Source organism: Peromyscus californicus, unplaced genomic scaffold, assembly GCF_007827085.1.
Source record: "Peromyscus californicus insignis strain IS unplaced genomic scaffold, ASM782708v3 Scaffold_7__1_contigs__length_154581171, whole genome shotgun sequence".
Classification (NCBI taxonomy): Eukaryota; Metazoa; Chordata; class Mammalia; order Rodentia; family Cricetidae; genus Peromyscus; species Peromyscus californicus.
In genome coordinates, this window is record NW_026294595.1 from 60,835,447 (window position 1) to 60,907,535 (window position 72,089).

A 72,089-nucleotide genomic window follows, 5' to 3' on the forward strand; every position below is an offset into this window, starting at 1 on the left:
CAGACCGATCTCCCTCATGAACATTGATGCAAAAATACTCAATAAAATACTGGCAAACAGACTCCAAGAACACATCAAAACAATTATCCACCATGATCAAGTAGGATTCATTCCAGGGATGCAAGGGTGGTTCAACATACGAAAGTCCGTCAATGTAATACACCATATAAACAAACTCAAAGAAAAAAACCATATGATCATCTCACTGGATGCAGAAAAGGCATTTGACAAAATCCAACACCCCTTCATGATAAAGGTATTGGAGCGATCAGGAATACAGGGAACATACCTAAACATAATAAAGGCAATTTACAGCAAGCCAACAGCCAACATCAAATTAAATGGAGAGAAACTCAAAGCAATTCCACTAAAATCAGGAACGAGGCAAGGCTGTCCACTCTCCCCAATATAGTACTTGAAGTTCTAGCCAGAGCAATAAGACAACATAAGGAGATTAAGGGGATACAAATTGGAAAGGAAGAAGTCAAGCTTTCCCTATTTGCAGATGACATGATAGTATACTTGAGCGACCCCAAAGATTCCACCAAGGAACTGATACAGCTTATAAACACCTTCAGCAACATAGCAGGATACAAGATCAACTCAAAAAAATCAGTAGCCCTCCTATATACAATGGACAAAGAAGCGGAGAAGGAAATCAGAGATACATCACCCTTTACTATAGCCACAAATGACATAAAATACCTTGGGGTAACACTAACCAAGCAAGTGAAGGACCTATATGACAAGAACTTTAAGTCCCTGAAAAAAGAAATTGAAGAAGATGTCAGAAAATGGAAAGATCTCCCATGCTCATGGATAGGCAGGACTAACATAGTAAAAATGGCAATCTTACCAAAAGCAATCTACAGATTCAATGCAATCCCCATCAAAATACCAACACAATTCTTCACAGACCTGGAAAAAATAATACTCAACTTCATATGGAAAAACAAAAAACCCAGGATAGCCAAAGGAATCCTGTACAATAACACAACTTCTGGAGGCATCACGATCCCTGACTTCAAGCTCAACTACAGAGCTACAGTAATAAAAACAGCTTGGTACTGGCATAAAAACCGACATGTGGACCAATGGAATCGAATCGAAGACCCTGACATTAATCCGCACACCTATGAACATATAATTTTTGACAAAGAAGCCAAAAGTGCACAATGGAAAAAAGAAAGCATCTTCAACAAATGGTGCTGGCAAAACTGGATATCAACATGTAGAAGGCTGCAAATAGATCCATATCTATCACCGTGCACAAAACTTAAGTCCAAGTGGATCAAGAACCTCAACATAAATCCAGCTACTCTGAACCTGCTAGAAGAGAAAGTAGGAAGTAGTCTTGAACGCATTGGCATAGGAGATCACTTCCTAAATAGAACACCAGTAGCACAGACTCTGAGAGAAACAATCAATCAATGGGACCTCTTGAAACTGAGAAGCTTTTGTAGAGCAAAGGATACGGTCAACAAGGCAAAGCGACAGCCTACAGAATGGGAAAAGATCTTCACCAACCCCACATCTGACAGAGGACTGATATCCAGAATATATAAGGAATTCAAGAAATTAGACATCAAAATGCCCAATAGTCCTATTAAGAAATGGGCTATAGAACTAAACAGAGAATTCTCAACAGAGGAAACTCAAATGGCCGAAAGACATTTAAGGAACTGCTCAACATCCCTAATCATCAGGGAAATGCAAATCAAAACAACTCTGAGATACCACCTTACGCCTGTCAGAATGGCTAAGATCAAAAACACTGAAGACACCTTATGCTGGAGAGGATGTGGAGCTAGGGGAACTCTCCTCCACTGCTGGTGGGAATGCAAGCTTGTACAACCACTTTGGAAATCAATATGGAGCTTTCTTAGAAAATTGGGAATCAATCTCCCCCAAGATCCAGCTATACCACTCTTGGGCATATACCCAAGAAATGCTCAACCACACCATAAGAGCACTTGTTCAGCTATGTTCATATCAGCCTTGTTTGTAATAGCCAGAACATGGAAACAATCCAGATGCCCTTCAACTGAAGAATGGATAAACAAAATGTGGTACATATACACAATGGAATACTATTCAGCAGAGAAAAACAATGGCATCATGAGGTTTGCAGACAAATGGATGGATCTAGAAAAAAATCATCCTGAGTGAGGTAACCCAGACTCAGAAAGACAAACATGGTATGTACTCACTCATAGCAGGATACTAGACATGAAACAAGGATGACTTGTCTGCTACTCACATCACCAGGGAGGCTACCTGGAAAACAGGACCCTAAGAAAGACACAGGGATCACCCAATGACAGAGAAATGGAATGAGATCTACATGAACAGCCTGGACATGAGTGGGGGTTTTTGAAGGAGCTGAAGACTGATATAATTGGAGTGGACTTTGGCCATAGCACTGAGCAGGACACCATCTTTTTTGGTAACTATAACCAAGAAGAAGGTTTGAGAACATAGACTGGAAGAAGTCAAAGGACATCTAGGTTGTACAACCTTGCATTCCCAAAAGCAGTGGAGGAGAGTTCCCCTAGAATTGGAGACCATGGTAAATGAAGACCACATGAGAATGGGAAGAAGCAAAGTGCTAGAGAGGCCCACAGAAATCCACAAAGATACCCACACAACAGACTGCTGGCAATGGTCGAGAGACAGCCCGAACTGACCTACTCTGGTGATGGATGGCCAAACACCCTAATTATCGTGCTAGAAACCCCATCCAATGACTGAGGGAACTGGATGCAGAGATCCATGGCAAGGCCCCGGGTGGAGCTCCAGGAGTCCAATTAGTGAGAAAGAGGAGGGTTTATATGAGCAAGAATTGTTGAGATCAAGGTTGGATAAAGCACAGGGACAAATAGCCAAACGAATGGAAACACATGAACTATGAACCAATTGCTGAGGGACCCCCAACTGGATCAGGCCCTCTGAATGGGTGAGATAGTCGATTGGCTTGATCTGTTTGGGAGGCATCCAGGCACTGGGGCCGGGTCCTGTGCTCATTGCATGAGTTGGCTGTTTGAAACCTGGGCCTTATACAGGGTCACTTGGCTCGGCCTGGGAGGAGGGGACTGAACCTGCCTGGACTGAGTCTACCAGGTTGATCTTAGTCCACGGGGGAGGCTTTGCCCTGGAGGAGGTGGGAATAGGGAGTAGGCTGGGGGAAAGTGGAGGGGGGTGGGAGGGGGGAGAACAAAGGAATCCGTGGCTCATATGTAGAACTGAATTGTATTGTCAAATAAAATTTAATATATATATATTTTGTAGAAAAAAAAAAGAAGCATATGGAATACTTCATTCTGAAGAGGTTAACCACAGCTAATACAAAAGGAATAAATAATTATAGACAGTAAATCCCACATGATAACAACAACAACAAATTTTGCACCATAACATAACAACAAATCCCAGGGCCCTATAAACACTGATTATTGATAACTCCCCACATCAATAGTATCAATTCCCCCAATAAAAAGACACAGACTAACTGAACTAGAAAACAAGATCCATCCTTCTGCTGCAAGAAACACACCTTAACAGTGAAATGGACATCACCTCAGGATAAAAGGACAGGAAAAGGTATTTCAAACACAGGAACCCAAGAAGGAAGCAAATGTAGTTATTTAAATATCTGAAAAAATAGATTTGAAACCAAAACTAATGATAAGAGACAGAGAAGAACAGTATATACTCATCAAAGGAAAAACCCACTAAGATGATATTGCAATTTTTTTTTATTAAAAAACTCCACATCTGGGCTGGATAGATGGCTCAGAGGTTAAAAACACTGGCTGTTCTTCCAGAGGTCCTGAGTTCAATTCCCAGCACCCACATGGTGGCTCACAACCATCTGTAATGAGATCTGGCTCCCTCTTCTGGCCTGCAGGGATATGTGCAGACAGAACATTGTATACATAATAAATAAATAAATCTTTAAAAAAAAAACTCCACATCTGACAGAGGACTGATATCCAGAATATATAAGGAACTCAAGAAATTAAACATCAAAATGCCCAACAGTCCAATTAAGAAACGGGCTATAGAACTAAACAGAGAATTCTCAACAGAGGAAACTCAAATGGCTGAAAGACATTTAAGGAATTGCTCAACACCCCTAATTATCAGGGAAATGCAAATCAAAACAACTCTGAGATACCACCTTACACCTGTCAGAATGGCTAAGATCAAAAACACTGAAGACATCTTATGCTGGAGAGGATGTGGAGCTAGGGGAACTCTCCTCCACTGCTGGTGGTAATACAAGCTTGTACAACCACTTTGGAAATCAATATGGTGCTTTCTTAGAAAACTGGGAATCAATCTCCCCCAAGACCCAGCTGTACCACTCTTGAGCATATACCCAAGGAATGCTCAATCATATCACAAGGGCACTTGTTCAGCTATGTTCATATCAGCATTGTTTGTAATAGCCAGAACCTGGAAACAACCTAGATGCCCTTCAGCTGAAGAATGGATAAACAAAATGTGGTACATATACACAATGGAATACTACTCAGCAGGAAAAAACAATGACATCATGAGGTTTGCAGGCAAATGGATGGATCTAGAAAAAATCATCCTGAGTGAGGTAACCCAGACTCAGAAAGACAAACATGGTATGTACTCACTCATAGGAGGATACTAGATGTGGAACAAGGATGACTGGACTGCTACTCACATCACCAGGGAGGCTACCTGGAAAACAGGACCCCAAGAAAGACACAGGAATTACCCAATGATGGAGAAATGGATGAGATCTACATGAACAACCTGGACATAAGTGGGGGTAATGAAGGGCAAGGGTCGAGGGAAAGAGAGCTTGGGGGAGCGAGAGATCCCAGCTGGATCAACAACAGAGAGGGAGAACAAGGAAGAGGAGACCATAGTAAATGAAGACCACATGAGAATAGGAAGAAGCAAAGTGCTAGAGAGGCCCACAGAAATCCACAAAGATACCCCCACAACAGACTGCTGGCAATGGTCAAGAGACAGCCCGAGCTGACCTACTCTGGTGATAGGCTGGCCAAACACCCTAATTGTCGTGCTAGAAACCCCATCCAATGACTGAGGGAACTGGATGCAGAGATCCACGGCTAGGCCCCGGGTGGAGCTCTGGGAGTCCAAGTGGTGAGAAAGAGGAGGTTTTATATGAGTGAGAATTGTTGAGACCAAGGTTGGATAAAGCACAGGAACAAATAGCCAAACGAATGGAAACACATGAACTATGAACCAATGGCTGAGGGGCCCCCAACTGGATCAGGTCCTCTGAATAGGTGAGACAGTTGATTGGCTTGATCTGTTTGGGAGGCATCCAGGCAGTGGGACTGGGTCCTGTGCTCAGTGCATGAGTTGGCTGTTTGAAACCTGGGGCTTATGCAGGGACGCTTGGGTCAGCCTGGGAGGAGGGGACTGGACCTGCCTGGACTGAGTCTACCAGGTTGATCTCAATCCTCAGGGGAGGCTTTGCACTGGAGGAGGTAGGAATGGGGGGGTGGGCTGGGGGCACGGGGAAGGTGGCAGGAGGGGGGAGAACAAGGGAATCCGTGGTTGATATGTAGAATTAAATTATATTGTAAAATAAAATTTTAAAAAAGATATAAGAACTAGATAGCAAGAAGCCTGCCCTGGCCATAAAGTTTATATGTAATATTAAAAAAAAGAGAAAAATTTTTCATTCATTTTACACACCAATCAAAGATCCCCCTCTTCTTTCCTCCTGCCCCCTCAGCCTCCCCCTCCCAACCCACCCCCCACTCCCACCCACAAGAAGGCAAGGCCTCCCAAGGGGAAGCACATTCAGTAGAGGCAAGTCCAAGCCCTTCCCCCTGCCTCAAGGCTGCACAAGGTATCCCATCATAGGTAGTGGGCTCCACAAAGCCTGCTCATGCACCAGAGATGGATTCTGATCTTACTGCCAGGAGGCCTTTCAAGCAGATCAGCTACACAACTGTCTGGCAATGCAGAGGGCCTAGTTCAGTTCCATGCAGGCTTCACAGCCATTGATCCAACTTTCATGAGTTCCCACTAGTTTGGTTTGTCGTCTCTGCAGGTTTCTCCATCATGATCCTGATGCACTTGCTCATAGAATCCGTCCTCTCTCTGTCTCTCCTACTGGACTCCTGGAGCTCTGTCTAGTGATTGGCTGTGGATCTCTGCATCTGCTTCCATCAGTCATTGGAGAAAACATATCAGACCAGTGAATACCCTAACTGTCATCACAGAATTTTTCTCCAATGACTGATGGAAGCAGATATTGCAATTCTAAACACTTATGCACCAAATACAAGGGCACCCAAATTCACAAAAGAAGCACTATCATAGGTAAAATCACATATTGACCCTCACACAGTGATAGTCGGTGGTTTCTACATCCCACTCTCACCAATAGACTGGTCATCTAGACAAAACCAGAGAAATTCTGGAGTTGGGTGACATCATAAATCAAATGGATTGAAAAAACATCTACAGAACATTCCACTTAATCACTTATGGAACTTTCTCCAAAATTAACCACATATTGAGACCAAAAGAAGTCTTAACAAATGTAAGAACAATGAAATAACGCCCTGCATCCTACAGGACCACCATGAGTTAAAGCTGGATGTCAACAACAACAGAAACAATAGAAAGCACACACACTCGTGGAAACTGAACAACTCACAACTGAATAAAAGAGAGTCAAAACGTAAATCTAGAAATTAAAACTTTCTAGAATAGAGTGAAAATATAAACACAACATATCCAAACTTATAGATGTCAAGTTCATAGCACTAAATTCTTAAATAAAAAAAACTGGAGAGATTTCATATTAATATCTTACACATGAAAGTTCTAGAACATTAAGAAGAAATAATACCCAAATATAGTAAACAGTAAAAAAGAATCAAACTCAGGGCTGAAATCAATGAAATAGAAACAAAAAATTACAAAGAACCAATGAAATGAAGAGTTGGTTCTTTGAGAAAATCAACAAGATTAACAAACCCTTAGCCAAATTAACCAAAAGACACTGAGGGAAGTTTCAAATTAATAAAATTAGAGATGAGAGGGGGACATTACAATGGACAACAAGAAAGTTAAGAGAGTCATAGGATATTCTTTAAAAATCAGCACTCCATCAAACTAGAAAACTAAAAGAAATAGATGGATTTCATGATATACAAGCCTACCAAAGGTAAATCAAAATCAAATAAGCAATTTAAATAACCTGTAGCCCATGAAATAGAAGAATTAATTTAAACTCTCAATCCCATCACCCATAAAACCCCAGAACCAGATGGATTCAATGCAGAAATCTACCAGATCTTCAAAAAAGAATTAATGCCAATATTGCTCAAATTATTCCATAAAATAGAAACTGAAGAAATATTTCTAAATTCTCTTTAGGAAGTCACTATTACCCTGATACCACAAAATAATAGAGTAAACAATGCCCCAACTAGACTATCTTTTTTTAAAAGATTTATTTATTCATATATTTTTATGTATACACCAGAAGAAGGAATCTGATCCTATTACAGATGGTTGTGAGCCACAATGAGGTTTTTGGGAATTGAACTCAAGACCTCTGGAAGATCAGTCCAGTGCTCTTAACCACTGAGCCATCTATCCAGCCCCAACTAGACTATCTTATGTCACCAAGTAAAACCTCTAGTGCCAAGAATGAGTAAGTTCTTGTTGAGTCATTAGCCAAAGGGACCCCATGGAAACAAACAAATATCATCACAGGTTATTACCAAGGCTATTTGGGTGTTCTCCACAACCTAATAGAAGGTCATATTTCTGAGGACATCACTTATGTATGTCATTGAAATAGAGAAGTTGAGTTTGTGCCTAACTTGAAGTTCTATTTCTATTGACTGGTACTCATGGTACTGGAAGGTACTCTGTACATTACTGAAGGGGGAAGATAATCATTAATATCACCCAACTACAAACCCTGTAACCTACTATAGTGATCTGTCTGCAAGATATGCTGGTTCAAACATGGCACAAATGGTATGGGGGTAACTAGCCACTTTTTTTTTATTTAAGGCCCGTTCTATGCGATAAAACCTAACACTACTAAAGTGACTGAGAACCTGAGACTCAATAGGTCATGGGCTTGAGGTAAAACCTAACACTATTATTCTGCTAAGTGAACATAGCAATAAAACGATTCCTAATGACATACTGCTATGCCCATAGATTGGTGCCTCGCTCACTCACATTAGGGAAGCTTCTTCTTGCAGTAGCTGGTAATTAACACAGAGACACACAACTGGGCAATGTCCAGAGACTTTGGAGCACTCAGTTCTAAATAGGGTGTCTTTATCAAAAGCCTCCCTTCAAGGGTCAGGGAATAGGAGGCCAAAAGATGCTAAGAGTCAGAGGTAATGAATGACTCTGAGGATATGATGTCTTCCAGACACAACGGGACTGATGCACATATGAACTCACAAAGACTGTGTCAGAATGCACACAACCTGCATAGGTCCAAGCCAGAAGGGATCACTGAGCTGAGAAGCAGAAGTGGACATGGGGGTCCCACCGCTAAATAAGAAGCTATCTGCAATTAATACTCGCTGGCAAAGAGAAAATCAGTTGTCTTCAGTGGAGTCTCACTGGGTATATCATCCAGAGCAGGCTCCATTCACAAGAGTAGTTGACCAACACAAATTATCTTAATGGTATTTGGAGGACTTTTTGTTTCATTTGGCTTCGTTTTATCATTTTTCTTATGGGGCCTTTTGTTTGCTTATTTTGGTTTTCATTTGTGTTTGTTAATTTTTTTTCTTGTTTTCTTTCTTTCCTTTTTTTAAGGAAAGGGAAAAAGCTCATAAATTTTGGTGTGCGTGGAGGTGGGAAGGACCTGAGAGGAACTGGGGAAGGGGAAACATTAACAGAGTATATTGTATGAAAAGTATTTTTTCAATGAGAAAGACTCAGGTAACTGAAGGCAAGATTTAACTGAATCTTAAGTAAAAAGAAAAAAAAACAGTGAAGCATTTCTTCCATGTTTATATGTGTATGGCTATAGTTATGAGTGTGTAGATTTCTGAGAATAACAGTGGACCTTTGAAAGAACTGAAAGAGATGTTTTTCACTATACAAATGATAACATTTCTATTTAGGAACTAGGCAGGAAACAGGGTTTAATGGCTGTATAACTTGAGTGTTATTTGCTATAAAACATTAAGATATTGAAAGAAAAAAGTCTCAATTTTCTGCAACCTGTTTAGCTCTTAAAAAGAAGTCTTATGGGAATTTGGCAATTTGCATCTGAACACTGCTCAGCAGAAACAGACCTTTAGCCAATGGGTTAAGTAGACTGACTATTGGCAAGCCACACTGTCTTAATCCATCAGCTGGTGCCGGATCTAACTTCATTGTTTTGGTTCCACGTTTATTAAACAACATTCTGTTTATTATTTCTTTCAGTGTGTGCCTACAAGAAAACAATGTGTTCCTAATATGGACTTCATGTATGTTCATCTCTCCAACAATTATTTCCAATCCTAATTAAAGACAGATTCTGGCTTGTTTATTTATCTACACCAGGACTTTGTGTAATGTAAACTTGTTCTTGTGAAGTGGATTTATTACTGGAATGCTGACAAAATCGGGTATTAAGCATGTAAAACTGCACGCCAATTTGTAGGGCATAGTAAACTCACAGTGGTATAGAATACTATTATGTGAGTCCCCCTGGGAAGCAGTCAGCCTTTCTTCTGGCAAAGTCCTCTGTGATTACTGTGTACCTTGTCTGTACTTGGAACTTGCCTTCCTGTGATGCCTTTTCTGGACCCTGCATCACTTCTGGGTCTCACTTTATGGGTCTCATAATCTGCTGGGCTAACAGAGAAGCTTCACCACTCAATAGTAAGTTTTCCAAAAGTCACTTTAGGTTTCTTCTTATTGAAAAGCTTATGAGTGATCGGTGTCTTTCTTTGGCCTCTCCCAGGCAGATATTGTTGCTTCATGCTTTTACTTCAGAAGAGAGGGATTTAGTGATGTCCTATTCACATTCGGAATTCCAAGGCTTTCTGAGGAAGTACCGGTCCCTTCATGTAAGTGACTCTAATAGTCTACTGTTGTGCAGAGTGAAATTATCTTCCGCAAAGGTTAGGGTTTTTAATGTTAGTGAAAATAGAGATTCCATCATTGGTCTGTGCTCAGTGATAACTTCTCATTGACAGCAGTGGGAGCTGATGTTCCTTCCAAAAGAATAACTTGTGTTAGTGTGAGATAGGTTAGAGAAGTTTGTCACCCAAGTTAGGATGTGTGTCGGCATGAACCAACACTGCCATGAGTAATCTGATATATAATCACCCTATGCATACGTGTGCAAAGCAGCATTGTTTACTAGCCATCATCACCCAGGATGGTGTGAGCTTTATTTTAACACATCAATAAAAGGTGTTCAGAGCATCATTTACATATTAAGATTTTTTTAAAATCTATAATATGAGAAGTTTGTACCTAAAAGCATTAAATAGAATTTTTTCTAGCTTTAAAGAGAATTATTCTAAGCAATGGAATAGACAGGAACTAGTTTATTCATAACAAAGGCTCTCAAAGATTATGCAAGACATCTGGCACATTTTCTTTAGAGATACGGCAGAAACTGCACTGGAAATGTGATACTCTGGGAAAGGGGCTATTTTTCAGTTACTGTGTATACATTGTGATTCCAGGTAAAAGAGTGCTGTAATAAACACTTCTATAATAACATATCACAAGTATATTCCATATAACTTTTCATTTGAAAATTGCATTTTAAGTAATTCCATAGAATTTCATTAGGAGATTCATAATTAAATGAGGTATTTCCTTATTATGTTATCTTGAGAATATTTCCTGACCATTAGTTTTTGTTAATAGTACATCAATAGTTAGGCATTTCTTGTTAAGAAGTCCTCATAATTTATTTATAAATGTGTAAATCATAAAATAAAACAAACACTTCAAACTCTTAATGTTCACTGTAAAAAATATTTGCCACAGCTCCTAGTAATCTGTGCTATTGTTAGTTATATGTAGAAATAAAGTTCTTCAAATTTCTTCAGTGCCCATTGACAACAAGAGAGAGAGAGACTGAAAAAAATATCTTAAATTCTCCACCACTAGGGAATGCTAGGAGCATTTGAGACTGCAGGATTGGTCTTGGAGGTCATTTTGTCCCAGCAAATAGTGCCTCCTCTGTGGCCAACATAGAAATCTTACAGAAAACGATTGTCTTCCTTGTGTATTAATTATCTTGCACTAGGTCTCTCAGAGATAAGCTGCTGTTACTTCAAATCTATTTTATCAAAGTAACATTCTTTAAACAACAGACTTCTTTGTTTAAATTATCGTCTATATAAATATTCAAGATGTACTAGATATGTAGTATTTCCTATATTACACAGCTTATTGTTTTCTTTGAAATATGATCTAATTTATGTCCCAAAACCTTGCCAGAAGTGTGAATCTCAGTCAACATAGTTAAATGCACCTACTAATCTTTAAAACATTGTGTTTATTGTACTGATTAGGGAACAAATCTGCTCTCTGTTTGGAGGCAGATATCATCACTGTCTTCCACAGCTATGTAAATATCAGTAGAAGACTGATTAAAGCTAAAGCTGACATAAACACATTGAAATATAAAAGACTAGTAGAGAAATGTCTCAGTGATCAAGGTTTGTTATAAATATATATCATATGTCATAATGAAATTTAATAGTTGGTACAATCAATATATGCTAATAAAAATACACACCGGGCTCTATTTGGGGCCTCTCTTCTGGGACACTGATTGATTTATCCCTGATAGCACATTCCTCTCATGGAGACTAGCTATTAGGCTTAAATAACAGAGGAGTAGAATGAAAATTAAAAGTAAACAGGAGCTAATGGCAGATAATGGCTACTTGAGAAATGAAAATCAGTTTTCTTCAGAGATGCAGCCTCTGGTAGCTTGCCAATGCTGAAGTAGATCTCCCTAAAACTATGGTGTAGTGGCAGCACTAAATGGATTTAGTGTATTTAAAAGAGAGTACATGAAGTTAAAACAGAGATCTGAGGAGATATGGCAAGAGCTATAAATGAAAGAAGTGGTGGATTTGATGAAAACACATTATATACATGTATGAAATTCTCAAGAAATTTTAAAAAAATACTTCAAAAACCCCAAAGAACAAAGTATAAGGAACACAGTATACTTTATAATAAAAAAGAACAAAAGAAAAATATGTAATTATAAAATATAATCACAACACTAGTCTGATTATTTAAACAAATAGACTTAACTTATCCATTGAAAGTAGCTGAGCACTGAATCACAAAGGTAGGCTCGGTACCTTTCTTAGGACAAAACAAAACTGAGTTGTGACAAGGACCCGTGAGTAGTCATATGCTCCTCAGTGAGAAGACATGCACTGTCAGTACAAAACAGACTCAGCAATCAAGCAGTTAAAACATCACGAAAACAAACAAGCCAACTGAAAATGGTGTATAGGACTAAACAGAGGATTCTCAGAAGATGAAACATTTAAAACTGTTTGACATCTTTAGCTCTCATGGAAATGAAACGAAAACTACTTTGAGATTTCATCTTACTCTATTCAGAAGAGCCAAGATGAATAAAACAAGTGACAGTAGATGCTTTCAAGTCTATGAGGAAAGGGCATCACTGACTCATTGCTGGTGGGAATGCAAACTGACATAGCTACTTTGGAAATCAGTGTGTAAGTTCCCCAGAAAGCTGAAAATCTACTTGAAGGGCCAGCTATACCAATCTTGGGCACATACCCAAAGACCCTTCATCGTAATATGGAGGTTCTTGTTCATCTTGTTTGTTGCTGCTCTATTTCCAACAGTCAGAAATTGGAAACAGCCTGTATGTCCATCGACTGGTGACTGGTACCGAAAGTGTGGTACATGTACACAATGTAGTATCATTCGACTCTTAAGAAAAATTAAATCATAAGGTTTGCTGTTAACTGGATGGACATAGAAAAAGTCATCCTGAGTGAAGTAACCCAGAAAGACAAACATTGCATGTTTCCTCTTATATGTGGGTGCCACCCTTTATGCTTTCCGTTTGTGTGTTTCTTTTAGAATACCCAAAGTGGCTAGGCAACTAGTAAGAAAATGGGATGGGAGTAAAAAAAAAAAAAAAGGAAATCTTCCAAGGAAGAGAGATGTAGAATAGTGTTATAAAGAGATAAAGGGGAAATTTAGTTAGCAGGAATAAACGGGTAGGGAGATGGGAGGGGAGGGTAGAGGAGGGAGTCTGGGGGAGGGATAACTAACACTGAAGGACAGTTGAAAAGTCATATGGAAACCTACTATTTAGAAGCTTCATAAAAATATGAAATTTAAAAGAGTTACAATATAACGTGGGAGAAAATGCCCCACATAGACATCATATGCTACCAAATAAATCCCCCAGTACCAGGAATGAGTTACATACTTTTGAGAGATTGGCCAAAGGGGTGTCATAGACTCTCCCAACTATTATAAGATATTGCAATTGCTATTGGTTACTCTACATAGCCTGGTGGTAAGACCCTATTTCTGAAGACATCATATACTTATGTTATCAAACATGGAGACATTGTAGAAACTTCACTCCCACTGACTAGTGTTCATAGTGCTGGAAGGTGCTTTACATGCAACCAAAGGAAAATAGCAATCTTCAATATCACCCAACTACAACCCCTGCAAGCTACAGTAGCAATCTACCTACAAGATATACCCATGGTGCAATAATGACACAAATGTTTGGCGATAACCAGCCACTTTTTAAAATTGTATGTAAGGTATGCTACAATTGTATATAAGGTATGCTGCAACTGTATATAAGGTATGTTGCAATTGTATATAAGGTATGTTGCAATTGTATATAAGGTATGCTGCAATGTATATAAGGTATGCTGCAACTGTATATAAGGCATGCTGCAATTGTATATAAAGTATGCTGCAATTGTATATAAGGTATGCTGCAACTGTCTATAAGGTATGCTACCAGAGATAGAACCCACATCTGACACTGTTAATGAGACCAAGAACCTGAGACTAGATAGGTCATGGGCTCTAGGGAAAACCTACTACAATTATTCTTCTAAGTGAACATAGCAATCAAACTATCCCTAATGACATATTGCTACACCCATAAACCTTCATCAGAGAAGCTTCTTCTTGGAATAGGTGGTAATTAACACAGAGACTCACAACTGTACAAAGTATAGAGTGAGATACTTTGGAGCATTCAGTCCTAAATGGGATGTCTTTATTATACCCCTCCTCTCAAGGCTCAGAGATCTATGTAAAGGAGGAGGCAGAAAGACTGTAAGAGCCAGAGATGGGGCATGACTCCAGTGAAACCGTGTTTTCAAGACAAAAGAGTACTGTTGCACATATGAACTTAAGACTGGCAGCGTGTACAAAACGTGCACAAGGTCAAACCAGAAAAAAAAAATCCCATTGTGGAGAAAGGCAAATACAAAGTCCCATTCCCAAACTAGAAGATGATAATTAACACAGACATCCACCTGGGGCTCGGCTGTATGAGCGAGAGATATTGGGACCATGATTGGAAAAAGGACAGGGACAAATAGCCAAACTAGTGGAAACAAATGAACTGTGATCCAATGGCTAAGGAGCCCCCATGGAACTGGACCAGGCCCTCTGGATAAGTGAGACAGTTGATTAGTTTGAACTGTTTGGGAGGCCCCCAGGCAGTGGAGCCAGGACCTGTCCTTAGTGCATGGGCTGGCTTTTTGGAGCCTGGGGCTTATGCAGGGACACTTGGCTCAGCCTGGGTGAAGGGAGGAGGGGACTGGACCTGCCTTGGCTGAGTCTGCCAGGCTGGGCTGACTCCCCTGTGGAGACCTTGCTTTGGAGGAAGTGGGGATGGGGGGGGTGGATTGGGAGGAAGGGCTGAGGGGTGGCAGGAGGGAGGATGGAGGAATCTGTGGCTGATATGTGAAATTAAGTTAATTATAAAATAAAAATATTAAATAAATTAAAAAAACACAGACATCCACAGCATACAACGTGCAGAGAGTGAAACACTTTGAAGCATTCAGTTCTAAGTGGAATATCTTTAACAAACCCCTCCCTTCAAGGCTTATGAGTCTATGAGGAAGAGGAGGTGGAAAGATTGTTAAGAGCCAGAGGGGTTGGATGACTGTAAGGAAACAGCATCGTTCAGGTTCAACAGAGCTGATACACATATGACCATACAGACTGTGACAGCCCCCACAAGACATGACAAGTTCAAGACAAAATTCCAGTACAAAGGAGGGGAAGTGGACACAAAGTCTCACCCTTAACCAAGACTCTGTCTGCAATTGATAGCTGCTGGGAGAGGAAAATATCAGTTTTCTTCAATGGAATGACATCATGTGTATTAGCCACATTTCAGGGCAGGTCTCATGCTCAGGAACAGTTGACCAACACAAAATGGACTCCATGTGATTTGTTTTTGTGCTCTCTTTTTAGTATGGTTTTTGTTTGTTCGTTTGTTTTTGTTTTTAGGAGTAATTCAAAAGTAAATTCTTTCCCCCCTTCTATTGAAAATAGATTTTTTCTTATATAATATATCCTGATTACAGTTTCCCCTCCGTCTACTCTTCCCAGTTCCTCTCCACCTTAACCTCTACTCTGAATCTACTCCCTTTCTGTCCCTCATTAGAAAACAAATATGCTTCTAAGGGATAATTACAAAACAAAATAAAATAATAAAAAATAAAATAAAAACTAACATATTAAAATTGGACAAAAACTAATAAATAGAAGGAAAAGAGCCCAAGAGAAGGCACAAGAAACAGAGACCCTCTCATTCACACACTTGGGCATCCCATAAAAACACTGTTAATTTGGATTTCTCAAAAAGAGAAAAAGAATGTGAAGCTGGGTTGGAAGGGAGTGTAGGATCTGGGAGGAGTTGGGGGAAGGAAAAGAATATGATCAAATATATTTTATGAAAGTTTAAGAAAACAAAAACAACCCCCAAACCAAAACATTTTAATTGCATTTATTTATCATAGAAACAAACAAACAAACAATCCCCCAAACATTGGTGAGGATATTGAAGATCTAAACAACTTATTTTGCTGTATTTCACAACTTAAAGAACTTTTAATTCTATTAAATAACTCGTAAAAGAAAATACAAACTAAAATAATTAAAAAATAAAACACTACCTACACAAAGGAATATTTATACAGTAATCAAAATACGTATTAAATACATAGTTTCGGCAAAGCAAATGAATTTAAACAGGTTATTAAGTTTCCATGTCAAAGACTAAAGGTAAAACAAAAATTAAACCCAAGGTAATCACAGGCATAGTGGCACACACCTGTGACCCCCCACAACGTGGAGGCTGAAGCTGGAGGAAGGAGAGGTCAAGGCTATCCTGGGCTATAAAGAGAGGCACTTGCAAACCTATTGTGTAGGAAACTAATAAGTCACAAACAGAAGTCAATAAAACAAAGAATAGAAAAATAATAGACCTAGTTAACCCAAACTCTCTTTTGAAAAAAAAAAAAAAAACCTAATCACTAATTTCTTCAAAAAAAAGTAGAAGACACAAATATGTAAAATATAAAATTATAGAATAAAGCAAACATTGTAAGAGAAATATTTTAAATTATAAGTCATGTTTTCAGGGATCTGTGAACATATGTGGAAACCTGCATGAAATATCTAATTTTCAAGGAAATGCAGACTACCAGAAATGACTACATCAGAGTTAGAAAATTCACACAATCCAGTTGAAGTGCAAGAAATTTCGTCCAAGGGATTTGAAACTATACTTGGGGGATTTTTCTAAACTTTCAATCCAACTAACCCAAACACTCAAATGTTAATTTCTTTCAAACAGATGAAGTTTCCACCTTTTTTTTTCCTATGCTAAGGATTAATCCAAGCTCAAAAATGCTAGACAACTGATACACAAATGAAGGCAAGCTCCCCAATTATTTTTACGGTGTTGATATTTTATTTTTAGAATGTATTAATTTTACTGTTATACAAATCCAAGAAACAGTGCAAAAAGGAATTACAAACAAATGTCACTGAAGAAGATCATTGCAAAAGTAATAAATAAATATCAGCAAGTAGAATTCAACAAGCATTAAGAAAATAATACTGCAGGATGGTGGGTATCATCAAGAAACACAGGGTTATCCTAGTGTTGGGAAATTCAGGAGCGTGGGAGAAAAAAGGACATGACTGTTACATAAAGGTTGATGTTTTGCTTTGGTCCAGTTATTCTTCCCCTTTGAAATTTATTTTCTATTATGACTAATCTTAAATTTGTAACTTCTTTAGTCTTGAGAATGTAAGGGAAAATTGCTCTTAACCTTTAAGTGAAATGGTTTTTACAGGCCATGTTAGAATTGTCCTTCGTTTCTGGACATTTTAAATGTTACTGTTTTAAACACTGAGTGTCACTTCTTTCGGGATTTTCAGTTATACTGATTCACTCTTTTGTGTCTTCTATTCCTAACAGTTTGGGGAGAACCATTGGTTCTGCTTTCACCACTTTGGAGTTCTGGCTTTCCTTCCACCTGCGTAAAAACACTTCCTCCTTTCCCACGGGAACGTTTCTTTGACTTATGTCGTGTTTGATGTTGAGCACACATATTGTTTCCTTTAGCTCTGTGTGTATCCTTATTTTTTCCTAATTCTGCAGATCCCTAAATTTTATGTGAATGTTTCCTCTTTTATTATGCCAAATATACTTATCTGTTTCTCCTTTTGTAGTTTTCTTTTCTAGAAACTGTGTCTTTCAAGACTGCAAATTCAAACCATATGTATAACCACATCATTTTGTTAATTAATGCTTGCATATCTCTGAATAATATTCCAATATTTCACACTTAGCATGGATGTTCTTTTGGCCAAGATTGGGATCAACCTGAGACCATTTGTGAATGTTACAATCCTCCTGAAAACTTTTCCCAAATGACCTTGCTTCTTACAGAGACCAGTGATAGAAGCATGACATAGCACTCAAGATAATTTGGTGCATGTTTCCTAACTTCTTTATATTCACTTTGGAGCTTGGCTGATTTGGGCCATTTGGTTATGTGATGGTTTCTGTAGCTTCATATGTCCTTTTTGTTTTACATTTTTTGAAAGCTGTGTGGGGATATATGTACAGCTGATAATCGTTTTAGGTTGGACAAACACAGTTCTGGGGGATGGAGAGATGATGGCTCTGTACTTGACATCATTTATATTCTTTCTGAGCATCAGAGTTGAGATTTTAGCAACTGTATTGAGTGTCTCACAATTATCTTCAAGTCCAGACCCATGGAGATGCACACCAAAGAGTGGCATACATAGACATACACATAAAAATACTTTTATTGCTCTTGAAATAGACTTGAAAATCCTAATAATTCCCTATACTCTTTATTTTCAACTTCAAGAGGAAGTGATTGCCACAAGTTTAGAACTGGGGCCTCCTCAGTGTGTGTGGATCTGATATTGATTCTCCCCGCTGCCAAGTTGGAAACAGATTATTTGGCTCTGCTGACTCACTTGATTAGTGGTTGGAACATATTCACTTTTTGACCTGCTTCTCAGCTACCAGAATTTTATTATTAATTCAACCCTTATTTTCTTCAAATTTAGACATTTATGACTTTCAACAATATTTATTTTGACACCTATGAGTTGGATTTGGTCAGGCATGAGGTTTGATATGTGTTCTTAGTCTGTGATATTTACACAAAGTTTTAAGATGTTTTATTATGAGACACAGACATGACTCGTCAGAGAAAAAAAATCTTGCTATTTTGTCTGAGAAAATGACAATGTAGAGAATTTCAAGTGGATGTCCTCCTGTGCCATAGGAAAAAAGTAAATCTAAGATAATAGTTAGAAATAGTTAAGAAAATAGTCCTATAGATTTTAAAATATGGTCTTGTGTTTTCTCCTTTAATTTCTTATTTAGTAGGCTTGAGATAGGATGTATATTTTATTCTATAAACATAATTGTTATTCTACATAAAATCATCATAAATAAAGACATATTGCTTTTCTAGGGACTTAACTTTGAAGTATAGGAAAGACTTGTAAACAATAACAAAAAGACTGAGGGCCACATGTATGTGTTTCCATGATCATTTGAATGTATATTGGTGGCATGTGTGTTGATAGTTATTGCTGTTGGTCATTGGTATTCACTTTTCCATCACAGAAAAATTACATTTTAATATTTTTTCAATGGTAGGCTGTAGTTTAAAACTCTTTATTGCTTATTTGGATAATACCAAGACAGAAAATAAGCATCTTTGCCCTTCCCTACACATACACAGTAGTAATTATATATAGTGAAATATGTTTTATTAGTTTGGCTGTGATAACTATCACATGAGATACTGATACACAAAAGTGTCACATTATATTCCTTAAGTATGCACTTATTATTTTATTATATGTTTATTATTTGTCAATCTCACCTCTGTATAACTGAGGAGAAAAAAAGACAAAGAGCCTGAAGACCAGAAATCAAGGAATCTATCCTCGATTGCTTAGCTAAGAATTGAAAATGCTGAGACTATGCCTAGGCAGTCATTTTTAGAGTACCGTTTCCATTGCATAAGGTTGTTTCCTATAGTGAATGTCAATACCTATCTGTGTATTTGAAATGATTCAAGGTCCTAGCTTCAGCTCGTCCACAAATCTCTATGTCCCTGCATCTGTTCAGTCCACAGTATTGAATATAGTCTTCGCTATCAAGAGAAGCAAGAAGAAACATGCTCCTCTCTGTCTGAAAGAATGCAAATGTGGTGAAGTTTTTCATGGATGCAAGAATAGAAAGTTGTGAATTGTGTAAGATTTGGGGGCTGTCTGTCACTAGGGGGGCTCTCTTAACCCATTTTCAAGGAGAAGAATGAACTTTTTACAGAAGAAAATACTGTTCTTCGACCCAGAACTCTTTCATTTTTTGTGTTGCAGAAGCTTTTCTTTTTAGTCCTAACATATCTCAAGAGGTGTTCATATCTAAGTTGTGAATTGGAGAATGCCCACTAGGCAGTTCCTGTGATGGACAGATGTCACACCTTCATTGCGTTTCCAAGTGTCATATTTGGAGACTGAGTGGAAAAACTCCAGATGGCTGAAATACTTTGTTTTGAGTGATTCTTTTACTCATTAAGAACATTTTTACAGCTATATAACACCTAGGCCATTGTTAAAGGAGTTTGAAATAATTTTCTACAAAAGATCAGTTTGCTATAGCTAGTTGAGTATCCCAGAGAAAAATTAAGATGCAATCAGAGCATGTACTGTTGTGATTACCAATTCTTTCAGTTGCTTACAAGATAACTAGATTTTAAGATTAATTCAGCTTATAAAAATATATTGAAACATATAATACACATTAAAAATTTAAGGGAAATGTTTGAGGTGTATAATTTTCATTTTATTTTGGCCAGTTAATGTAAATTAGTACATTATGTCAAATCTATGTTTGGGACATCGATTTCCAGAGATGTGACGGTGCCTCAAATGGTAATAGATGCCGTCTTTGAGGTTCCTCTGGCTCATAGACATCTTTTTCCTTTCTCTTCCATGATGATCTCTGAGCCTTGGGGGAAAGGGGTATGATATAGATGCCCAAATTAGGCTGAACCTTTCATCTTTTTTCTTTACACACTGGCCTGTTGTTATGAGTCTCTATATTAATTGCCATCTGCTTCTTATTTAAAACATCTAAATCAGTACATGCCATAGAGAAGGCAATTGGTACCAATGTGTAAAATAAAGTAATTAAACAGAAATACTACTTATCTCTTCTGGATAGGTTTTTTTTTTCATTCCAGTACCTAGTTTTATAGCCATTGTAGTACCTACTATTCCTTGGCTCTTTAGTCTGTTGTCTTGGTCTTTGGATTTGACTTTCTCTGGTATTATAATATTTTCTTTCAGTTAAGTTATTTTAGCTAATAAAGTTATATATATGTATATATATAATGTGCAATATGGCTTGAAATATATATGTTGTGAAGTAGTTAAATTCACCTAGTTATTATAATACCACATAAACTTCTAGTGTATACTTAATAAAAACATAGTATTTCTCACAGACTATCATTTGGTTTTTTGAGGCCACAAGCATGAAGCTGAATTCTGACAGAATTTAAAATTGTGAAACATGTCTTGTCAGTTGGAAGAGATCCTGAAATCACATGCACGCATTTGGATTTGACTTAACAAACCCATATCAGTATTGGAGAGAGTGAAATCTGATATTGGTGTGTGAAGAAAATTTGTATGCAGAAGAGAATTTTTCCAGAAAGTATTGACACAAGAAGGCAGCTGAAAATACCCAGACAGTATGCTAATTACTTAACAAGGAAAAATAAGAACATATTTACTGTATGTCATTACCTTGCAGTTAAGTGCAATAGACTCCTGCTCTCACCCATTCTCAGTTTCCAGATATAATGCACTATTATTCTTTCCATTGATTCTAAGACAAAGCAAGAGACAAAGAACTAACAGTAGTAGACTATTCAAGTGTAAGCTCAGATAGAATTTGCTGATGTCACCTGAGAATACAGCTACCTCTGAATAAGCGGGAGGAAGGAGTCAGCAGAAGAGACACCCTTACATTTTGTTGAATATTGCAGTATTGATAATTCCATAAGTTATTATCCATATTGAATTAGAATATTATCAATGGATACTAAAATGTCCATGTGCCTGATACCGATCCTAGAAGCTATAGAGTAAGTGTGCGTGCTAGTCTTGTGTCAATTTGACACAAGCTAGAGTCATATAGGAAGAGGGAACCTCAACTGAGAAAATGCCCCGACAAAAAAGTCAATGATGATTGATGTGTGTGTATGGGGTGGTGTAACATGAATCTTAAAGGGTCTTATTAATAAAAACAAACCTGGAGCCAGGTATAGGGTGAACGCTGAAAGATCAGAGAGACAGAACCAGCCACAGCTACCTCACCTCACCAATTCCTCAGCTGATCCTGTTTCCTCAGGCTGGAAGTCTCTCAGTCCTCATCCAGAATGAATCTCAGCTGAGATGTTGCTCAAAAGCCTAAAAGCTTAACCAGCTTTAGTTCCTGGTCCTCACACCTTATATACCTTTCTGCTTCCTGCCATCACTTCCTGGGATTAAAGGCGTGAGTCACCATGCCTGGCTGTTTCCAGTGTGGCTTTGAACTCACAGAGATCCAGACGGATCTCTGCCTCTGGAATGCTAGGATTAAAGGCATGTATGCCACCATTTTCTGGCCTCTGTATCTAGTGGATGTTCTGTTCTGTGACCCCAGATAAGTTTATTAGGGTGCACAATATTTTGGGGAACACAATATCATCATAGGGTGAGGAATCCCAACTCACTGTGGGTTGTGTAATTCCTGAGCTGATGGTCCTGGGTGCTATGAGAAAGCAGGATAAGCAAGCCATGAAGAACAAGTCAGTAAGGAGCATTCCTCCATGGCTTCTGATTCAGTTTCTGCCTCCAGGTTCTAGACTTGAGTTCCTGCCCTTGCTTCCCTGGATGATAGACTAGAGGCTATAAAATGAAACAAAACCCTTTCCTTCCTGAGTTTTTTTTTTTTTTTTTTTTTTTTTTTTTTTTTTTTTGTCATGGTGTTTCATCACAACAATAGAAACCGCAGCTAAGATAGGACATAAGAGTGACCAACATCAGATCTTAAAGACAGGACAATGTTGTTTTGGGGCATGTAGATCTTGACAGTAAGTGATAGCTGTGGCACTGAGGTGGCATGGTTAAATCTCAGAGACAGTGCACTCCAAAGTCAAGCACAGAGTAATTTTGAATTGACTGCTTCTTCACAACTAATTATTTCCACTTCCAGCTGATCATCACAAACTACCCTCCTCCTCACCAAAGCATTTTCTCATTATTTTATGTATTTTTTTCTGTGAATGTCCCGAGAGAAAGTAAGTCTGACTAAATCTAACCCTGGACAACCAATTCTTCAGGTAATCTTAGTTTTAAACATACTGTTCTTAGGCTTAAGTATTCTCATTATTTAGGATTTAAATTCTCATTTGTTTGAGCTTGCCTATAATCCTAGTACTCAGATTGTGAGTTTGAGGTTATCCTTGGCTGCATAGCTAAGACACTGTCTCAAAAATAAGCAAGCTATCAATCAAAAATAAATTTCTACTTGTTTTTGAAAGTCTCTTTGAAGCATAGTATCTCCTTGACATTTGAAATACTGATAAACTCTCCACATAAATCATTTTTTACCCTCATGGGAAAGTCACTTTCTTTCTCAGTGGTCAGCAATGCCTACTTTTCTCTGAAGAGCTAAATTGCCCTTATTGCTATCTCTTAGCTGTGACTTTTAATGACTGTCAAGAAATGTTCATGGAAAATGCAAAGGTACAAAATTATCTCTATTATCTGATTAGAAATTGTTCTTTGTCCATTGTAGAGTGGAATTTTCACTTGGAAAATTTCCCCACAAGGTAAGTATTGAAGGTACCCAAAAGAACCCACAGGCAGTTAAGGCTGAGAACACTAAAATGCAGACCCTATCACAAAGTTTGCATAAAGAATAACATGCCATGAGAAGTTCTCTTTGAGTTGTTGGTCAGTTATCTCTAAGAGACTCCCAAAACATTACAGACTCTTGGTAATGCCCTTGGTTAAGGAAAGTAGGTACATATTGTTGAAGACACCATGCACTTCAGACACAGAGCCCAGAGGACCCTGAACTGGATCTGACCTGAATGCCTCTTGCCCTAAAGACCAGGTGGTGCCATTCAAGATCTCAAAAGGAGGAAGCAAATGACACTCCCAATAAGCTATGAGGTCTATAAACCACAAAAATGACCAGCATTGCATACCTTGGTTGTAACCAACAGCTCATAGGGGCTCAGAGACTGAAATGGCAGTCACAGAGCCTCCATGGCTCTGTATTAAGTCCTCTGCACACATGCTGTGGCTGTTTAGCTTGGGGTTTTTGTGGGACTCCTAACAGGGGGACTAGGGGTGTCTTTGACTCTTTTGACTGCTCTTGGGACCCTTTTCCTCCTGGTGGGTTGCCTCATCCAGCCTTGATAAGAGGGTTTGTTCATAGTCTTACTGTATCTTGTTATGTCGTGTTCGGCTGATAACTGGGAGGCCTGATCTTTTTTGAAGGGAAATGGAGGAGCAGTGGATCTGGGGGAGAGAGGAAGCTGAATGTGGAATTGGAAGGAGAGGAGGGAGTGAAGGCTGTGGTCAGATATATTGTATGAGAGAAGAATAAATAAAAAGATAATAGAAAAATCAGTGGAGAATTTATCACTCATCCCAAATATAAAGTTGTTTTAAATTCATTAAGTTGAACTCTAAGACAGACTGGTTTTTCTAAACTATAATCTCATGTCATTTCACAGGAATGAGATATTAAAATCGGTTAATTCCAAGGATTCTTTGGAAGCCTTGGAAACAATGGTTATGCTCTCTTAGATAGGCTCAACAGATCTTATCCCTAGGCTCTCTTGGATAAGCTATGTACCCCATCTACAAGAAGCTGCTACTCATGTAGTTTAGACAGTCTGCTGTCGGCACTGGGGTTGTTCTTTGCTTTTGTTTTCTGACATTCCTTACATTTTAGTAATAATTTTAATTTGTCAGTTTCATGATGTGGCTCTGAAAGGAGCCTTGTCTTGAGAAAGCTGGAAGATAGATGCTGAACAAGAAGTGTTAACGAGCATTGGGAGCTGTCATGTTATCTCCAGAATCATGCCCGAGCCCCTTCCAGTAGACTCCAGAGCATGCTAGAACTTTTAAAGCTCGTTCTTCTGTGATAGTTTCCAGCTATTCCTAAGGATCAGTTCAAGTTTCCTTTCCATCCTGAGAAATAGCTCAGTCCTTTTAATAACTCTATATTAGTTTAAGATTGATATCTAGACTTTGGGTAAGATAGATAACCTAATTATTTTCTATTGCTTCTAATCAAATTTAGATAGCCTCTATTTCTCCTCTAGTCTCATTAAGAACACACCTTCTAAGGACTTAAAATGTTCCTTTTTATTCATTTCAATGAAAACGCAATTTGATCTCTTGACTCTGAGCAACAATCATGGTTTATGAACAAACTGAGGACAGCACTAGGCATTTCATAATAAGCCCATGATGCGTAAAACACAATAACATTATTACTGGTGGGAGAGTGCTTTGGACGGTTTACGGGGGAAAAAACAAGCCAATAAACAGGAGCTAAGAAGCCTGAGCCTTCCTTCTCTGGGTTTGCTGCACATCTCGAACTCCTGTTATAACAGCAAACCTCTCACAAAAGAGCCTATAAGCAAGATCATTGTAAAGAGCACAATTTTTAGAAGTTAAAAGCTGTGCTTAGAACCGTAAGCACTGTTGAAAGTTCCTTGGCTTTTCTTCCTTTAGCTCTCTCATTAGACAGCAGGCCTGTGGCAACATTATCTGTGTATAAACTCCTCCAGCAGGAGAAAGCTGCTAATTCTGAGTGTAGGTGGACAGAGTTTGATTAGACAGCACCAAAAGAATAGTCGATTTCATTGTGGGTTTTGTTCCCTGTATACAGATGACTCTTTTGTGGGGGGAGGTTCTTTCTCGTCTAATATCCTTTTCAAATGAGTGCTGAAATTGACACACAGGAAGCTTTTTCTAGAAATGCTCCAAACCTCTCATTTAAACTGAAATATCCACCAGTGCCATCAGAAGCTAAGATCCGTGACATCCTGTGATTCACTTTCTGCCATTTTACATCTGAAATATGTCCATTTGAGATGTAAATTTCTTAGTAAGAGGAAGAGTGAACCTTTTAATATGAACATAATATTGTAGAGTAAAGGGGCCAGGAAGAAACCCACCCTAGCCCTGAGACCCAAGCCAGTGAAAGAAACACTTTAGCCCTGAACCCAGAACCAAAGAAACACACTTTGGCCCTAGACCAGAGCCAGTGAAAGAAATACACCCTGGCCCTAAAATTAGAGTCCCAAACCTAAAAAGAACCAGTGAAAGAAACACAGTTTGGCCCTGAAATCAGAGCCAAATCTGTTCCTGACCAACAAAACCAACCAATCACTGAGCAGCACTGAGAAAATCTTCTCCCTAGAGAAACTCTGTCGCTAAGAAGCCCCATATAAGCCCCTCTGCCTGTTCAGTTGGGGGCTGCCTTTCCTACCCTGGCAGAGGCAGCCACTCTTCTGGATTCCTCCTTCCCAAATAAATCTCTTTCTCTAGACTTTCGGGTGAAGATCTTTCACTGGCACAGAACAGAAGAACCTTTGCTGACATATTCCCTTAGGGGGCTGAGCAGAAAAAAGTAACAACTTTTGACTGGAGCTGGAGGAGATTGCTACATTTCTGCAGGGTTTTCCCCTTTAGCAGAGTGAAGCAGAAGAAGCAAGAGAGAAGAACCAGAGCTCTGCTGGGAAGCCCCCTTAAGGAGGGCTGTGGAGAAAAGTTCAGCTGCAATGGCTTTCTCTTGGAGAGGAGCAGGATTCCTACACCCTGCGGGGAGACCATCCCCCACTGATCCCAGCTCCAGGTATAGCCTGACTTCCCAACAAATCAGGTTAGGATACCTTTCCCTTCAGAGCTGTAACACTCGCAATATCGTGACTTTGATAGATGTCCTTATTTTGATATTTCTTTTGTTGGATCACGGCTATTTTCCATGTTTTTTTTTTTAGTCCACTTGGTGCTTGTACTACACACACATAGCAAACAAGTAGAAACAGCTGTACACTAACACCTATACAGCTACCATGTCAAGATGTATTTAAGCCCATCACACCTTGTATAGGAGAGAGTAAAACAAAATCAGGTAAAATGAAATGAAAAATAATTTGTAGTTTCTTTGGTTTTATTCAGGTTCAAGTTTTCTTCTATGCATTACTGTCTTTAATGCCTTCAAATAAACTAGCTATGTTAAGAATTAAGCATTGCATTAGGAATTGAAAGGTTCATCTGTGATGTTAAACAGGATTCACATCTAGTATCCTCCTATGAGTGAGTACATACCATGTTTGTCTTTCTGAGTCTGGGTTACCTCACTCAGGATGATTTTTTCTAGATCCATCCATTTGCCTGCAAACCTCATAATGTCATTGTTTTTCTCTGCTGAGTAGTATTCCATTGTGTATATGTACCACATTTTATTTATCCATTCTTCAGTTGAAGGGCATCTAGGTTGTTTCCATGTTTGGGCTATTACAAACAGTGCTGATATGAACATAGCTGAGCAAGTGGTCTTGTGGTATGATTGAGTATTCCTTGGGTATATGCCCAAATTGTTGAAACCAAGGTTAGATGAAGCACAGGGACAAATAGCCAAACGAATGGAAACACATGAACTATGAACCAGTGACTGAGGGACCCCCAACTGGATCAGGCCCTCTGAATGGGTGAGACAGTTGATTGGCTTGATCTTTTTGGGAGGCACCCAGGTACTGGGACCGGGTCCTGTGCTCATTGCATGAGTTGGCTGTTTGAAACCTGGGGCTTATGCAGGGTTGCTTGGCTCGGCCTGGGAAGAGAGGACTGGACCTGCCTGGACTGAGTCTACCAGGTTGACCTCAGTCTGTGGGGAAGGCTTTGCCCTGGAGGAGATGGGAATGGGGGGTGGGCTGGGGGGAAGGGGAGAGGGGCGGGAGGGGGGGAGAACAAGGGAATCCGTGGCTGATATGTAGAACCGAATTGTATTGTAAAATAAAATTAAAAAAAAAAAAAACTTGAAAAAAAAAAAAACAGGATTCAACCTGACTAATACTTAAATCCTTAAAAAAAAGGTCAAATATGTTTCAAGAATATAAAACAATTCATTCTAAATTGTAAATACATGAGAATGTATCTTGATCTTAAATGTTGCTCGTGTATATCTTTTTAACCTTTATTTATTTAGTTTGCTTCTGAGTTTCAATAAATAATGTGCATACATTATCCATTATGATCCAAGAAATGCATTTTTACTGATCAATGATAAACATCATTTTACTTTACATCCAAAACATTTAGTATTTTTCACTTGTTCACTTTCAAATGTAAACTGTACTAGAAAATAGAATACAATCTCTCAGTAATCATATTGAAATTACACCAGAATTTACTAATACACTTAGAATTTGATTGTTGAATAATATTCAGAACACTTTCCCAGATACCTGAACTTTTAAAGTTCACTGGGGGTCAGAAATTAAATTCTGAGAAACATGTTGAATAGGTTTTACATCTGTAATGAAAGTTGACATGAAGGGTCATGAAACCAAATTTTAGAGAGGAAAAATAATGCTCATTATTCCATTAAAATATTTTAAATTTTAGCCGGGCGGTGGTGGCGCACGCCTTTAATCCCAGCACTCGGGAGGCAGAGCCAGGCGGATCTCTGTGAGTTCGAGGCCAGCCTGGGCTACCAAGTGAGTTCCAGGAAAAGGCGCAAAGCTACACAGAGAAACCCTGTCTCGAAAAAAAAAATATATTTTAAATTTTATTTTTGAGATTTTAATTTAATTACAACCTTTCTCCCTTCTCTCTCCTTCCCACCACTCTTCATATCTCTCTCTCTCCTCTCCTTCAAATCCATGGCCTCTTTTCTCACTAATTGTACATGCAGGTATGTATATGTATATATGTTATATATTCCTAAACATAACCCTTTCAGTTTGTATACTGTTATATATTCCTAAACATAACCCTTTCAGTTTGTATACTGTTACTTGTATATGTGTTCTCAGTGCTGACTACTTGACGCTAGACAACTGATTGGTGTGCTCTTCTCTGGGGAGGGCCATTTCTCCTGCTTCCAGCTGTCCTCAGGTGCCTACAGTTCTTTGTGTTGGATTGAGGCCTTGTGGGGTTTCCTCCTATTGCAGATAACCAGAGAGGGAAAAAAAAAAACTACTGCAACTAGAAAATTGAACTATCATTTGTCTTTATTTAAAATATAACAAATGTTATAGTAGACAAAATAAATGTTTTATTTCCAAGCTCTCACAATTAGATCATGGATTTTTCTTAATTCTTATAAACATTTTTCACTCATCGATTTCTGCTTATTTATATAGTTAATGTTGACTTTATTTGGTGGACAGTACTCTATTTAAAATCTGTCATCCAAAGCTATCACAATGTCAAATAGCCCTTTTGTTACAGTAATTCATTTGGAATTATTTAGACATTAAGTTCCATAAAATATAACAGCAACAACCATTTCTAATAGTTAAAACATAATTAAACTCTAATTCAAGCATGAAACCAAAGACTAAAAACCAAACTTACTTGGTTAGAAATAAACAACTGTGCATTATGCTCCGCTTCCATGTCCATTTGAGATTTATTGATCCCTTGGAGAGAGAAATGAAAGTTATAGTCTTAGCTCAAAGCTGGGAACATAGAAGTCTGGTGCTATGTTCCAGGTTTTGCTATTACTTTTTTTTTTTTTTTTGCAATTTTTTTTTTATTTTGCAATACAGTTCAGTTCTATATATCAGCCACAGATTCCCTTGTTCTCCCCCCTCCCATCCCCCCTCGCCTTCCCCTCAGTCCACCCCCTATTCCCACCTCCTCCAGGGCAATCACCCCCCCCACCCCCACCCCCCCCCCACCCCCCCCACCCCCCCCCCCACCCCCCCCCACCCCCCCCACCCCCCCCCACCCCCCCCCCACCCCCCACCCCGCTGACTGAGATAAACCTGGTAGACTCAGTCCAGGCAGGTCCAGTCCCCTCCTCCCAGGCTGACCCAAGCGACCCTGCATAGGCCCCAGGTTTCAAATAGCCAACTCATGCAATGAGCACAGGACCCGGTCCCACTGTCTGGATGCCTCCCAAACAGATCAAGCCAATCAACTGTCTCACCCATTCAGAGGGCCTGATCCAGTTGGGGGCCCCTCAGCCATTGGTTCACAGTTCATGTGTTTCCATTCGTTTGGCTATTTGTCCCTGTGCTTTATCCAACCTTGGTCTCAACAATTCTCGCTCATATAAACCCTCCTCTTTCTCGCTAATTGGACTCCCAGAGATCCACCCAGGGCCTAGCCATGGATCTCTGCATCCAGATCCCTCAGTCATTGGATGGGGTTTCTAGCACGACAATTAGGGTGTTTGGCCATCCCATCACCAGAGTAGGTCAGTTCGGGCTATCTCTCGACCATTGCCAGCAGTCTGTTGTGGGGGTATCTTTGTGGATTTCTGTGGGCCTCTCTAGCACTTTGCTTCTTCCTGTTCTCATGTGGTCTTCATTTACCATGGTCTCCTATTCCTTGTTCTCCCTCTCTGTTGTTGATCCAGCTGGGATCTCCTGCTCCCCCAAGCTCTCTTTCCCCCGACCCTCGCCCTTCATTACCCCTACTCATGTCCACGCTGTTCATGAAGATCTCATCCATTTCTCTGTCATTGGGCGATCCCCGTGTCTTTCTTGGGGTCCTGTTTTCCAGGTAGCCTCCCCGGTGTTGTGAGTAGCAGTCTAGTCATCCTTGTTCCACATCTAGTATTCTCCTATGAGTGAGTACATACCATGTTTGTCTTTCTGAGTCTGGGTTACCTCACTCAGGATGATTTTTTCTAGATCCATCCATTTGCCTGCAAACCTCATGATGTCATTGTTTTTCTCTGCTGAGTAGTATTCCATTGTGTATATGTACCACATTTTATTTATCCATTCTTCAGTTGAAGGGCATCTAGGTTGTTTCCATGTTTTGGCTATTACAAACAATGCTGATATGAACAAAGCTGAACAAGCACTCTTGTGGTATGATTGAGCATTCCTTGGGTATATGCCCAAGAGCTGGATCTTGGGGGAGATTGATTCCCAATTTTCTAAGAAAGCGCCATATTGATTTCCAAAGTGGTTGTACAAGCTTGCATTCCCACCAGCAGTTATTTTTGAAAAAGAAGCCAAAAGTGTACAATGGAAAAAAGAAAGCATCTTCAACAAATGGTGCTGGCATAACTGGATATCAACATGTAGAAGGCTGCAAATAGATCCATATCTATCACCGTGCACAAAACTTAAGTCCAAGTGGATCGAAGACCTCAACATAAATCCAGCTACTCTGAACCTGCTAGAAGAGAAAGTAGGAAGTAGTCTTGAACGCATTGGCATAGGAGATCACTTCCTAAATATAACACCAGTAGCACAGACACTGAGAGAAACAATCAATCAATGGGACCTTTTGAAACTGAGAAGCTTTTGTAGAGCAAAGGATACAGTCAACAAGGCAAAGCGACAGCCTACAGAATGGGAAAAGGTCTTCACCAACCCCACATCTGACAGAGGACTGATATACAGAATATATAAGGTGTAGCTAGAGTTTTCCTGCCTGGCCCACAGTCAGGACAAATCTCTCTCACCTGCCAGTCCCACAGCCGCTCAAACCCGACCAAATAAACACAGAGACTTATATTGATTACAAACTGTATGGCTGTGGCAGGCTTCTTGCTAACTGTTCTTACAGCTTAAATTAATCCATTTCCATTAATCTATACCTTGCCACATGGCTCGTGGCTTACCGGCATCTTCACATGCTGCTTGTCATCGTGGCAGCTGGCAGTGTCTCTCTGACTCAGCCTTCCACTTCCCAGCTTTATTCTCCTCCTTGTCCTGCCTATACTTCCTGCCTAGCCAATGGCCAATCAGTGTTTTATTTATTGACTAATCAGCAACACATTTGACATACAGACCATCCCATAGCAATAAGGAACTCAAGAAATTAGACAGCAAAATGCCCAACAGTCTAATTAAGAAATGGGCTATAGAACTAAACAGAGAATTCTCAACAGAGGAAACTCAAATGGCTAAAAGACATTTAAGGAATTGCTCAACATCCCTAATCATCAGAGAAATGCAAATTAAAATAACTCTGAGATACCACCTTACGCCTGTCAGAATGGCTGAGATCAAAAACACTGAAGACACCTTATGCTGGAGAGGATGTGGAGCTAGGGGAACTCTCCTCCATTGCTATTACTTTTAAAGCAAGTAACAAAGGATAAAGTACGCCACACTAAGCCACTGTTTGTATCTCTATGTGTTCTTGTTCTCTGGCACAGAAAAGAAAGAAAAGGAAAATAAGAAAGAAAAATGATGATATGCTTCCCTGAATGTGTTAGAAATATATTACATTTAGTTGATGGAACATTCAAAACACACTTTAGCTTCCGCCATCATTATAGCAATCTTATTAAAGACACTAAAGTGTTTTAAGTCTTAAATCTTACAGATTCCTTTCCACATTTAAACTCCTAGTTCTAATACAGAATCTAATATCAACTTATTTTCAGTTGTAGATGTTTCTGTCATTCATGATTCTCCAAATATTATGTTTCTTTATTTTTTTCCTATGCTGACAATATATTTTCAGTGACACTTTGATACTGTTCATGGTGTCAACCACACACATTCTCTTCTTGATACACATACCGTTGATCAAACGCCACCTATTATTGCACAGCTTTTATTTTGCTATCCAAGAATCTCCTGCATAGCTTTGTTCTAGAGGTATTCATCTGATTTTCTCAACTGTAACAATCTCAGTACATCACAGACTGAAGTAAGTAGTTTCCAAAATCTGTTTTCTTGTTCTTCACTGAATATTATGGTTAGTACATTTTCAGTTCATCCATTTATTCAACCCAGTGGTCAAAACCACACCCCTTTCTCCATTGCTTCCATCCCTGTTTCTAAACATCTGCCTGCCATCTATACTACTGGACATCTTTTAAATACAGAATGCCTTACTTCCTTTCTCTTTTCCAGGAACACAGTAGGAAAATAACCAAGAATAGCTTACAGTTTTTAGATGAGGTAGATGTTTATGTACATTTCCTTACTTATGAAGAAAAAGATCATGAAACAGGAAAGGGGCAATGTTGAACAGGACACACCTTGTGCCACTGTTATTTTCATGTGATTTATCAAGACATCCATTATAGTAATCGATATTCAGAATATAAGAACATGGTGGAGACTAGAAACTACATTTCCAATCTGGAGAAATACCAACGATATATGATGTAAACCTCTGAGGAGCTGTAGTACGTAGTTCACTGAAGGCAAGTTTTTACAAAACCTGATTATTATAATATTCAGTGACTGAGTAGACCTAGGGAAAAAATCAATAAGAAAATATGCTCATGAAACAGTCTTTAATTACCTATATTTCCATTGCAGGTACATAAATAGCAGTGAATTTTTAAGTCTCTTAAATTCTAAAGTTAATTTTAAGCTTTCTTCTCTGAAAGAGGTAGGAGTCAACATAGTAATCTGACCCATGGATACAGAGAGAGTTTGCACCAAGCCACGGTGACTGCCCTATTCTTTGTTAGAAACATGTCCTCTTGTTCACTGATACACCATGGTGTTAGTGACTTTCTTCAAGGACTTCTCAGCCTTACTGATTTCTTTTTGCCCCTTTTAACATGGCCTGTTCTAATTATATAAAGAACAGACTAATAGTTCTAAAGTATGGCATTCTAAAACTCAAACCTCCAAGAAAAAATACCCAAGACAGACTCTTTCCCCATGTTTGGCTCATATTTTCAAATTTCAGATGATTACTTTGTGATTGTTAGAATGAGATTACACATTATCACAGTGGGAAAAGACTATGGGTCATACTCATTCAATATGGGGCTTCTAGAAGAAGTTGAGATGGGAAAAAAAAGGAATGCATTTTAGGACACACCACTGACTTCTTCTGGATCAACCAGATCCACATATAGTAATTTACATAGTATTTAAAAATAAGGCTACATAATATAATGCTGGACTATAATGCACCTAAATGAGAAAGAATTCAAATTTTCCTACAACTGCAGAGTTCATTCCAAGTACTGGGGTGATATGCATGTTTCTTGATCATATGCTCACTGGGGCCAAAACAACTACCAATATTTGGCTTGATGGTTATTTTTATCATGCAGTTTGGATACGCAATTCTAATATGTAATTAACATACAATCTAAGGAGCAGAACAAGAATATAGTGTCCTGCCAGACAGAGAGGATAATATTAAATGTACATAATACATTATATTTTTCTGAAACTACAAAAAGAAGTTATATAATTTAAAACAATGTTTTGAAGCCGAGCTTGGTGGTTTACATCTATAAACCTAGCACCATGATCACGGATTAAGAGCTCACAGGCTATGCTAGACTACAGAAATTTGTTGAGGCCATCCTGAGCTGCACACAGACCCTGCTTCAAAATAAGCAAAACCAAAAAGTAAACCTCACCATGCTTGAATAGGATTATATGAGAAAATCATCTCATAGTGCACAATATGATGTGTTCATACAATGTTCTTTATAAAAGTAAATACTATGAAGAAAAACATAAATATAACCTGTTCTAATAATAAAATATCACCAAAGTGGTATATTCTGAGTACAGGGAAAACCTCAGGCGGGCTTCCAGTTTCTGGACTACATTCAAGAGTTATCCTCTATCCTAATAATAAATAGGTATAGAAAGAAATATGTGACTAGGATTTCTTTCAGTTTTCATGAATATTGTTAGTCTGAATAAAAAAATACATGCTTTGACATGCTGTTCTTTTCCCCCCTTGTCACAAATATACATTTCTTTTATTGACTGCTCTCTGTAATTACATAAAGTGTTTGAGAGCTCTAAGTTTTCCAGAATTTCTTTAAGAAATGTTCTGTATGTGCCTGGGGAAACAACCCAGGTTTTCCTGGGCACCAAACACTCCCTGCCTAATCTCTGAATGGTATGTCTGAATACGTTTTCATGATGTGGCTATGGAGGCCAAGACTTCTCAATTCCTTCTTGTCAGTCATGGGCAGCATAGGCAAAAACAGGAACTGGTAACCATGCTTGGATTGATCTCTTTTAAATGATTTCTTTTATTTTTCAAATTATGCTGTAATTATCTCATTTCTCCCTTCCTTTCTTCCTTTCAAACCTTCTCATATACCCCTATTACTGTCTTTCAAATTCATGACCTCCTTTTTCATTGACTATTGTTACATGCTTACATGTATGTATACATATATGTATGTCTGTATGTGTGTACATATGTATATAGTTCTAAATATAACCTGCTCAGTCTGTATAATGTTACTTGTATGTATGCTTCCCAGACTGAAAGTTTGGCCCTGGACAACAAATTGGTGGTGTGCTTTTTCCTGGGGAAGGTCACTTCTCCTGCTTCCAGCTTTCCTCGGTTTTCTATAGTTTTGGGGGGTAGGGTTGAGGCCTCATGGGCTTTCCCTCATCCCCTTCGGCATATCCATTGTTTTCCTTGTTCAGCTTATGTTTAGGAAACCATGTTAATGAGATTTTATGGATACAGCTTTTGACATTACCAGGAGACACAATCTCACAGCAAATTTCCTGACCCTTTTACCCATGCAGTCTTTCTGCCTCCTCTTCTACAATGTTCCCTGAGCCTTGCCTGCAGGAGACATTCTGTAGATGTATCCATCAAAACTGGGCTCCACAACTCTGCATTTTGATTGACAGTGGTCTTCTGCAATGGTCTAAATCTATTTGCTGCAAAGAGAATTTTCCTTGATGAGGGGTGAGGGCTACACTTATCTGTGGGCATAAGGACAAATGCTTAGAATGTAGTCAGGGATTATGCTGGTTGTGTAAAGTGACAGTTGTAGGTCTCCTCCAAGGTCCATGACTTCACAAGACCTGAGTAGTTGTCAAGGTTTCCAATGCCGGGTATAGTTTCCCTCTTACTGAGCCAGCCTTTGACTTCTCTGGCTCCTACAATTCTCTCTCCCCCTCTTCAGTGAGATTCTCTGAGCTCTGCCTAGTGTTTGGATGAGGGTCTCTATATCTGCTCCCATCAGCTTCCAGAGGAAGCCTCACTGATGATTACTGAGGGTAGGCACCAATCTATGAGTATGGCAGAATACATACATATACATATACATATACATATACATATACATATACATATATACATATACATATACATATATATATATATATATATATATATATATATATATATATATATATATATATATATATATATATATACAGGTTGTTTCCAGTTTCTGGCTATTATGAATAAAGCCATTATGAACATAGCTAAACAAGTATCCTTGTGGTAGGATGGAGCATCTTTTGGGTATATACTCAAGAGTGGTATAGCTGGGTCTTGAGGTAGGTCGATTCCAAATTTTCTGAGAAACAGACATATTGATTTCCACAGTGGCTGTACACATATTGCATTCCCACCAGCAATGGAGGAGGGCTCTCCTTGCTCCACATCCTTGATAGCATGAGTTGTCACTTGTGTTTTTTGATCTTAGCAATTCTGATTGGTGTAAGATGAACTTTAAAAGTTGTTTTGGCTTGCATTTCCCTGGTGGCTAAGGGTATTGAACATTCTTTAAGTGTTTCTCAGCCATTTGAGACTCCTCAATTGGAAAATTTCTTTTTAGATATGTCCCTCATTTTCAATTGAATGGTTTGGTTTGTTGATGACTAGTTTCTTGAGTTCTTTATATATTTTGAATATTAGCCCTCTATGGGATGTGGGATTGGTGAAAATCTTTTCCAATTCTTTAGGCTGCCTTTTTGTCCTATTAACAGTGTCCTTTGCCTTACAGAAGCTTTTCAGTTTCATGAGGTTTCATTTATTGATTATTGATCTTAGTGCCTATGCTACTAGTGTTCTGTTCAGAGGGTTGTCTCCTGTGCCAGCAAGTTCAAGGCTACTCCCCACTTTCTCTTCTATCAAGTTCAGTGTGTCTGGTTTAATTTCGAGGTCTTTGGTCCACTTGGACTTGAATTTTGTGCAGGGTGATAAATATGAATCTATTTGCGTTCTTCTACATACAGACATCCAGTTTGACTAGCATCATTTGTTGAAGATGTGTCTTTTTTTTCCATTGTATATTTCTGGTTCTTTATCAAAAATCAGGTGTCCATAGGTGTGTGGATTTGTCTGGGTCTTTGATTCAATTCCATTGATCAACATGTCTGTTTTTATGCCAATACTATGAGGTTTTTATTACTGTAGTTCTATAACACAGCTTGAAATCAAGGATGGCAATACCTCCAGAAGTTCTTTTATTGTACAGGATTATTTTAGCTGTCCTGGGTTTTTTGTTTTTCCATATGAAATTGAGTATGGCTCTTTCAAGTTCTGTAAAGAATTTTATTGGAATTTTGATGGGGATTGTGTTGAGTCTGTAGATAGCTTTTGGTAAGATGGCCATTTTTACTATGTTCATCCTACCAATCCATGAGCATGAGAGATCTTTCCATCTTCTGCTATCTTCAATTTCTTTCAACTTGAAGTTTTTGTCATACAAGTCTTTCACTTGCTTGGTTGGGGTTACCTCCAAGATATTTTATATTGTTTGTGACTGTTGTGAAGGGTGTTGTTTCCTTGATTTCTCAGTCCATTTGTCATTTGTATATAGAAGAGCTACTGATTTTTTTGAGTTAATCTTGTATCCAGCCACATCGCTGAAGATGTTTATTAGCTATAGGAATTCCCTGGTAGAATTTTTGGATGCTCTATCATATCATCTGCAAATGATGGTACTTTGACTTCTTCCTTTCCAATTTGTATCCCCTTGATCTCCTTTTGTTGTCTTATTGCTATAGTTAAAACCTCAAGGACGATATTGAATAAATATGGAAAAAGTGGACAACTTTGTCTTGTTCCTGATTTTGGTAGAATTGCTTTGTGTTTCTGTCCATTTAATTTGATACTGGCTATCAGCTTGCTGTAAATTGCCTTACTATGTTTAGGTATGACCCTTGTATTCCCAGTCTCTCTAAAACTTTCATCAAGAAGGGGTGTTGGATTTTGTCAAAGGCTTTTCCAGCATCTAACGAGATGATCATGTGGTTTTTGTCTTTCAGTTTGTTTATATGGTGGATTACATTGACTGATTTTCATATGCTGAACCATCCATGCATCTCTGGAATGGAGCCTACTTGATCATGGTGGATGTTCTTTTTGATGTGCTCTTGGATTCAATTTGTGAGTATTTTATTGAGTATGTTTGCATCTATGTTCATAGGGGAAATTGGTCTGTAATTTTCTTCCCTGAATCTTTGTAAACATTTGGCATCAGGGTGACCGTGGCTTCAGAAAATGAATTTGGCAATATTCCTTCTGTTTCTATTTTGTGGAATAATTTGAGGAGTATTGGTTTTAACTCTTCTTTGAAAGCCTGGTAGGATTCTTAGCTAAAACAATCTGACCCTGGACTTTTTGTTCTTGGTTGGGAGACTTTAATGTCTGCTTCTATTTCACTAGAGGTTATAAATAAATTTAAATTGTTCATCTGATCTTGATTTAACTTTTGTCGGTGGTTTCTATTCTTTTAGATTTTCCAATTTGGTGGAATACAGGTTTTTAAAGTATGTCCTATAATTCTTTAGATTTCCTTGGTATCTGTTGTTATGTCCCCATTTCATTTCTGATTTTGTTAATTTTGGATATTCTCTCTCTGCTTTTTAGTTAATTTGGATGAGGGTTTGTCTATCTTGTTAATTTTCTCAAAGAACCAACCTTTTGTTTCATTGATTCTTTGTATTGTTCTCTTTGTTTCTATGTCATTTATTTCAGCTCTGAGTTTGATTATTTCTTGCCATCTACTCCTCTTCTTTTTGTTCTAGAGTTTTCAGGTATGATATCTCTCCCATTTCTTTATGTAGGCTCTTAATGCTATCAACTTTCCTCTTAGCACTGCTTTCATTGTGACCCATAAGTTTGGGTATGCTGTGTATTTATTTTCATTAAATTCTAGAAAGTCTTTAATTTCTTTCTTTATTTCTGTCGCAATCCATTTTTCATTCAGTAGAAAGTTGATAACTTTCTATGAGTTTGTAGGCTTTCTCTTGTTTCTGTTATTAATATCCAGCTTTAATCCATGGATAGGATGCAGGGAGTTATTTCACTTTTCTTTTTCTTTTTTTTTTCTTAAAGATTTATTTACTTATTATGTATACAGAAGAGGGAGCCAGATCTCATTACAGATGGTTGTGAGCCACCATGTGGGTGCTGGGAATCGAACTCAGGACCTCTAGAAGAGCAGTCAGTGCTCTTAACCTCTGAGCCATCTCTCCAGCCCTATTTCATTTTTCTTGTATCTGTTGAGACTTGCTTTGTCACCAAGTATGAGGTAAATTTTGGAGAATGTTCTATGAGGTGTAGAGAAGAAGGTATATTCTTTTGTGTTTGGGTGAAATGTTCTATAGATATCTGTTAGGTCCAGTTGGCTTATAATGTTTGTTAGCTCCTCCAGTATTTCTCTGTTAAATTTTTGTCTAGGTGATCTGTCCACTAATGAGGGTAGGGTATTGAAATCTCCCACTCTCAGTGTGTGAGGACCAATATGTGATTTAAGCTGTAGTAGTGTTTCTTTTACAGACATGGGTGCCCTTGTATTTGGGGCACAGGTGTTAAGAATTGAAAGATCAGGCAGGTGGCAGTGGTGCACACCTTTAATCCCAGCATTCGGAAGGCAGAGACAGGCAGATCTCTGTGAGTTTGAGGCCAACTTGTTCTATAGAGTGAGATCCAGGACAGGCACCAAAACTACACAGAGAAACCCTGTCTCGAAAAACAAAACAAAACAAAACAAAAAAATTGAAAGATCATCTTGGTGGATTTTGCCTTTGATGAGTATGACAGGTCCTTCCCTGTCTCTTTTGATTAATTTTGGTTTGAAGTGTATTTTGTTAGATACTAGAATGGCTACAGCAGTTTGTTTCTTAGGTCCATTTTCTTGGAAAATCTTTTTTCAACCTTTAACTCTAGGTAAATTCTATCTGATATTGAGGTGTGTTTCTTGTATGCAACAGAAGAGTGGATCCCATTTTAGCATTCATTCTGTTAGTCTGTTTCTTTGAATTGGGGAATTGAATCCATTGATATTGAGAGATATCAATGAACAATGACTGCTAATTCTTGTTATTTTGTTGTTGTTGTTGTTGGTGGTGGTGGTGGTAGTGGTGGTGGTGGTGGTGGTGGTGGTGGTGTGTGTGTGTGTGTGCGCGCGCGTGCGTGCGTGCGTGCGTGCGTGCGTGTGTGTGTGTTTCTTCTTTTGCTTTTGTTGATATGAGATTATTCATTTCCTGTGTTTTTAGGTGTATAGTTAACCACCTTAGGTTGGAGTTTTCCTTCTAGCACCTTTTGTAGGGCTGGATTTAAATTTGGTTTTATTGTGGAATGTTTTATTTTCTCCATCTGTGGTAATTGAAAGTTTTTCTGGGTATAGTAGTCTGGGCAGGCATCTATGGTCTCAGAGTCTGCAACACATCTGACCAAACCCTTATGGCTTTTAGAGTCTCCATGAAGAAGTCAGATGTAATTCTAATAGGTCTGTTTTTGTATGTCCCTTGGTCTTTTTCTCTTGTAGCTTTTAACATACTTTCTTTCTTCTGTATGTTTAGTGTTTTTATTATAATGTGCTGAGGGGAATTCCTTTTTTAGTCCATTTGGTGTTCTCCATACTTCTTGTACTTTGATAGGCTTATCCTTTAGGTTAGGGAAGCTTTCTTCTATAATTTTTGAAAATATTTTCTAGGCTTTGATCTGTGTTTCTTCTCTTTTCCTCTATTCTTATTATTCTTAGATTTGGTCTTTTCATAGTGTCCCAGATTGCCTGGATGTTCCATGTCAGGAGCTTTTTAGATTTAACATTTTCTTGACCAATCTATCCATTTCTTCTATTGTATCTTCAACACCTGAGATTCTCTCTTCCATCTTTTGGATTCTGTTGGTGAAGTTTGCCTCTGTAATTCCTGTTTGAATTCCTAAATTTTTCATTTCCAGAATTCCCTCAGTTTTGATTTTCTTCATTGATTCTATTCCCAAGTTCATGTCTTGAACATTTTTATTTATTTCCTTAGACTGTTTGTTTGTGTTTTCCTGAATTTCTTTAAGTTATTTATTCTTTTCCTCTTTAAGGATCTCTATCAAATTCAAGGCTGTTTTAAGGTCTTTTTCTTATGTTTCAGCTATGTTGGAATATCCAGGGCCCCTTTGAACCAGACACTAGATAGCTCAGACACCTAGGGTAAAACCAAACATTACTAGTTTAAAAAAAAAATCAATAAAATTATCGCTAATGACATTCTGCTGTACTCATAGATTAGTGCCTTATCCAGTCCTCATCAAAGAAACTTCCTCAGGCAGCAGATGGGAACAGATACAGAGACCTATAGCCAGTTATTAAGTAGAGAGAGAGTCTAAATGAGAGGTCTCATCCAACCCCCCCCCCTCCCCAGAGCTCAGGAAATCCCACAGAAGATGAGGCAGAAAGATAGTAAGAGCCAGAGTGGGTAGAGGACATCAGGAGAACAAGGCCTTCTGAATCAACTAAACAAGGTACATATGAGCTCGTAGAGAAAGAAGCAACAAGCATAGGGTCTACACAAGTCTGCATTAGGTCCTCTGTGTATATATTATAGCTATTAGCTTGTATTTGTATGGAACTCCTGACTGTAAAAACAAGTGGGTCTCTGACTCTTATGCCTGCTCTTGGGACTCTTTTCCTCCTGTTGGGTTGCTGTGTTCAACTTCAATATGATAGTTTTTGCTTCATCTTATTATATTTTATTTTGTTATGTTTAGTTGTTGTCTCTTAAATCAAGTTCTTTTCTAATGACAGACAAGAAGGGAGTGGATCTAGAGGAGAAGGGAGGTGGGGAGGAACTAGGAGGACCAGAGGGAGGGGAAACTATAATCGGGATATATTGTATGTTACAGAACATTATTTTAACTATGCAAAGATGTGTTGCATTTGTATAACTATGTAAAGATGTGTTTCTGTTTCACCTTGCCTGTCTAAAGCACCTGATTGGTCTAATAAAAAGCTGAATGGCCAGTAGTGATGGAGGAGGTATAGGCAGCTCTCCCAGGCAAGGAGAGTAAGTAGGAGGAGGAATTTAGGCTCAGAAAAGAAAAGAAAAAGAGATACCAGGGAGACCCCAGGAGCCAGCGAGACACACACAGAGGAAGCTGGAAAGTAGGACACACAGAATGAAAGATAAAAAGCCCCAAGGCAAAATGTAGATGAGGAGAAACAGGTTAAATTAAGTTAAAAGAGCTAGTGGGACAATCCTAAGCTAAGCCCAAGCATTCATTGTGTTCCCCAAAATATTGTGCACCCTAATAAACTTATCTGGGGTCACAGAACAGAACAGCCACTAGATATAGAGGCCAGAAAATGGTGGCACACATGCCTTTAATCCTAGCATTCCAGAGGCAGAGTTCTGTCTGGATCTCTGTGAGTTCAAAGCCTCACTGGAAACAGCCAGGCGTGGTAACAATAGTCTTTAATCCCAGGAAGTGATGGCAGGAAGCAGATAGGTATTTAAGGTGTGAGGACAAGGAACTAGGCCTGGTTAAGCTTTTAGGCTTTTAGTAGCAGTTCAGCTGAGATCCATTCAGATGAAGACTCAGAGGTTTCCAGTCTGAGGAAACAGGATCAGCTGAGGAATTGGGGAGGTGAGGTTAGATGTGGCTGGTTCAGTTTCTCTGATCTTTCAGCATTCAGCCCAATACTTGGCTCCAGTTTTATTTTTATTAATAAGACCTTTAAGATTCATGCTACAATTCATAATTAATAATAAGTCTCTATGTCTTTATTTGGGAGGTGGTTGGCAGCCCAAAGAAAATCTCAACTACAATTGCATGAGAAAAGAATCTAATTTCAGTAAAAGAAAAAAGTGAAAAACAAAAACAGTTTTTGAGGTTTTAAAAGTCTTGTGCTCTTTCCATTGTCTTCTCTACCTCCTACTTGCAGATGTAGATGTGAATTCTCAGCTCTTCCTGCCACCACACCTTTGCTCTGCCATCATGAACTCTAACCCTCTGTAACCATAAGCCCAATTAAATGATTTTGTTTATAAAATGAGATCTAGAAATAAAACAGCCAAATATAATTGAAGGCACTTTTCTCATCCTGTTAAAAATTTGGATAAAAGTATTTGTAAAGAAGAATTAGAAATTTATTTTCTGAGACGAGATGTTATGTGTGACCTCAGTCTTTAAGAGTAGTTATTGCAGAGCTCATCAACTTCAAGATAAGATAGAGATTCCTTACCTTAATAACCAAAAGTTCTTTGGACTGGTAACTGCCAACTTCCTGTGTCTTCCCGTATCTTCCCTGTGCTTTTTAAATTATGTCTAGATTACCTATTTTCTTAATTAGTCTTTCTTTCTCATTGCTGTTGCTTGAAAATTCTAGTCCCTCTATTTTTTTTCACAGCTCAGTTTTTAAGATTCACTCACTGGAGGTACCACTCTGAGCAACTACAGTCCTATATGGAACCCTCTGTCTCGTAATTGTCAATAAGGTGCTATGTCTTCCATAACACCACACACACAAGATGCCTTTGATCTCTAGCCCTTTATCTATCAGGCATCTGGTGCATAATCACTTTTCTTTTTTATTTTATTTTATTTTTTAAATTACACTCATGATATTCATTAATTACACTCACAATATTAATCACATTTGTGGTATTCATAGATTACATTCACAGTATTCATTCAATTATGTATATATATATATGTATTCATTCAATTATATATATATATGTATGTATTCATTCAATATATATATTGAAAGACCCTAACCCTTCAGGCTTACACCCCCAAGTCCCAGGAAATAAGGAACTAAAAAAAAAACTAGTTCCAAGGGCCACCTGACTCAGCCACTACTCAATCACCCCTGTAACAATATAACAATGTAAAAAGATTTCTGTTAAGAGATGTGCTTAACCGTGACTGGGATAGTTGCAGGTGTTCCAGGAAGGACCACTGTGACCTTTGTGTAAACTCCACTCCCGCCCTGATACCCCCCTTGAGGTTTCAGGAAGAATGTACATGCGGATGTGACTGTACCCACTCTGTGATCACCCTGTGATCAGGCCATGAAATTGTATGGGAATCGTAATCTTAGGGCTTTTGTGGGTTTTTCCTTTAAAAGCACCTATGTGACTGCAGTAGGATGCGGCCCTTGCTCTTAGGAGCAGAGTTTGCCCTTCTGTACAGAAGCTTCAATAAATTCCTCGTGTTGTTGCATCAACTGGACTGGAGTCTGGGTTCTTGGGGTGCCCACTTGAGACCCTAAACTTTGGGGGTCCAACATATATATATATATATATATATATATATATATATATATATATATATATATATATATATATTAATTTTAAATGCCGAATGTCATTTATTGAAGGAGGGAGGAGGTCTTAAATACAGGCTTACAGCACAATGGGAGAACCCCAGAGGGCAGAAGTTCGCTACTGATGTTTTACAATCTTGCATCTAAACTGTTAATGCCCATTATTCAGTATACACAGACAAGGAACTTCCCTTAAGCATTCAGGAGGGTGGAACCTGGCAGGGAATTAGCATAGGGAGGATATCAAGGTCAAGATCTGCAAGCAAGGCAACAGTTACCCAAAACGGGGGCCAGGGACTTTCAGGTCCCCCTTTTATTAAATAATGAGCTTCTGACTTGGGTTGCGTGGGACGTCAGCAGGTCACCTTACCCATCATGGAGACACCTGCCCAGGCCCCACAGGTGCTCTGTCTTAGGTTGGTGAGTGCCCCCAGGCGTTACCCATCTCTGAAAACTCATTATCATACAGGTTCAATCATGTGTGAGCTGCAGAGTTAACTGCTGCCAAAGATCTCAAAGTGGCACTGGGCTTGCAATCTGTGTGTTTGACACAGAAAAGACCAACAGAAGTCCTATCCTACCCATAGCCAGTAGGCTAGAGGCAACTGAGCCATTCCCTTCCTTAACAAGCCATACTGTATGTTGGAGTCTTTGTAAGATAGTATCCCAAAAGCAACTGGAACTTGAGTTTATAAATTTATAATTTTCAAAGCCAATCGAGATGTATATAACTACTGAATTAAATTTATCATGCCCGATAGAATGGAAGATTAACTAACTGTGGTAGCTACTTTTGTTGCCAGGGTCTCCACTGTGCTAGCTGTAGTAAGCAATTATGAAATGGTAATCCCAGAAACAGTAGCAGCGGTAGCCGCCATTGCTATAACAGCAACAGCGGCAGCAGCAATGTCAAATTCTCTTCTGGAGTGTGTGGACATCCACTGGCATGGATACAACTCCAGTAACACAAACTGCCAAGGCAATTTTTTTCTTGATCCCAGCACGACTTTAGCTGGCAGCTCTTCTGGAGAATCCAATCTCATGGCTACAGTTCCTAGGCTTACATTAATGCTTGCCAAAGCTGGCAATATTGGGCTCTCAGTCTCCATTGGCATCAGAAGGGTAGATTTTTTCATGAAGACCCATTAGGTCTCTGTCATGTTGGGCTTCAGCAGCAGCCACAGGGTGCGTTCAGTGCTCAGGAATCCAAAAAGGAACCTCATTGTCCTGAGGAAAGACATAAACAGAACCCCGGGGCCACACCAACACTAGATCAGGTCTCCTCCACGTGCTAGTAGAAAGATCCTTCTATTGCTCCAGAGGGTGATTTGCAACAGGAGCCCTCCAGTGCTTATCTGCATCGGATACTCAGCAGAATCCACTGATAAACTCCAGCAGAATCCACCGATAAACTCCAGCAAAATCCACCAATAAAAAATTTAAAATATATAAAACAAGGGAAAGAATAGAATGTGGAGAGGAATGATGAGTCCCTAGTTCTCCCTTTTTTTACTTTAGTAAAATGTTTGTTTGTTTGTTTAATATTTCAAATTTTTCTTTTATTTTTATTTATTTTTTATTGTTTAAAATTTATTTATTTATTTTTCTATTATCAGCTTGACACAGTATGTATTCTTATCTTTATAGTGAGATGTTTCATTGAGGCTTGCTCAGTAATTGAGTAAAACCGAAATTTATTATAAGCCACAGTCGTCCTAGGGACCTCCATGCTATATATATAGCCTCCATGGTTCTGTGGGTTGTAGTCTGATTGATCTTTATTTTATATCTAGACTCCACTTATGAGTGATTACATACCATATTTGTCTTTCTGGGTTTGGGTTACCTCACTCAGGATGATTTTTTCTAGTTCCATCCATTTGCCTGCAAATTTCATGCTTTCATTGTTTTTCTCTGCTGAATAGTACTCCATTGTGTATATGTACCACATTTTCTTCATCCATTCTTTAGTTGATGGGCATCTAGGTTGTTTCCAGGTTCTGGCTATTACAAATAGTGATGCTATGAACATAGCTGAGCATGTATCTTTATGGTATGAATCAGCATTCCTTGGGTATATGCCCAAGAGTGGTATGGCTGGGTCTTGAGGTAGTTCGATTCCTAATTTTCTGAGAAACCGCCATACTGATTTCCACAGTGGTTGTACAAGCTTGCATTCCCACCAACAGTGGAGGAGTGTTCCCTTTGCTCCACATCCTCTCCAACATTGACTGTAATTGGTGTTTTTGATCGTAGCCATTCTATATGGACCCCCTCTGTCTCATAATTGTCAATAAGGTGCTATGTCTTCCATAACACCACACACACAAGATGCCTTCGATCTCTAGCCCTTTCTCTATCAGGCATCTGGTGCATAATCACTTTTCTTAAAACCTTTCTTTACAGATGAGTTGTGCTGGCACTGGGAAAACCAAATGAACACAAAGTGCCTTCACTTCCATCATTTCCCCTCTTTGGCTCTTCTGACTTTGCCAAACTTCTCTCAGCATTATCTTTGACCTTTTTTCCAAACATTTCTCCTAGAATATAAAACAGGACTGTGAAAATGTTTTTGTGTCCACACATTTTTCATAAGAGAATGACATTTAAAGCTTTACACATTGAGAAGTCTTTCGTTACACCCAGTGATATCAGCCAGGCTCACCTCTGACATCAGTGAGTTTACTCCAGTTCATTTCTACATGCTTGGATCAGCCTGTGGGAACTAAGGACTGAAAGAAGTGTCAGCGTTTGGGGTCAGAGCAGATACACAAGACCAAAGGTTCAGATTGGTTAACATAATCTATATTCCAATCCATGAATTAAGACTGGCCTCAGTAAAGTTGAATTTTCCTTTAATTAAACCCCGAAGGAGGCAGTTTTCGGTGGTGAACTCTTCACTGTTATTTATCGAGCAATCGGACTCCAATTTTAATAAGATGCCATAGGTTTTCCTTCTAACTATTCTATTCAGAAATGTAAGCCAACATTTAATTTTAAATATCTAGTTTCAGTTGAAAAACATAAAATTTCTACTTTTATTGGAAAAAGTTTCTTTTTCAGGAATGAATTGCTTAATTTGTAAGTTTAATATTTGAATACGAGAACTTTTTAATTAAAAAAAAGCCCCATGTGTGAGTGGTTTTAGCTTCCATATATTAGTCTGTTTCGTCTTCCTTCCAGTTTCCATAGCTCCCTACCAGGGAGTCTCATAGATTTTCCGGGTAAATTTGTTAAAATTAGCACAGAACACCATGTTTCCACACGGCATTTTCATAAGGCTTAGTTTTGTTAGTTCTGACTGTCCCTTCCCACTTGTCTGATTCTGCCGCCACAATTTTCCTTTCCCAGTTCATGTAACATGTGCTTCATTACCCTCCCCTGCTTCCTTAAAGCCTGTTCCCCCTCTCTTGGGTATCTGTCTGGTCTCCTTAACTATGCCCACCCTCACATCCAAATGACTACACGTATATACAAAGCGGAGATCTGCTTAAGAAAAAGAACATACAGTATCTCTCCATTGAGGATCAGTGATCAGAAGAGCAGGGAAGGATGAGTGGGTGCAAACAAAGTAACATCAGGAATCAAGAGGTTACCACCTCACAAAAGTAAAAACCACAAGTTATCACATTTACTTTTGTCAAATCTCTCAATGGTTGGCTTGTTTTTCATTTTTTGTCTTGACTCAATAGATTTGAAATCAAAGTCCATAGTCACTTTGCTTGCTGCAAAGTCATTCTGTAATTTTTAAATTAATTAAGTGTGTGTGTGTGTGTGTGTGTGTGTGTGTGTGTGTGTGTGTGTGTGTAAATGCATGCCACTGAACATGTCTAGAGGTCAGAGAACAATTGGCATGAGTCAGTTCTCTCCTTCCACCATGTAGGTTCTGGGAATTTCAATAGGTTCTCAGGCTTGGCAGCAAAGACTTTTATCCACTGGCTCATCCCACTAGCCCCCTAACACCATCTTATATATGCTAAAGGGTTTTAGCTTAACGTTTCTATGAACAAGTAATTATACAATTTATCAGACAAAATTATATTTTTGAGATGGAAGAAAATCATTTCAAAGATTCAACTATGAAACAATTTATCATTTTCTAAAGAATCTCAGGAAAATCTATTTTTCCTAATAATTAGACTAAGGGAAAATATACTTGAACATCAGATTCTATAGCTAATGAAAGCCATAAATGAGCACATTTTAGAACAGTCTTTGAGACTGTAGTCTGTGGGAGGCCAGCTCCCACCTTTTAAAAGGTTCCTATGAGGAGGAGAGAGGGAGAAGAAACTTTTAGGTAGAAAGATAGTGGAGAGGAGAAAGACAGAAACACAGGATAGCTTTGGGAGGACATGGATCAAAATCCACTTTTGGCCCCTTCTGTCCCTTCAAAAGGGTTTGTTTATAACAATGCCAAGGGGTGAGGCAAAAGATCTCCCCCTTGCTAGATCAAAGCAAACCCCACAGCCAAGTACAGACCCTTCCAAACACCTGGTAACCATACCCATGGTCCAATCATTCCCTTATGCAGTCCTGCTGGGTAAAGCAAGCTCAGATCTCACTAGGAAACCTGTGTAGATCTCCACAGTAGTCTACATCAAAATAATTTTAAAAGATAATTTATTTTTATTTTATGTGTGCTTAGCCTAAGTGTACCACATGACTGCAGTGTCCATAGATGCCTGAGAGGGCATCAGATCCCCCTAAACTGGAGTTAGAAAAAGCTTTAGCCATCATGTGGGTGCTAGAATTCAAACCTGGGTCCTCTGAAAGAGCATTCACTGCTCTTAACCATTGAGCCACTTCTCCAGCTCCTGCATCCTAAATTTTGATTCGGTTTCACTGACTGTTTTGCTGGTGTCCACTTGCACATGCAGTATCTGTTGAATAAAAGACCACCTACATCTGAATCTTACAGCATAATTCTCAGAAGAGGCATTTTCACAAAAACCTCTTAGGGATTCTGTTGCTGTGAAGTGGCACTATGGCCATGGCTACTCTTAAAATGGAAAGTACTTTATTGGGGCCAGCTTACAGTTCAGAGGTTTAGTCCATTATCATCAGGGAAGGAAGCATGGCAGCCCACAGGCAGACATGATGCTGGAGAGGGAGCTAAGATGTCTACATCTGGATCTGCAAGTAGAAGGAAAAGACAGTGAACCACTAGACCTACCTTGAGCTTCTGAAATTTCAAAGCCTGTCCCTGATGACACATTTCCTCCAAGAAGGCCACACCTACTCCAGTGAGGCCACATCTCCTAATAGTGCCACTCCCTATGGGCCTATGAGGACCATTTATGTTCAAACCAGCACAAACCTGAAATACAAAGAAACCGAGTTTAGTTTACTTAGTTTTCCCCCTATTCCCTTTTGAATTATGCTTAAACAATAACAAAAACCCAATATTTTCCTCAGGATTTATTGGGAAGAGGGGATCGAAGCAAAAGGAGAAGAAAAGAATTTGTGCTAAAGACGAATTGATAGTGGAAAAGTACCCTGGCAGGATACCCCCTACACTGTTCTTTCTTCTCTTCATTCTAGCATAGGGTGTTTTTAAGGAGCTTTGCTAGACTAATTTTAAAAAATTCAATACAGTGATACATGAGTTATTAGTTTTTTTTTAGGATGTTAAACTTTTTATGGTTTCCTAAAAATCACTTCCTAAGATATGTGAATATTGACATTTACATACTTGTCTTTTATTACATTTTTAATGAATTGAGAATCTAGGAGAAGCAGAATTTGAGTCTTGAAGTAATCAGAAACTGTATTCGATCTGGAGGCTACACCTCTATGTCAGGCTTCATGGGCAGCAATCAGTCCCTCTTGTTTGTGTCTTTTCAGCACTTTGGCTGTTTATGTGTTTCATTCTCTCATTACTACTAAAAGATTGAACCAGGTTTTTTTGCCTCTAGCTTTAATTTTTTTCTCTCTTTACTTCAAGATAATCATAGTTCCTGTTGTTTCTTAAAATTACATTTATTTATCTGTGTGCATGGGTGGGCAAAATTATGTCACAATGCATGTGTTGAGGCCAGAAGACAGCTTGAGGGAGTTTGTTTTTTTTTTCATCCATAATGTGGATCTTGGGGACTCAACTCAGGTTGTCTAGTAGGACAGCAAGCTCCCTTACCCCCTGAACTGTCTCATTGGCCATTCATTCATTCATTCATTCATTCATTCATTCATTCTTTTCTGTTTACTAGCAAGGGTCTTTTATAATTCCTCAAGGTGGCTAATTCATATCAATTTCTATAGTCTTGCCTTCACTTTAACATTTTCCTGGTTTTAGCTCTGGCTACAACTAGCACATCCTTTAGATTTTACATCTTAAGTTTCCAAAGGAAATTTGATTGGTCCAACTCCTTGCATAGCATCAACACATACCACAAACCTATTCCAGTTTGTAAATAAGATGTTCAGAGGTTCAATCAACTGTAGATGTTGGAGTCATCATGATATTAAATTATACTAGTAAGTGGACATCCAAAGAAATATTGCAAACAAAAGAAGCTTTGAAACTTCAGGGGGGGTATTTATTTAATTTGCTAGTTTTTCTGCATAGACACAAAAATAGGATTTTAAATGGATTACTGATATTTATCCAAATATTTTTATATATTGTTCAATGATTATGTACCAAGTGCTAGTCTCTGTGTCCTAAGTTATAGGAATAAAGGCCTGAATTGTCTGCTTTAATGAAGCTTTTGTCTTATAGAGAAAGGCAACAACAAGAACAAAAACTAAAAAATGAATGTGCTAAGTGCTATGATGGTGGTGCTGATAAACATTACGATAAAGAATAAGGCAAATTTTCACTGCTAACTGGGGCCATGCTGACATCCAGACCCAGGCTGCTGCCAAGGACCATATCTTGGTCCATGGTCCAACTGCAGCTAGGGTTTGTGTTGATATCCATGGTCCATGTTGCCACCAAGGGCCACGCTGACATCAGGAGTCTGGGCCACCACTTAGGGCCATGTTAGTGTCCAAGAGCTGTGCCACTGCCAGGGTCACACAGATCTGAGTGGCCTGCACTGCCACACAGGGCCATGGTGTCATATGGGCCTGGGTTGCTGCCAAAGGTCATGTCTGGGTCTGTGGCCCTGCCAAAGTGCTGTCTGTGTTGATGTCCATGGCTCCTGTTACTACCCAAAGCAGTGAGGACAGGGCTGTACAGAGTTGGCCCCGCCCCTCACTGGCTGCAGCACTAAAGAGAACTGGCTCTCCCCCTCAGCAGCTGCAGGACTACTCGGTAGAGCAGGCCCTGCACCTCACCTAGGCAAAACAGTAGAGCTGGCCCTGGTGATGTGGGTGCAAGTGAGCCCAATGTGAGAGCATGAGGGCCAGAGAAATGACCCAGCTCTTGGCTGTCTTCTGCATTGGGTGAGCTAGCCAGGACAGTGCTGTAGAGCTCACCCAGGTGGTAAAGATGAGGAAAAGCTGGCAGGCTAACCAATCCAGATAACACCCAGGCCCGGAGCCAGGGCTATGAGTTTACCCACCCCAACATCCACACCATCTATGAACTTCTAGAGTATGTGAAGGGGACAAACCTACAGGTCCAAAGCTGCAGGATATTCTTGACACAAGGCAACAATAGAATATCCAAGAGTAGTCCCAGTGAGGGCTCAGTATTGAGGGTGTAGCAGAAGCCAGAGACCTTGAACCAGACCAATGGCTCACTGCAATGAACACTTGCAAGTAAAGATGTATGGACTAAAGAGTATACTGTGTGATACACTGGGCCACATTACAGCTTCCACGCTGTTTTTTTTTTTTTTTTTTTTTTTTTGCTTGCTTGTTTTTTTTGTTTGTTTGTTTTTGTTTTGTTTTCTGGTTTTTCTTTTAAATTTTATTTTATTTTGAGGGAAGGTTGCAAAGGCAGAGGGCAGATACAAAGGGTTGGGGAGATGAATGGGATCCATATGCATGATGTGAAATCCACAAAGGACCAATAAAAAAGTTTGTAAAAAAGAATAAGGCAAAGTAAAAGGACATAAAACCATAGCATTTGTCTACAGTGACTGGATGAACTGTTATTTTATGTGATGTTGTCAGGACTGTGGTTTTTGAAAAGATACCATTTGAGTAGAGACATATCACAAACACCCTTTTATCTAGTTGCCCCTGGCTGTTCTCAAAGGACTTTCCCCATACTAGGCTTTAAATACGCTTAAGATGGTGAGGAGTTGTTGCTACTCCTTATTCTTTATTTGTTTTATTATACTAAGGAAGGACAATATTGGTAAGATGTTGTCCTTTTTCAGCCAATATCGCATTCCTTTCCAAAGCATGTTAGTGTCAGGAATTGGGGGACTGTAGGAGGTGACTAGGACATGAGGGGAGTTGGGATTAATATTCTTGGGACAAAAGTTCCAGAAAGATCATTCCTTTTTCCATTAATTCAGGACATAGCAAGATGGCATTGCCTATGATCCAGAAACTAAGTTTGCTGGCATCTTGATCTTGGTAACTCTGAGTAGCATTAGTTTAGCAACAGTAAAATCGACATGTTTTTCAAACCACCTTGTTTCAGCATGCTTTAAATATGCTAAACATCTCTTTCTCATGCATAATTCATAACTCTAAACAGCAGTAGTCCCTGTAAAATGCATGGCAGAAGGACAGTAATAAATTATTATTATTATGCACATATTTTTTTTAAGTTTTTTGTCATGTAATAAACACATCAAATGTTCTTAGTTGTCTTACCTCTCCTTTGCATGTATTTTTTTTTCATCTGGCCACAACAGCCTGATTGCTAGGCAACAAAAAAGGAAAATCTTTCAAAATGTATGTCCATGAATTCCCCTCAAGAGAGGAAAAGGCACTGCTTGGGGAGGGAGAGGAAAAGGGTGGGAAACCAGATTAGACTCTTTGCAGCTGTATTTTGGTATTCAAGGCCACACCTGGACAGGGTAACCCTCCTCTGATTATAAGCTTTTGGCGAATAGGAAAAGTTGCTGCCTGAAAAAGCAAACTGGGTCTTCAGGGATTCCTTTGGGCTATTTTAGTATCTAACAGATGTACTAGTTTAAGCTTTATATTCTTAAAATAGCCCAAGCATGGAGAAGTACTATGTCTCTTCTTATGGAAAATTCTCACAGTGAAATTCAGTGTTTAAAATGTATTAGAAATAGAAATATGTTATCTAGAAACATTGTTCAATCTCTTCATTTTTTATCCTAAAGTGTAATTACTTTTTGCCTGTAGATATGTTGTAAGTACGGCATTTGTTAATTCTATTTGCAGAAAGTTGATTGTAAGATTTTGAACATTTATAAACTCAGGATAGGATATACAATACTCATTTTATATCTGAATTATAGAATGGAAAACATGATAATTATCTGCATTATTTACATCTAAGATATACCCTGAGGAGAAACATACTATAACACTACAATACACTCACATGCACGCACGCATACACACACACACACACACACACACACACACACACACACACACACTGTCTTGTCTTTCTTAACATAATTAGTTTCAATACAGTAGTAAAATATTTTCTTTATTATTATTATGATAAATAGTATAAACAAAACAAAACTGGTACATATTGTTGTATGGTATTAATGTTTAACATCAACAAGATAAAGTGTGAGTATATTGACTACTATTTTCCTTATTTTACCATTTAAACAAAGCTAGTGATACTGTCATATAGTATTAATGCTTAACATCAACAAGATGACGTGTAAGAGTATATGAACTTTCTTCTAAAAATATTCATGCTCTTTGCATGACATTTAAATATGACTTTGATGAAAACCTGATGACAAGAAATAACAAAATGTATCTAATGGCAATGGCTATTTAAACAGATTGAGTTAAGTTATGAGAAAAGTTTTTATGTCCAATGGCCATGCCAGGAACTTTCATTTGCATAGTGATTCCCATAAGAAAATTGTATACAATTACGTTTTTTAAAACTACCTAGAGGAAAGCCACAATAGTTATATTGGTGGTAGCCAATTTTTTCTTATAGAAGTATTTTGATGTTTATAAAAGTATAGGAAACTATTAGTCATAATTCAACCATAAAACAACAAAATCCTGTCAGTATGAGAAAATGACAAACCCTGAAGACATTACACTGAGTGGAATAAACCAAATGGCATGTAGTGATGTTACCTACTTGTGTGATTTTAAAAGGTTGAACTCACAAAAACAGAATAGAAAGGTAAAGGGAGTACTCATGGTGTACGAGAGGGAGCAGGTGGTGGGAAAGTTGCCAAAGTTACAAACTTTGAGCTACATAATAAGTTCTGGAAATCTAACATACAATACAGTTTTTGTATTGTAATGCTGCATTATACACTTGAAATTTATGGAGCGATTTCTACATGCCTTTAATATTACACACACAATGAAAACTCAGTTTTGTATTAGTTTAAAGGTAATGATGGTTTTATCATGTGTACATATATAAAATAACCACACTAAACAAATCCAGGGGGAAAAAAGAAAATGCAGTCATGGAAATCCAGGTTTAAAGAGTCTTTGTAAGTAGTGTAGTAGAGACTTGGTAAAGAACATAGACAATTTACTGAGGAACACAGAGCACGTGACAGACGGCCTTGACCATTACTCGTGAGTAATATCAAAGAAATCACAGTGTTTGATATTATCTCAAGTTCAAAGTAGAGTTTTTGTTAAAATGGACTGCTGACATATCTGAACATTTTAAATGTATTTAAGCATTTTCTAAAGTTCTCTAACATTAAGTGCCAACTTTTATAATTTATAAAATCTTATTTCTTTGTCATCATATGTTCTTTCAAGTTGAAAACAAAAAAAATTTTCAGTGAAAATAATTTTCATATGGAAATTAGAGTAGGTAGACTTACATACAAATTTTGTTACTAATAAGACATTAAATCTTTAGGAATAAAATTTAATTGCTCTCAATCTCAGTTTCAACAACTGAATGATAAAATAGATAACTGCTTAATTTAAGAGGTTTGTTTGTTTCTTGAACAGGTTTCAACTAACAGTTTATGGGCTGCTGAGTCTGTTCCTGATTTCTGTTATGTATGAGGCAATTTACCACCTATGGTGACTAGTAATGAAGACAAAGTTCTCCCAGTGAGGGTATTTACATTCTGGAAAGTGAATAATCAAGAAGCTAATAAGCAAATAAGAATATGACCAGATATCAGTAGTGAAAACAGCAATCAAGGAAAAGAATGGCCATGACAAGAGCAGTGTGCTCCATGATTGACATTTGATAAGATCCAGATGAAAATAATCCTGTCCTATAGAGCCCTAGGAGGAACTTTCCCAGCAAAGGGTCAAAGAAGTATTACAGCACAAGCTCGTGAACATAGAGTGGCCAAGGAACTAAGAAGTCCAGTTTTTATTCTAGAATATGATCAGCAAAAATGTATCCACAGAAGTCCTTCAGATCAAATTCTTCCTGCATTTGAATTTTATCATATGGACGATATGCTGTTTTTTGGATGTTACTCTTTGTCTCCAGTAAAAATCACATTGAAATTTGATTGCCATCACAGGAATGTTGGGAAGTGAAATTTTTAGGGGGTGATTGGCTCCCTAATTTTTCTAGTCTTGATTCTCTAGTACAGTGAGTTCCCACCTCCAGTTCTCAGTTATCATTTTACCCCATCTTGGTACATACCTAGCAACTAAATTTTCAATGAATGTCTTTGCTACACAGGTAGGTTTTTGACATATTATTCAAGTAGTGAGAAATTTTTATAGAAGTCTTGATTTAAATAATATCTAGATCTGCATATATGTCCTCATGTACACACTCACTGGATTTGGGTGAACAAAAGGAAATGAACTATGCCTATCTGTTTACAGTGAGCTCTCACAATGGCATCATATGGTAGATAGTTTTGTTGTCTCTATATTTCAAGTGGGGAATATCTTAATGCTACAAACTATGGAGAGGTTAACTACTTTTTCTCAGATAAATGTTCCAGAAATGATTTAATCCAAGAAGATCAGTTTTCCAGCACAAGTGCTGAGAATAATGTTTCCAGTTTCTCTAAAAGTGAGATCAAAGAAGGCCCATAACCAGACATAGGACATACCACATCTCTCAGTGACACCACTTCGTAATGGCAGAGTTTTCCATTCAGAGATATGAAGATAAAGGTACCTTTTGGGAGATTCTCATGTTTGGGAATAGTAATCATTCCATGGCTTCCAAATTACAAGACCCCATAACAGTCACATGTAAACAATGCTGATAGAGCTGGACAGACCCTGGAGGACCTGAGAATGCATCTTTATTGAGTGATTCAAGACCATCTTTTCCCTTAAATTCCTGGTTTCTACATATATAGAAGATAGATTGTACCCATTTCTATAGAAACTATATTTTGAGCAGAAAGAATCTTGGACACGAAATGAATTCATAAGGTGTTTAAATCTGGGCATTGGTTATGAGCTATGATCTCATTTTATCAATGACCCCCAACATTTATGGAAACTTTTGAATTTGTGAGATCTGTGGTGATAAATATGGCCATCAACAGTCTATGGGTTAGAAATTGACCAGCAGTGATGACTAACTTGAAAAACATAAGAAATGACCATGAAATTCAAGTTTTTAAATGAAGGGATCTAAGACCAAAAAGCTAGAACATGTGTAATTTTACAGCACAATTTATAAAATTGAACTGTCATAACTTTATGAAACTCTTCTGCTTAGAAGAAATGATAACTTAGGAGATGTGGCTGGCAAATGTTATGGCCAAATGAGATCATTTCATGTGACACCTGGATGACTTATGCATGCTTTGACTTAGGAATAGTCCTAAATCTTGTCATATATTTGAGACCAAAGCAATTATGGATAAGTAAATGCATTTGAAGTTACATTTTTAGTTATATTGTTTAAAAGAAATTATTTTTGTTACTAGCTACTAACAAACATTTTTTTTAGCAGCAGCACTTATTTTAGTAATCATTTTTTTCAGTCTGCCGAGGATAGTTAAATCAACCAAAATCAGAGTGTGACTGCTGAGCTTGTAATCTTCCTTTCTGGTATTTCTCATTTTCTCACATTCTCTTCCACTCTTTCTTCATTTTTCTTAGATTAGTGAAACTTTAGTTAGGTGCTGGTGCATAGAAGTGTGGTAGTAATGGTAACCCCAGGAATAGTAATAGTGTGAGTTCAGTCATCACTGTAATAGTTATTATTAATATTATTTACCATATTTACAACAAAGAAACTCTGGAATCACTCCTCCTCTTTTGTGACATATATACATTTCATATCCATGCTTCTGCTATATAGTATCTGTTGTCATACTACTGTGGGTGGATCTCTTTCCTTACTATTCCACTGCTACTGTAAGGTTTATACATATATCTAATCTTTTTCTTTGTGGAGTTAATTTGTTGGTTAGTAGTGTATGCATATGTAATGTGTGTGTCAGGGGGTACATTTTCCATAGTACATGTATGGTGGCAAGATGACAACTTTTAGGGGTTCTCTCCTTATATCTTTATATGGTTTTAGGACTCAAAATTAGGTCATGAGGCTTACACTAAAAGTGCATTATTCACTGAAAGAACTCTCTCATTCTAAACCTTTCCTTTGTACAAGTCTAAATACTTCTACAGGGATCCTGCAAAAGTACAAGAGGATCCCTGTCTTAAAATTTACTCTAGAGAAATATTGCCCTGGCCCTCTCTATGCCAAATCCTCATGGGTTAGAAATCTGGGACCCAAAAGAAATGTGCTCATCTAATCCTGGGTCTCCATCCTTCAGGATAGTCTCCAAGTACCCAGAAACCTCAGAGATGTTGAGTAAAAACTTAGATACTGTGTTACGACCAAATGTTCTCTGTTTTATAGATGTTATAGGGGTGGGAAGTGGTGGTAATGGACTGTGCTTTGTAGGAAGTCCTTTGCTGAGACATTAAGAGCTGGAGGAGGAAAGGGAAGACAAAATCCCCAGGCCTGCATTTATACTTTCTCTGTCTCACAAATGTTAGAGACAGGTATTTTCTGGAAAAAGCAGCAATTCCATAATTAGTCTGTCTCTGTTCTTGAGCCAAACAACCCTGTCTCTGTTTACCACTTTCTAGTAGCTTTCCATTAGGGACAGAACATCTAGTCTTCTTGGCAAGATACATAAGGACTTTGCGGTAGGCATCAGCTTCATCTTTTGACCCCTACCTACACCTCAATCTCAAGAAACTTCCTTCCCATTTCTTTTGAGCTTCTTACAGTTTTCTTTATGCATTATGTTCTACACTTATTTGTGTAAAAATGGATGTTTTTCCTGTTTCTGGAGGCTCTTTACCATCTTTCTGCCTTTCAAAATACACTCACTTGTTTGTCGAGATGAAGATTTACATCTGGGTAGATTTTCTGAACATGGTGTTTCCCTCTTCTGTGTAGGCACCCACTCTGTTCTATCTCCCATTATAATATGTTCAAATAGTGGATTCTACTTATTTGTTTTCGCTTCTATCTTCTTTTCGAGGAATGTCCTCTTTCTCAATAAACATAAAAAATACTGGGCATGGTGGCGCATGCCTTTAATCCAGCACTTGGAAGGCAGAGGCAGAAGGATCTCTGTCAGTTGGAGGCCAGCCTGGTCATAGAGAGTTCCAGGACAGTCAGGAATACTTAGAGAGACCCTGTCTCCAAACAAAGCAAACAAACAAGCAAAAACATAGAGTATACTTAATACCACAATGTCTGTATGTCACAAAAACTAGAGATGCTTATAATGTAGTTTCTCAATATTCATTACCTCATTGTTTATAATTGACAGTTTATTATTATTTATTTATTGTTTATTTATTTATTTATTTATTTATTTATTTATTTTTGGTTTTTCGAGACAGGGTTTCTCTGTGTAGCTTTGCGCCTTTCCTGGAACTCACTTGGTAGTCCAGGCTGGCCTCGAACTCACAGAGATCCGCCTGGCTCTGCCTCCCGAGTGCTGGGATTAAAGGCGTGCGCCACCACCGCCCGGCGTATATTTATTATAATATTTATTATTATTATCTGAAAATAATAAGTGGAGGGGTTTTTCTGTGGATGTGCACATGGATGTGGTTTTGTGTGTGTGTGTGTGTGTGTGTGTGTGTGTGTGTGTGTGTGTGTGTGTGCATGTGGAGGCCAGAGGTTGATGTCAAGTGTTTTCCTCACTCACTTTTACCTTACGTATTGAGGTGGGGTCCTTCACGTGGACCCAGAGCTAGCTCCATTTGACAAGACAGCTTGCCTAGGGACCCGTCTCTGACTCCCAGCACTTCATAGGTTCATTCTCTGCATGGGTGCTTGTGAATCCAAACTCTTGTTCTCGTACTTGTGTGACTAGTGTGTGCTCAACCACTGAGCCGCCTCCCTAATTCCAAGAATAAGTGTGTAGTAAAGAGAGAAAGCCTTCTCTTTGGGCTTTGCGTGCGGCTTTGGAAAATTGCATGCTATCCTCCAGATATCCATGCCAAAATTAAACTGAGGTTTTTTACAAGCTTGTAGATTCTGTAGTTGTAGACTTGAAATAAGGAACATTTTTATTATGAGATGAAAATAACCAAGTTTACCAACAGCAATATATTGTTTTTATGTACATTCTGTGATTATTTATATTCAATTGTATTAGCTTTTCAGTAAGTTCTTAATAATAAAAATAGCTTAAATAGGTTATCATTTCACAAAATAGTTAAAGAAAAAGCATACAAGAAAGCAATTACAAATAATGAAGACATTAATCTGCTTTTTAGAGTTTAAACGTTCCTGAAATCTTAGCGATGCCTGTGAACTGTACCAAGGTAGGTACCAAACACTTCAAATATATTATTTTACTATTTGATTTAGTTAGCATTAATCAGGAAGTGATTATCTCCATGCAGCAGTTTAAATATGGTGAAGTTAACTTGTTCAGTCACATGATATTCCGGGAACCCTGATTTAGCGATATTTTTATGTGGATACTCTTGTCCACGGCATGATGGACCTAGGATTGTAAGTAGCAGTATCATCGGCAAGCTACAGAGAACGGTGTGGATGCTACGAAATGGTTAATGAGTTCTAAGTATCTGTGAGACATGGGGTTTGAAAAGTCTGACGCTTTTCTCCTAGAGCTTTCTGCAGTATATCTTAAAATAGCAATAAAGCAAACGCACCAGGGACTTCCTGAGGATTAAGGACTGGCTAAAATTAAAGGCCAGTGCTTTGAACTGCTTCTTCTAATCAAAGACAAATCCCCAGGAAATGCCTTGTATTCTCATCATTTAATGAAAGTTCCTTTTTGAATCTACGACCTCCTTAAGCTTTAATTAATTATTAATCTAATGGCCTCATATTTCTACTGTCTACGATCATGTGTTTTCCCTACTCCAGACAACAGATCCCCTGGGGGAAGGGGAGTGATCCCAAATCTCTTTATACCAAATCACTTTATAAAATGAGTGTATTGACTTACTCCTTAATTGTAGAATCTATCAGTTTGTTAGGTTATTTAAAATAAAATCTCCAATTCTGCCTCTCTCTGTGCTATCACTGACATCACTTTGTCCTGAGAGTGCTTCTCAGACAGGATCTTTTCCTGTAACTATGAAACAGAGCTAATGAAGGGCAACGCCAGCAAAACCCTGACAACTGAGTGATTTGCTCTTATCTGACCACTGAAGCTGCCATGTATGAAGCATGAGGATGATTTGTTTTCGAACTCAGGAAATCGTGTTTTTCTTCTGGTCTCTCTCCGCAACTGAATTTCCTTTTAGCCATTTCCATGCAAGGCCATCTTCAAGTTGTGGCTTCCTTTGCAACACGCCTCTTGTCAGAAGTGCAAGGACAGCAGAGGTGCACACACACACACACACACACACACACACACACACACACACACACACACACAGCTTCAGACCTGCAGTCGGAGCAGCTGCTCTGTACGGACTGTTTTAAAATGTAGTTGTAATCCTGGGAGGGAATCAGTCATGAGGAAAAGCTCAGGAAATGTCAGGGGAAGCTGCATCCCGGGAGTGTGCTAGTCCATCACATTCAGGAAGGGACAGTCTAGTCCCCAGTCACGTTGGTCTGTTCTGGCCTTCTCAGTGTGGCAAGCTTCCTCCCATTCATGCCTCGGTAAGTAGTTACAGCTCAAAAAGGAGTGGTTCTCCTAGGTTTCAACCTCCTCTTCTAGGAAAATGTTTCCATCATTCACCACTTCCTACAATTGTTATACCTCAAGCTGAAAAAGCTTGCCTGGCTGGGAAAAGGCAGGATTTTGGAACTCTTTTTTTCCTGTCTATCACCTGAATGAAAGCCAGAGGGAGGGGAACGGGATACTGCACCCCACGACATCACCACTGAAAAATGGAATTTTACAAAAAGTTTTAGAAACTTCCAGTTAATTCCCAAGTGGATGCTTTCATTCGCACAGGAAAGGAAGTAACCAGAAAATGTTGCCTTTCTAATGTTGAATTTTGTGTTTTTCTCAAAATGATTTTTTATCTCTATAGTACTTTTCTTATTCATCATGGCTAGGTTACTTCATTAAAACAATTAGAAAGAGACCCTGAGGACTCTCATTGTTCATTCTTTTGGGAGTCCCATTGCCAAATGAGAACCTAGCTAGATGGCCACCCAGCTTATGGCCCACAGTGTGCAGAACAGATTTGATTGCAGAACCTTTCACAGTATTCTCTGGACTCGCTGTTCTTTCTACAGTATTTGTTGATAAAATGAATCTTTTTCTGTTTTTTAAACATCATAGTTTATTATAAAATTCTTTCAAGTAATCTGCAGTGTTGATTCTGCTATGTAAGTAATTTTCAGGTATTCGCATACCACACCGCCTCTAAGGAAACTACATCACCATGTTTCCTAAGATAAAAATATTCTGGTCCCCCTCAGGCTAAAAATCTCAAAGCCAAAGGTTTCTGGATCCATGTCAGTGTAACGAATAATGCCCATGCTTCTTCAACTTCAAGTTAGAACATGATGTAACCCATTTTCTGTTGATCATCATGGCAATTGAGGATTCTGGAGGATAAATCCTTTAAAAAAAAGTTTTCATGAGAAATATCCACACGCATGTAGAAGTTTAGCTATGAGCTTATTTTCAGAGCATCTACAATAGACAACACTGAAAATTATATCTATAACATTGATACACTACTTTACAAATTTTCAAGAGCTTTTGTGATTCCTTTGAAGATATGGGGGGGGGGGATCCTCCCTCTCAGTATGGTTATCTGCACAATGGTGAATAAATTGGGTAAAATGTTCAGTAATGAAAAAATATCAGATAGAACTTGTGTATCGGATATAAAAGTTATCATCTTTTAGTCAAATAACAAAACAAAACTAACATACTTTATCAAAGTATTTACACTTTTGGCTTTGTATAAATCCTTTCCCCTTTCTTGATGTTTCTGAAAAGAGTTATAGGAAAGTAAATGTCACTGGCCATTTCTCTTATTTCTTCTCTTTCTTTGTAAATGGAACACTTTTCCAGAGAGCCCCCTTTCCTCAGGCCGTTCCAAAGGGGACACCAGCAGCTGCACTGTGATTTGGTTCTTCTGTGGTCACATTCTGGAAGTCTCTTCAGCCACCACGGACATAGTGCAGAGTGATGTCCTTTCTCTTCCGTGGGGCTCTGTGCAGCTGGCCAGCAGGGTGCAGTGTCTTTCCTAGACTTTGCTTTATTTTTCAGGACATTTCCTGGCTTCATTGTGATCACTTTCTCATTGTCAGCCAATTCATGAACCCTCAGGAACAGACATCCTCACAAACAAAATGACATTATGAAAAACAGACCCCAGATATTGGCACATCAGCAAAACAGATGGAATTTTGAAGGGAAAAAAAACTACTTTGGAAAGATTGGCATGATTCTACTATAAGCAAAATGTAGTTCATTTTCTGCCAATGCAAAGCATGACAGCTTAAGGGCACTTTAATAAGATTACATTGAAAGCGAACCATTTGATGAATCCACAGAAGGGATTCAATTGTACAATTTAAAGGAGCTGCTTGGCAGATCTGCATATTTGGGTATGAGTTTGTGACTTTGAACCTCAAAAACTCACTAAATTTAAATGAATTAAAAAATGTGTAAAGGTTATTTTATGTAAATATTGAATATGAAATTTTGACTAAAATCTTCAGTCTTATTGATTAATTTAAAATAATAATTTCTTGAAGAATTCTGGAATTAGTTATTTTCCAGAATTGTGCTATAATGTTTTTGGAGAATTTGTAATGGACTTGACCTTGGCATCATATTAAAAAAGAAACAACATTACCTACTTTAAGCCTCACAATATCATGTGCAGAAGATAATTTTATCATTACACTTAAAAAATGAAAGAGTTGAAGGTTAGGCACTTTGGCCTTACAGAACTATCTTTTAGTCTGGACACTGGGCAGCCTAATTCCAGGACTGGTGGTCTTCATCACTCCCCTCCACTGTCTCCTCTCCAGTCATTAGATATCCTTGGTGTGTGCATCTTCACTTCAGTTACACACCATGGAATCTGGAGACATAATCAGTACCAAAGATTTACCCTGTTGCTGTTAACTCAGTTTCTATACTGGTGAGATTTATCCTGGACATTAATTTTTATAAACAAGTTCTGGGATTATTTTGAGTTACATTCAAGATTTAAAACTGTTATTCTAGACAGCAAGGTTACAAGATGAAAATACACAGCCTTTTTCTCTCTTAGGGGATTGCATCTGATTCTTGTGACCAACGTAACAAATTACCACACACTGGGTGGCTTAAAATGATAGATTAACTTTCTCACAGCTCTGGAGGCCAGAAGTCTGGAATCAGGGTTATGGTAGGCCATACCCTCTCGGGAGGATATAACGGAAAATCCACTTTTTGTCTCTTCCAGCTCCGGGTGGCTGCCAGCAATCCTTGGCTTGTTTCCACATCTGTGACTGCATTTAGGACCTACCTGGATTACCAGTATAGCTTCTCATCTCAAGATCTTAATTTTTTTATTTTTTGTTTTTCAAGACAGGGTTTCACTGTATAGTCTTGTCTGTCCTGGAACTCTCTCTCTATATATAGATCAGGCTGGCCACACACTCACAGAGATCCCACCTGCCTCTGCCTCCCAAGTGCTGGGATTAAAGACTGTGCCATCATGGCCTGGCTTCAAGATCTTAATTTAATCACGTATTTATAGCCCTGTTTTCCAAAAGTACCACTTGCAGGCTCCTAGGATTAGAGCCTGATGTTCTTGGGTAGCTATTATTCAGAATGGTATAAGAAATCAAGTAAATGAAGACAGAATTCAAATATAGATGGAAATGCTTTGAAGAAGAAAGATTGTCATCGTGATATTTACTATAGGCTCAGAGGTGTCACAGAGGGAAAAGTCAGTGGTTTTCAGGTATCTGTGGTGTATATGCATGTGGTATGCATATGTTCATATGTGTGCACATCTGGAAGTGGATGTGGTACACATGTGTGCAAATGTATGGAGGCCAGGGGTCAATGCCATGTGTCTTTAGTTGCTCTCCACCATATGTTTTGAGGCAGAGTCTCTCATCAATGCTGGGCTTCACCTTTTGGGCCATGATGGCTAAGCAGAGAGCTCCAGTCTGCCTCTACTTCTCCAATGTCTGGAGTATAGGCATGTGCCTCCATACTTGAACATTTACATGGGTTCTGGGGATCCAAACTCAGGTCCTTATGACTTGATCTCACTCTGTCACCCAGGAGGGACTTGAACTAGTTATCCTCCTGCCTCAGCTTCCATGGCAGACTCTTAAGTACAGTGTACTCTCTGTTCCTAAAGGATGATTACTTAAACTTTTACTTTAAAGCATCAGACTTTAAATTTTGTTGTAACTCAGGATTACTGATATTTAATGGACCAAAATTAGAGGTGAAGACCATTTGGTTCATAGTTTCTCAGAAAGGTAATAATCTGGAGAACAGGGTGATATTGATTATGAACCCTTTTTTCTTACTAGAGCAAATGGTATTTGAATTTTTGATAAATCTCTTTATCTCTTAAAATTTTATAATCTTGAAGACATGGTACATTATATTACCTACAGTAGGCCCAGCTCACAGAAACTACACAACATAATACTATATGGTGCTATTTACTAAGAGTACTTTCTCCAGAATAAGCCACATAGAGTGACATCACTATGATTTGTTCATTATTCAAACTTAAAAAAAACAGAAATTTTTTTATAAAGGCAAAGAATAAAATCCCATTTTAATACTAGATCTCTAGGGATTTCTAGACACATTGCTAAAACTATTGTCCACATTTGGAACTGACCGTAAATACCCTTGATGCAAGTATGACTAATGATTTTGCAGTCTTTCCACTTATAAAGTTCATTTAAAATTCAAGTGTGAAGATGCCAGGCTTTGGAGAGAAATGGCACAACTCAGTACTTCCAGACAAGTGTCTGAGAAACAACTTGTCCTTGTCTCTAATGGAGGCTGATACTCTTTGTAAGGCTGTGGTGAGGATTAAATTAGAGGACACAGATTTCAGTGTAGAACCTAGCATGGATTTAATATTTCTCCTCTTTAAAAAGTGCTATTCAGCCAGGCGGTGGTGGCGCACGCCTTTAATCCCAGCACTCGGGAGGTAGAGCCAGGTGGATCTCTGTGAGTTCGAGGCTCAGCCTGATCTCCAAAGCGAGTTCCAGGACAGGAGCAAAAGCTACACAGAGAAACCCTGTCTCAAGAAAAAAAAAAGTGCTATTCATATATATACATATATATATATATATATATGTGTGTGTGTGTGTGTGTGTGTGTATGAATTCATATATATTCATATATATATATATATATATATATATATATATATATATGAATGTGTGTGTTGTCTATGTGTATATATGCCACATGTGCATGGGTACCTGTGGACAGCAGAAGAGGAACAGAGTGTTGAATTCCCTGGAGCTGGAGTTGGAGTTGCAGGCAGTTGTGAGCTACCCAGTGTGTGTGCTAGGAATGGAATTCAGGTCCTCTGGAAGAGCAGCAAGTACTATTACTCACTGAGCCATATCTCCAGCCCTGGATATAATGCTTCTCAACATTATTTTTAACCTGCAGAAAAAGCCAATAGTGTATGGTTGTATTTAAAGATCCAGACGCTCCAAAGATGTTTACTTTATTTTTGGAATTCTTAGCATCTCACAGATGCTTAGAGATTGCTAAGTGGGTACCAATGAGGTTGAAGAAATGACTATAATCAGGCATGAAAAGAGATGGTCAGAAGAAATGGAGTCATCTGTTCAGATAGGCATATCTCTTGAATAATTTAGACAGAGTTTGACTTTGTTCTCCATAGAAATCTCAAGTACATAATATATTTATATTATGACTGAATTTCATTGATTTAGGTCTTACATTCAACTTTTCATGGTCATTTTTGAACAACAAATGCAAGATTAAGCAAGAATCCACATTTCATCACAATCCCAAGCATAAGACTACAATGTGCTTTCAACTTCCATGCCTTCCAAAGGCAGATGTTCTATTCTTCAATAAAATGGGCTTAATTAGGAAAAATCAAATTATCTAGGAAGCTTCAAATTCACAGTCATACAAATGAATTTCACCCTCTGAATCAAGCATTTTACTTCCCAAGAATTACTGAAAAATGTCCTCAGGAAAATTCAGATGGATTGATTTTATAAAATACAGCATTTTAGAGTCTTTTTAAAATCATATATGAATACACATTATATTTATGTAAGATTATAGATGCCATTTTGATACATTTCAGTTTAGCATTTAGTTCAGGAACTTTAAACAAATTACATTTCCAATGTTTTAAGTGTAAAGAAGAAATGTTAATGTCCTACTTAAGACATTTGTTAAACTTACAGATTTAACATTTCCTAAAACACGTAAAGGAGAGATTTACAAACATGCAAACACCAAAACCTGTCTGGAAAGAAAAGTTTAGAAGGTTCAAATTTATATGTGATGCTTTAATCTCTGACGTTCACATGCAGTGGTGCATTTTTATGCAGATGTGTATAGTATTAAGTATGCTGTGAATGCGTGTGTGTGAGAGCGTACACACCTGTGCATGTATGTGTAGAGAACAGGGGTCAACACTGAGTCTTTATCTACTGCTCTCTGCTGGTTCTGTTCTGGTTTTGGCTCTTTCACTGAAACCCAATGCTGTTTGATTGTCTAGGACTTCCTAGGATGCTCTGGTTTCCACTTCTCACCACTGGGATTACAGACCCCTGCTACTTCAGGAGCTTTTTACATGTGTACTGGGGATTCAAACTCATGTCCTTATGTGTGTGAGGCCAATGCTTTACCTACTGAGCCATCTCCCTAGCCCATGCAGTAGCACATTTTAACAGCTGCTAGACACAGGACAAAGGCCAAGGACAGTGGTCAGTTACTATTCATGATGAAGCTCTGAACTATAAATCTAGTTATCGTGTAGAAGGATTTGACTGAAAGTGTTTAAACTTCAGTAAAGAATTCATGTTTAGTACTCTGGAAACCAAAGAACTAGCCACTGAACATGTGCTGTGATTCAGTAGCCCCATACTTAACTTCAGGCTCAGCAGAAATATTTTGCCTCATGTGGCTGTTTGTTTTCTCAGTTATTTCCATGCATCTCACAACTTCTATGTCATAGAAGTCTGTTCTTTACAAGCTGAGTTCTGTGCAGAACTCATGTCACTTATTTTTATTTTTCTTATCTTTTTTTTGTCATCAGCACTTTTGGATGTTAGAAGACATCAATATTCTCTTTCCAATTTTCCCTCAAAACCTCACATTAAAATTCTGACTAGTTGTGTGCATGCAGTACCAGATGTTGTGGGTTCACATTGGATATTATGTTTGCAAATACTGTTATGCTACAGATAAAGCCAGCAGGAGCATGGATGGTGCTAGACTCATGAAATACCATCCCTATCTGAGGAGCTATCAGCAGCTGATCACTGCTGGGAGAGAAAGAGTTACTTTCTTCAGGGATATAGAGTTACGTTAAGGGATTTTAAGTCGTTAAAAGTCTCCTACCCAGGAAAAGCCTATGGCCAGATGATTTCAGTGCATAATTTTACCAGACTTTCAAAGAGCTAATACCAGTACTCCTCAAATTATTTCACACAATAGAAACAGAAAGAACATTGCCAAATTCTTTTTATGAGGCCACAGTTCCTCTGTTACCCAAACCACACAAAGACTCAACAAAGAAAGAGAATTACAGACCAATATCCCTCATGAACATTGATGCAAGAATACTTAATGAAATACTGGCAAAAGAAATCCAAGAACACATCAAAAAGATCATTTACCATGATCAAGTGAGCTTCATGTACATCCCAGAAATACAGGGATGGTTCAACATATGAAAATCTGTCAATGTAGCCCACCATATAAATAAACTGAAAGAAAAAAAAAACACATGATCATTTAATTAGAAGCTGAAAAAGTCTTTGACAGACTCTGACACCAATTCACATAAAAGTCTTATAGAGATCAGGGATATAAGGAACAAACTTAAATATAATAAAAGCACTGCAAGCCAACAGACAACATCAAATTAAATGGACAGAAACTCAAAAGCAATTCCACTAAAATCAAGTACAGGACAAGGTTGTCCACTCTCTCCATATTTGTTCAATATACTACTGGAAGTTCTAGCGAGAGCAATAAGAAAACAAAACAAGATCAAGGGAATACAAATTGGAAAGGAAGAAGTCAAATTTTCACTACTTGTAGATGATATGATAGTATACATAAGTGACCCCAAAAATTCTACCAGGGAACTCCTACAGCTGATAAACACCTATAGCAAAGTGGCTGGATACAAGATTAATTAAAAAAAAAAAAAAGCAGTAGCCCTCTTATATAAATGATAAAAGGGCTGAGGAAGAAATCATGTAAACAACACCCTTCACAATAGCCACAAACAATATAAAATATCTTGAGGTAATTCTAACCAAGCAACTGAAAGACTTGTATTACAAGAACTTCAAGTCTTTGAAGAAAGAAATTGGAGAAAATATCAGAAGATGGAAAGATCTCCCATGCTAATGGATGGGTAGGATTAACATAGTAAAAATGGCCATTTTACCAAAAACAACCTACAGATTCAATGCAATCCCAATCAAAATTCCAACACAATTCTTTACAGGCCTTCAAAGGAAAATACTCAATTTTATATGAAAAAACAGTAAACCCAGGATAGCTAAAACAATCCTGTACAGTAAAGGAACTGCTGGAGGTATCATTATCCTTCATCTCAAGATCTACCACAGAGCTATAGTAATAAAACCACCATGACATTGGCATAAAAACAGACACATTGATCAATGGAATTGAATCAAAGACCCAGACACAAATCTGTATACCTATGGACACGTGATTTTTTTTTTTACAAAGAAGCCAAAATTATACAATGAAAAAAAGCATCTTCATCAAATGATGCTGGCATAACTGAATGTCAGCATGTAGAAGAATGAGAATAGATCTATATCACCCAGTTTTTACTTTGTATAATTTCATTTTTGTGTGTCATTTGGTCTTTTTAACTGACAAACAAAATTGCTTGTCTTTATTATGTACAACATGGTGTTCTGAAATCTATATAAACTATTGAATAATTAACATAGCTAATTAATGTGTGAATTATCACATAGTTATTGTAGAGATGAGAAATCTCAATAAATCTACTCAATACTCATTTCAAGAAAATACATTTCTTTTCTTTAGTATTCCTGTGTTTTTAAAGACTGAATTTCATATACCCAGATGGTTTGTAAACTCTCAGTAAAGACTAGGATCACTCTGAACTGACCCTCCTGCCCACACCTCCCAAGTGTGTCAGTTACAGGTATGTGCTACTAAGTGGTACTGGGAATAGAGCTCAAGGCTTCATGTGTGTGAGGCAAGCTCTCTACTAATTGAACTACATCACCTACTCAAGAATACAGTATATTTTTTGTTAACTACAATCATGGATGTTTCTAACAGTTCTAGCCTATTCTATTGTATGTTTAGACTGGAAAACAACATTTTATATAGTATAAAGGTGAACATGTAACAATGAATAAATATACAAGTTGAGCCCTAAAAAATACAAATTTCTGAAAATATAAAGAGTGACTAATACATTGCTTTTATAAGTATGGTTATACTGGATAGTTTTGTTGTCATTGTTATTTTTTGGGTTTTTTGTTGTTAGTTGTTGTATTGTTTTGTCTTTTCTTTTTGGTTTTTTGAGACAGGGTTTCCCTGTGTAACAGCTCTGGTTGTCCTGGAACTTGCTTTATAGACCAGGCTGGTCTTGAACTCACAGAGATGCACTTGCCTCTGCCTCTGGAGTACTGGGATTAAAGGCATGTGCCACCACTACCCAGTCAACAAAATAATTTTTAAAAACCACAAGAATAAACAAAATTAAATAGCAGGTAAAAATGATAAAATAAGGCAAAATGTGAAAATAAGTAGGATTCTGTGGCTTGAGCTGTGTGTGGAGGTTTAGACTGAAGGGACAGAAATGATGAGATGTTATGTCTTCACGAGCCTCAAGACACTGCAAACTGCAAGTTTACAGAAGACCCAGTTAAGTCAGCTGTGGTCTTTCAACAACTCCTTATGCAAAACAAATAATACAGAGAAGATAAAATGAAGTTCAATGATGTGAACATCTAAGATTTTGGATAAAAAACTATTGTCTTGTTATCCAAATACACATGTTTAAATAATGTGCAATTAAGAGTGCTGAGAAAATGTGATGACCATGCCTATCATCTCTACTTTAAACATATTCCTGTGAAGGTAATAGCTTTATGATTAGTTGATGTATGTAGAATAAACATTACCACTCAGATCCTGCTTAGCTGGTGTCTGTGCCTAGTATTAAACTGGCAAAAGTGTGCCTTGAGTTCCTCATTGGACAGTGTTATCATAAGATAGTGTAAGTGGCAAAAACAGTTGTTTACTGAGCAGTTAATAAGACTTCTTGTTTGTTCTCATGTATATCCTCACTGAATTTCAAAGCCATCTTGTAAGTAAGATTGAAGCTTACTGAATAGGAAAGAAAGTCTGACTAAGGGCTACAGTAATGATTGCAGGGATCATGGTGTTTCTAAAACATTCAGTGTGTTAAAATTTTGTTTAGTTTGATTCTCGGGCTATGCAATAACACTCTACTGATCTCTATATAGTCTAAAACTTTCAAGGTTTAAAACAGCTGATAGGATATCCTAAAGGCCTTCCATGTGGTATAACCATGGAGAAATATTTTTAAGTTCTAAACTGACCTATAGCTTTTGAAAGAAACATAGCCAGTTTTAAGTTAGAGAACGTCTATCATTTAAATTTTATAGATATCTCATAACTAAAAATACACCCACCAAAAGTCTTTCTAGACAACTACATTTACATAAATAAACTGCAAGCTTAAAATGGGGTTGACAATTTTATTTTTAGAATTGTTTTTATGTGATCCTTCTATAACATGCTGTTCTCTAGAAAAAAAACTTGGCATAAAACAAATCTGTACTGGATCCCATTCAAAATGATTTAGTCTCTGATGTATAAAAATCTCATAATTTCTTCCACTCTGATTCATGTTCACATATTTGAGGAAACATGAACTAAATCAGTATTTGCCAGGTTGATTCCCTAATTTTGGGAACTGCTTAGGTTTTCTTGGAATTAGAGATACTCTCCCACTAGTAACTTCTGAATATATGTTAAGATGTTCCTGGAAAATGTAAAATGTAATGCAGTTGTTCCAATAATATTTCTTGTCTGTCAGAAAAGAATCACAGATGCTAAAATTAAAGACCTAGAACTTGTGATATAAATGAGGAACTACGAGCAATTATAACTCACTAGTAAATCATATACCTTGGAGAGTGTGTATTACATGCTTATTCTACTGTTAGTTTTGACTTTGTGCATTACAAAAAATCGTTAAATGGGAAAAAATTTTAACACTATAAAAAAGCTGCAGTAGTTCAAACAAGGCA